General features: G+C 47.7%; 3 protein-coding genes across 7 annotated transcripts; 2 read left to right on the top strand and 1 right to left on the bottom strand.

Moving 5' to 3' along the window:
- Positions 1 to 14617: 14617 nt before the first annotated feature.
- Positions 14618 to 39482, top strand: Hdac6 (histone deacetylase 6). Of its 5 annotated transcripts, none has more exons than XM_059252982.1 (29): positions 14619 to 14803; positions 15522 to 15641; positions 15729 to 15857; positions 15987 to 16075; positions 18643 to 18727; positions 18826 to 18866; positions 19604 to 19700; positions 19849 to 19946; positions 22061 to 22165; positions 22286 to 22354; positions 29382 to 29508; positions 29603 to 29668; positions 29763 to 29822; positions 29888 to 29977; positions 30784 to 30890; positions 30977 to 31044; positions 31249 to 31405; positions 31492 to 31620; positions 31786 to 31954; positions 32127 to 32260; positions 32860 to 32928; positions 33049 to 33241; positions 34814 to 34963; positions 36688 to 36862; positions 37297 to 37751; positions 37876 to 37977; positions 38108 to 38254; positions 38711 to 38839; positions 39066 to 39482. In XM_059252982.1, the coding sequence occupies exons 1-29, from the start codon at positions 14696 to 14698 to the stop codon at positions 39132 to 39134; spliced, it is 3537 nt and encodes a 1178-aa protein (XP_059108965.1). In that variant the 5' UTR covers positions 14619 to 14695; the 3' UTR covers positions 39135 to 39482. The 5 variants fall into 5 exon arrangements, with proteins under 5 accessions (XP_059108968.1, XP_059108965.1, XP_059108966.1 ...); XM_059252983.1 differs by lacking the exon at positions 14619 to 14803 and adding an exon at positions 14883 to 15060; XM_059252984.1 differs by lacking the exon at positions 14619 to 14803 and adding an exon at positions 15080 to 15191.
- A 1545-nt stretch (positions 39483 to 41027) lies between these two features.
- Positions 41028 to 45228, top strand: Eras (ES cell expressed Ras). Its single transcript, XM_059252981.1, has 2 exons — positions 41028 to 41138; positions 44390 to 45228. The coding sequence occupies exon 2, from the start codon at positions 44432 to 44434 to the stop codon at positions 45119 to 45121; it is 690 nt and encodes a 229-aa protein (XP_059108964.1). The 5' UTR covers positions 41028 to 41138; positions 44390 to 44431; the 3' UTR covers positions 45122 to 45228.
- Positions 45229 to 46323: 1095 nt separating this feature from the next.
- Positions 46324 to 50026, bottom strand: Pcsk1n (proprotein convertase subtilisin/kexin type 1 inhibitor). Its single transcript, XM_059252977.1, has 3 exons — positions 49662 to 50026; positions 46968 to 47437; positions 46324 to 46662 (listed from the first exon to the last, which is right to left on the bottom strand). The coding sequence occupies exons 1-3, from the start codon at positions 49773 to 49775 to the stop codon at positions 46467 to 46469; spliced, it is 780 nt and encodes a 259-aa protein (XP_059108960.1). The 5' UTR covers positions 49776 to 50026; the 3' UTR covers positions 46324 to 46466.
- Between the last annotated feature and the right edge of the window lie 5143 nt (positions 50027 to 55169).

Below are 55169 nucleotides of genomic sequence, written 5' to 3'. Positions count from 1 at the left end.
TTCCATGTGTCATTGTAAGATGGTGAATTGTGGGTGAGGTGGCGTAAGATGGCAAGGGTGTCACCAAGCTGCAGGATAACAGCATGTAGAAACGTGTGTACAATGATAGGCGATGAGTCAGGTGAGGTAGCTGTGTGGTTGTGCATGACTCTGGGCGACAGTGTGACATCACAAACACTGAGCAAGAACTATGTATGAGGCACAATAATATGGCTTTGACAATTCATGTCAGTTACTTTTCTTGTTGCTGTTACAAAATACCTCATAGTATTTTGTAACTTATGTGGGGAGGATTTATTTTGGCTCATGGTTTCCAATGGATTCCAATACATCACAGTAGAGCACAGCCGCTATCACGGGGATGGGAACTATGGCAAGACTCTTCATATGACAGCCTGAATAGAAAAGTAGACTAAGACTAGAAACAGAAGTGTTATAACCCATAAAGTCACCCCAACCAGTCAGGCCCCACAACCTCCCAGAACAGTGCCACCAGCTAAGGACCAAATGTTTAAATAGATGACATGAGGACATTTCATCTTCAAACCGTACCACGATGTGTGTCTCAGAATGTCTCGGTTGCTCTGGCAATGGCAGTTATTTCTCTGCCAGTCTCTGAATATGTATGTATGGGCATGTGTGTGCCATGTAGAATGTGTCCTGTCACTGTGTGTCTTAGGAATGACGATGTGAGCAACTTTGTGTACATTCGTGGAGCTGTCAAAATCCATACTGTCCCTCTGTGAATTAGGGACCCTCCTCCCTGGGCCAGAAGACAGTCTTGGGAAAGAGTGGATTAGATCGGAAGCTCAAATGTGTTCCCTGGGCCTTAACTCAGCTCAGCCTGCCGCCCTGTAGGAAATGGAAAGGATGAAGGGACCGAGGCACGAAACAGGACTTGGTAGCTCAAACCTCTAATCCCAGCACTTGGAAGGATGAGGCCTGCCTGGGGTACAGTTTGAGACCTCGTCTTAAAACAAAGCTCTGTGTAAAGGCTCAGATCTGTAATCCCAGGGTTTGGAAAGCTGGGGACATGCAAGTCAAGGGTTCAAAACAATGACACAAAAGTAGCCTCTGGAGGCTGGAGAGAGCACTCAGCTGGTAAGCGCACCGCTCTTCCAGAGGACCCTGTTGGATCTCCAGCACTCACATGGTTTCTCGAAATCTCCTGTAACTCCAGTTCCACCCTCTCCCGGCCTCCCAGGGCACCACCAGGCGCGCAAGTGGTGCACAGAAGTGCATGCCAGGCACACAAGTGGTGCACAGAAGTACATGCCAGGCACACAAGTGATGCACAGAAGTGCATGCCAGACACACAAGTGGTGCACAGAAGTGCATGCCAGGCACACAAGTGGTGCACAGAAGTGCATGCCAGGCACACAAGTGGTGCACAGAAGTGCATGCCAGGCACACAAGTGGTGCACAGAAGTGCAGGCACGCAAAATACCCATGCACATAAAATTGAAACTAAAATTTAAAAATGGCTTATGAATTTAATACCTCATAAGTGGGGAGTGCCACACTGCCAAGTACCTCTCCACACTCCTATTAAAGTGGGTGAAGTGTCCCCCCCAAAGTGAAATATGTCCTTTAATAACGTGGGAGAATGGCTACAGAGAGATGCTCAGCAGTTAAAAGCACTCGCTGCTCTTGCAGAGGAGCCGGGTTTGGTTCCCAGCACCCACGGGATGGCTCACAAGCAGCTGTAACTCCACTAGGAGTACAGTGTACATACATACATGTAGGCAAAGCACTCATCTGCATAAGGTAAAAATAGGTAAAAAGTCTTTAAAAGTGAAAATATTTTAAAGGAAACTAATGAACATTTAGAAGATAACATACTTTGAAGTTGGGAACATTCTAAAACAAGTAGGTAAAGTGACTCACCCTGTTGCGCCCACGTCTTGAGACACCGCCACCACTGCCCCCCCCAAGACCATCACAGAACCAATATCCGATGCAAAACACACAGGGGTTTATGGATAACAAACAAGTTTGACACAGCGGGTGGAGGAGGACGGCCCTGAGCTCTCAGGGTGAGGGGTTTTTAAAGGGAAAAACCGCAAGCAGGGTGGTACAAGCCTTGGCATCATACGATTGGGTGAGGGTGTGTAACCTTTGAATATACTGGTTGGGGCTTACAGTTATCATTTGGGGGTGGGCCTGGACAAGTCCCATGCTCTGTCTTTGAACTGCCATGAAGGCTGGCTGGCCTAGCACGTTCACATTGACTCATGCACATAGCTCTAAGTTGGTGAGGGGTCCCAGACAGTAAACAATTGACTGAACCTTGAGCGGTCAGAGTACGTGCAGAAAGGGAGCTACTGCAAGGACTATGTCTTTTGTTCATGACCCTCCCAGAGACTGCTTGCTCAAGTCTCAGGAAACTGCAATTGAGGCCTGATCTCTGAGAGAAGACTGAGCACCCTGTTATGGCGTCTGCTTGGTCCTTTCAACCCAAGGCCACACAGCTTAGCACATAGGTGGGACAGGCCGTCTGGTCAAAGATTGGTCTCTTTCCCTCTAAGGTAGAGAGAGGCAGGAAGATCCTAAAATCAAGGTCATCTTTGGCTGCCTATTAAGTTCATGGCCAGCCTGGGATACATGAGCCCCTTCTCAAAAACAAAACAAAATAAAATAGGTATACAGGATATCCCAGAGGAGTTCTGGTGAGGATCCAGTGATAATGGTGTACCAGAACCCAGAGGCCTTGAACCAGACCAGTGACTCATTGTAATGAACATTTGCTAGTAAAGCCGATTGGACAAAATGGTGTACTGTGTGACACACGGAGGCTTCCAATGCCCCCCAGGAGCAATGAAGAGGCGTTGTAGGCAGGAAAGAAGAGAAGAGGATTTTTGTTGTTTTTGTTTTGTTTTGTTCTTAATTTTGTTTGCTTGCTGGCTGGCTGGCTGGCTGGGTTTTGTTTTCTTTTGTATGGAGGCACTGCAGGAGGGAAATGAGACCAAGGTGAGTGGAATTGGGATGCACAACGTGAAACTCTCAAAGAGTCAATAAAGAAGTTCAAACAAACAAGCAAGCCGGGTGGTCCTGGCACAGCCTTTAATCCCAGCACTCAGGAGGCAGAGCCAGGTGGATCCCTGTGAGTTCAAGGCCAGCCTGGTCTACAGAGCGAGCTCCAGGACAGGCTCCAAAACTACACAGAGAAACCTGTCTCAAAAAAACAAAACAACAAATCATTTACTGATAAAAAAAATCATGAAGCTATTTAAAACAATTCTTCAGTATACATATCTTATCATTTATCAAAAATGAAAGCAAATTTTCATACTAACAAGATATTTATTTATTGTTTTTGTTTTTTGAGACAGGGTTTCTCCATGTAGCCCTGGCTGTCCTGGAACTCGCTCTGTAGACCAGTCTGGCTTCAAACTCACAGATATCCCCCTGCCTCTGCCTCCGAGTGCTGGGATTAAAGGCGCGTGCCACCATTGCCCCACAACAAGATATTTATTTTTACATAGAGAATTAAATCTTGGAACAGGAAAGATGACATAGTCAGTAAATCATCTGCCTTGAAAATGTGGGGACCCAAGTTCGAATCCTCGAACCCATGTAAAAAGCCAGGTAGTGTAGCCTGCACATGTAATCACAACCCTGGTGAGATGGAAGGGAAAAACAGGATGATCCGGGGAGCTCACTGGGGAGCTAGCCTCGTCTACTTTGTGAAGTTCCAGGCTAAGAAGATGCCAGGTCCCAAACAGGAGGTGGAAGGTGCCTGAGGAATGGCATTAGAGCCTGTCCTCTGACCTTCACATACAAAAGAAGCCTTGGCTGAATACCTGAAACTGTATGAAGTGTGTCTTGATCTTATTATCAGTGCCGAGAATGCCACTTCAAATAACTACGTAGTACGAAATGGGAGGATTAGATTTAAGCCTGGGCTAGCAAGAATGCTCAACAGGCAGGGGTGCTTGATGCCAAGCCTGATGACTGAGTTCAATCTGGGGGACCCACATAATGAAAACTGACTCGTGCAAGTTGTCCTCTGACCTACACACACACACACACACACACACACACACACACACTAAATAAATAAATGTAATTTTTTAAAAGAAGGATGTTTAGGGTCATTTTAGAAGTTGTTGAAAATGCTGTCCTAATCCTAAACTAAAATTTACTTAAGGCTTTTAAAAATGAACTCAAGTTAGCACTTCAAATAGTAATTTACATCTTTAAAATGTATTATTTTATGTGTATGAGTGTCTGCACATAGGTCTGTGAACCATATGCATGCCTAGTGCCCACAGAAACGGGAAGATGGTGTCAGACACCCTGGAACTGGAGTAACTTACTGCCTGTTACATGGGTGCTGGGAATTGAACTTGAATCCTCTAGAAGAGCAGCCGGTGCTCTTAACCTCTGAGCTCTCTCTCCAACCTCACTCAAACACTAATTTTTTTTTGAAACAGGATCTGTCTACATAGCTCCAGCTATCCTGGAACTCACTCTGTAGACCAGGCTGGCCTCGAACTCACAGAGATCCGCCTGCCTCTGCCTCCTGAGTGCTGGGACTAAAGGCGTGTGCCACCATGTCTGACAACTGTAATATTTGTTTAAAGTCAAACATTCTAATACAATATAATGCTGGGGACTGAACTCAGCCTGATTCATGAGAGGCAGGCTCCCCACCACCGAGCTACAGTGCCAGCCTTTTTTTCCTTTTTAACTTTATTTTGCTCACACATGTATATAATTATCTCTGATTACTCGTTTCCCCATACTCTCTCTTATCCGCCCCCCCCATCTTTTTATCTTTTGAGGTAGAGTCTCACTAAGTCTTGTATTTGTCATGCTCCTATCTAAGTTTCCCAAGTGCCTGGGATCACAGACCGGGGCCATGAGGCCTGGCACACATTAATTTGATATTTGCATGTTAAAGAATGATAGTAAGAGGGGTTGGGGATTTAGCTCAGTGGTAGAGCGCTTGCCTAGCAAGCACAAGGCCCTGGGTTCGGTCCTCAGCTCTGGAAAACAAACAAACAAACAAACAAACCAACAAACCAGGACTGCATTGAAGTCCAATTGCAACAGGACCCCAGATCTTAGTAGTTCCCCAGACCTTAGCACAACCGACTCCATGATGGAAGAACCATTCAGCACATAGACAGTACCACCTGCCAAAATGAAAACAGAGGCCTAAACCACCAAAGTCCATATAGTTCTGGGAAAGTCTCTAAATGTACTAACCTTGCTGTTTGGCTTCTGTAGTTCTGCCTCTGGCTAACTGTTCTTGTTAACTGAAGTATGTCAAGCCAGGACATGGTTTTTGTGCTTAAAAGCTCACCCTGAGAAAAGCTTGGGACTACACTGGGATCCCAAACAGTGTAGTGACCAGCTGGCTAATAAAGCCTTTCTGTTGGCTTAAGCCCATGTCTGAGCAGTCTTCTCTGGTGGATACCCCACAACACTATGCTGCCACAAACACATTGGATATATTTTTGGATTAATTTTTGGCCATTAAACATTCAGAAATGTTTTACTGTTACCAAATTTTTCATGACCCCCACATTCAGTTATGTAATCCCACATTCAGTCTTTTGTTTTGTTTTCTTCTTTTGTCTTGAGACAGGGTCTCTCATCATGTAGTCCAGGCTGGCCTGGAACAATATGTAGAGTAGGCTGGCCTCAGAGTAATCTACCCATCTCTGTTTTCTCAATGCTGGGATTAAAAGTGTTGCCCACCACACCCACAGATCCATATTCAGTCTTAACTCACAGTTCACGAAGGTCTACTTTTGCTGGGCGGAGGCAGAGGCAGAGGCAGGCGGATCTCTGAATTCAAGGCTAGCCTGGTCTACAAAGCGAGTTCCAGGACAGCCAGAACTGTTACACAGAGGAACCATGCCTCAAAAAACAAAAAAAAATCTAGGGCTGGAGAGATGGCTCAGTGGTTAAAAGCACTGGCTGCTCTTCCAAAGGACTCAGGTTCAATTCCCAGCACCCACATGGCAGCTCATAACTGTCTGTAACTCCAGTTCCAAGGAATCTGACACCTTCACACAGACATGCATGCAGGGAAAACATCAATGCACATGAAATAAAAATATTTTTTTAAAAGAAGGTCTACTTTAGTTCACAATGCCTGAAGAAAGTCTATTCATATTCATTTTACTAATAAAAAAGTGAAGTCTGGACCTGATAAGTATCTTGCCTAACCACCCTGAGTTTAAGGAGTAGGTTTGAGATGGAGTAACTGCCCCCAGTCCTGCAAATCAGTTTTATTTGTATTAATAGAGATGTCTTCCCTTGGAACCCCCACATGAGAGCTATGGAGACACAGAAATTAACACACTGTGGGCACCTAACTCTTCACCACAGGGCCAACTCCCTGTCAATTAGTGCCACTGAGTGCCTCCAGGTATGGCAACTCACACCTGTAATCCCAGACCTCAGGAGGCTGAAGCAGTAGTATTGTCATGAGTTCAAGGCCAGCTGGGCTACATAGTGAATGCAAACCCAGCCTTGAGATATATAGAGATTCTATCTCAAAACAAAAATCACAATAGTTTATATTCCTTTCAGAAGAGTGTCCAGAATGGCTGTGGCCTTATAAAAGCCATATATAGGCCTGGCCCCAAAAGCAGCTCAACCCTCAACTCTCACACCTTGCAGACACTCCTTATTGGAATAGCAACTCTACTCAGAACTGCTGTTACATAGGTTCCTGGCCTTATCTTGATAAGAGATCCCAGGTTCACCCCCTCACAGGAATGAGTGCAGGAAGCACAGGCCAGCTGAGACTCTATAGACCTACACCTCTTGTTCACTCGTGTGTGTGTGTGTGTGTGTGTGTGTGTGTGTGTGTGTGTGTGTGTGAAAGCACTCTCCTTCTTTCTCCCTCTCTCCCTCCATTCTTCCATCTCCCTCTTTCCCTCTTTCCCTACCTCTCCCCCTTCTTCTTCCCTCTACTCCTCCCTCTCTCTTGCCTTTCTTTTTTTTTGTTTGTTTGTTTTTTCGAGGTAGGGTTTCTCTGTGTAGCTTCTGAGACTGTCCTGGATCTCGCTCTGTAGCCCAGGCTGGCCTCGAACTCACAGAGATCCGCCTGGCTCTGCCTCCGGAGTGCTGGGATCAAAGGCGTGCGCCATCACCACCCGACTCTCTTGCCTTTCTTATTCCCCCTCTCCCCATCTCTCCCTCCCTGTTCTCACTTGCTGTGTACTTCAAGCTTGCACCTAATTGTTTTGTTTTTCTCGATTTTTCTGACACAGGGTCTCACTCTGTATGTAACCCAGGCTGGCTTTCTGCTCCGGATGTATTCAGACTGACCTTGAACTCGTGGCAATCCTCCTGCTTCAGCCTCGCAGGTGCTGGGACTTCAGGCATGAGCCACTACACCCAATAGGGAGCCTTCTAATGATCCACAGGGAAATCCATGTCCTCCATGAGGCATCTTAAATAGAGCCCACTTGTAATAAACTCGTTTCTGACTTGTACCGACCTGACGTTTCTCTGTAGAAATTGCCATCCTCACCTTCAGGAACTCTGATCACGTGGAGCTCTTGCTTTCCCTGTCAGCAATAAGCCCTGACCACTGCCGGGCACAACAGTCCTATTCAATCTCCTGCCTCACCCTGTGCTATCAGCAGGAACCCGGGATCCACCTTGCAACACAGACTTGTTTGGAACTTGTTCAGGAAGTTCTTTCTTAGCAGGGCATGGTGATGCTTGACTGTAATCCCCACACCTGGGTGGCAGAGGCAGGCAGATCTCTATGGATACAAGGCCAGACTGGTCTAGGCCAGCTAGGGCAACATAGGGAAACCCTGTCTCAAAAACAAAAAGGGAAGGGAGGGGGCTGGAAAGATGGCTCAGCAGGCCAGAACACTGGCTGCTCTTCCAAAGGACCCAGGTTTGATTCCCAGATCCCACAAGCACTTTTAACTCTATTTCCAGGAGATCTGATACCCTCTTCTGGCCTCCTTCAGCACCAGGTATGCAAATAGAATACAGACATACAGGTAGGCAAACCACCATACACATAAAATTAATTGATTGCAAAAAGCCAGCCTGGGCAGGGCGGTGGTGGTACATGCCTTTGATCCCAGCACTCGGGAGGCAGAGGCAGACGGATCTCTATGAGTTCGAGGCCAGCCTGGGCTACAGGGTGAATTCCAGGACAGGCTCCAAGGCTACACAGAGAAACCCTGTCTCAAAACAAACAAACAAACAAACAAACAAACAAACAGGCCAGTCTGGTCTACACAGCAAGATCCCATCAGAAGTAATAGCAGGGAACTGTAGTTGGAAGGTTTCCTGGGACCTTCTGACTACAGGGAACCTGTGTTGACTCTCCACTTTGAACCCTGCCAATCTTATGTATGAACCTACAGACCTAGGGCTTCACCTGGCAGAAGGCTTCCTGCTTACTGTGTGGCTACTATGTGATGATGCCTCCTCACAAGGCTCCCTGTCTTGACCTTTACAAGAAGCCTGGCTTCCCAAATGCACCAGGATATCTGACCAGACTATGTACGAAATATTTTTCTGAATTCTTTTTCCTTCCTTCCTTTCCTTTCTCTTTTCTGTGCATTGGCATTTTTGCCTGCATGCATGTCTGTGTGAGGGTGTGGGATCCTCTGGAACTGGAGTTACACACAGTTGTGATCTGCCATGTGGGTGCTGGGAATTGAACCCGGGTCCTCTGGAAGAGCAGCCGGTGCTCTTACCGCTGAGCCACCTCTCCAGCTCCCTTTTCTTTCTACAAAAGAAACTCTTTAATCATTTACAGAAATCTATGGTCTGACCTTGTCTTGGAACTCCCAACTTGACTCCCTCTAGAAATACTCTGCTATTGGGAATGCAGCTCACTGAAAGAGCACTTGCCAGGATTGAAGAGACCACAGGACTGGTTAGCAGTGTTAACTACTGGTAATCAATAGTATAGATCCGCAAGCAAGAAGGGGTATGAAAGGGCTGGGGGTGTATCTCAGTTGACAGTGTTTGCCTAAGCCCTGAGTTCAATCCCTAGCAACACACACACACACACACACACACACACACACACACACACACACACGGAGAGACATAGTGGCAAATGCCTGTAATTCCAGCACTTGGGAGTCAGAAGCAAGAGGATCAGAAACAGAAAAATTTGATTGGGTTCTCTGGAGCTAGCCTGGCCATGGCATTATCCTGAAAGCCTTGCCTTAACCTGTATGGAGCCCCAAAGGAGGAGACATGAGGAACATCTATCTATATGAGCTGTAACCCTCTGGGTTAATGGTGTCATACATGACACCTGGTCTATTATGCTGTAATCCTCTGGCCTGACTAACTGCAGAAGGCCATTCTTCTGGCTTTCAAAGGAATAATCTTAACTCTGTACATCCTTCTCTCTCCCTTGACAATGTCTCCAACTCCTTAGTTTCCTATAAACCTGCCTTACTAACTAACAGAGTCATTCTCCTGACTCCAGACAGGAAACAAGAACTTGAACTCAGAGAAATTACCTTTGCAGTAAAAGAATTCCTGTGCCGGGGCTGAGGGTGTAGTTCAGTGGCAAATCACTTGTCCAGCATGCATGAGTCTCTGGGGTTCATCCCCAGCACTGAATAAAAGGAAACAAATGTGATTTTAAGCCAATAGAATTATTTTCCAAAATTGATTTTTAATTATGTGTCAAAGTGTCGTCTACCACTTCTAGGTCTGGACCACAAAAGCTTCTCACACAAGTCTCTTGTTCTCCGTTTCACCATCTACCAACTAAGTAGTGAGAACTCCAAGTATGTAGAGGAAAGTAGGTCATAAAATGAAATTTATCTGGGTCCATAAATGACCAGCAGTAAACATTCTGATTATATTTTATATGAGGAAAAAAAATAAACACTTGTTAAGCCCTTGAGTTTCTCATAACAATTAGCATAACATAATATTTAGCTTAATCAGTAACAATCCCTGCATCTGAAACTGTGCATGAATATCACTTTTTTAAAGCACACACTAGCCTTGATCTTACTATATTGCCAAGGATGACCTTGAACTTCTGAGCCTTCTGCCTCCATCTCCCAAGTGCTGGAATTACAGATGTGTAAAGCTAGGGATTCATGCATGCTAGGCAAGCACTACCAACTGAGCACACACACACACACACACACACACACACACACGAAATCTTATTCTGAGCCAGGCGGTGGTGGTGCATGCCTTTAATCCCAGCACTCAGGAGGTAGAGGCAGGCAGATCTCTGTGAGTCTGAGGCCTGCCTGGTTTACAGAGTGAGTTCTAGGACAGCCAGGGCTGTTACAGAAAAACCCTGTCTCGAAAAACCAAAAAAAAAAACTTTTAAAAACTCCATATTCTTTACAAATTCAAACACATTAAAAGTTCATTCTGGGTTGGGGATTTAGCTCAGTGGTAGAGCGCTTGCCTAGCAAGCGCAAGGCCCTGAGTTCGGTCCTCAGCTCCAGGGGGAAAAAAAAAGGTCATTCTCCTTAAAATAGTCAATCTCTCTTAAAATCCAAAGCCTTTTAAAAGTCAAAGTCTCTCAACTGTGGGCTCCTGTAAAATCAAAAATAAATTGAATACTTTAATTCAAGGGGGGAGAACCAGGGCATGGCCACAATTAGATCAAAGCAAAACCAAACTCCAAAAATATAAATCACTCAATGTCCAATGCCTGGGATTCACTTACAATCTTCTGTGTTCCTCCAAGGGACTTGGGTCACTTCTCTGGCTCTGCCCTCTGCAGCACACACAGCTTGTCTTCTAGGCTCCGGCTGGCTCCACTCCACTGCTGCTGTTCTTAGTGGTCATCCCAAGGGACAGGCATCTCCAAAATGCTGGGGTCTCCTGCTGCAACTGGACTGCACTTTCACCAATAGCCTCTCGTAGGCTCTCTTCATGGTGCCAAGCCTCAACTTCTTTGCGTGGTCCCTTCAGTCCTGCGCTTCAACTGCTACTGAGGCTGCATTTCATCAATGGCCTCTCCTAGCTTCTCACAGTGCCAAGCCTCAGCTGCTCTCCATGACCCCTTCACGCCTTCAAAACCAGTACCACCTGGGTGATGCTTACACTACCAAGTTCAGTTGTCAGCACAAGGTACAACCTTGGCTGCCTCTGGAACACAGCCTGTGTGCTGACTCTGAAGAAATACTTCCCACACCACTAATTTCTCAGCTCCAGCCAGCCAGCCTTGAGTATCCCAGCCAAGGGCTCACTTTAGTAGTTCTGGTCTCTTGTTAATCACCGCTGATTCTTCATCCCCAGCTGACCAGAACCACAGGATCTTAATTCAAAAAAACAAATGGCCCAAATAAAGTCTTTAAACTTCCCTCTGAACAGTCAGGGCTACGCAGAGAAAGCATGTCTTGAAAAAATAACACCAAAACTTGCCTCTGAAACTCACAAACCAGGCCTCCATCATCCGCACTACCCTCAACATTCTTATCTTCCTAGTTCCTACAGAACAGCTCAACAAGCATTGGACACTCAATGGCTTTTCTTGCCACGAATTCCAAAGTCCTTCTACAACCCTCCCCAAACAACATGGTCATGTCTGTCACAATAATATACCATTCCTGGTATCAATTTCTATCTAAGTTATGGTTACTATTGTTGTGATGAAACACTATGACTAAAAGCAACGTGGGGAGGAAAGGGTTTATTTCACTCACATTTCCATAAAACAGTTCATCATCAAAAGCAGTGCAGATAGGAACTCAAAGGAAAGGAACCTGGAGGCATGAGCTGATGCAGAGGCCCTGGAGGGGTGCTGCTTACTGGCTTGCTCCCCATGGCTTGCTCAGCCTGCTTTCATATAGAATCCCAGACCACCAGCCCAGGGATGGCACCACCCACAATGGGCTGGGCCCCTTTACATCAATCACTAATTAAGAAAATGCCTTATGGCCAGCAAGAAGAACAGATCTGTGCCTAGCCCAACAGTTCTCAGAGAGGCTTCATCCAGCAACTGATGGAAACAGATGCAGAGACCCAAAGCCAAGCATTAGGTGGAGCTCAGGGAACCCACCAGAAGAGGAGGAGGAAGGACTGTAGGAGCCAGAGGGGTCAAGAACACCAGGAGAACACAGTCTACAGAATCAATTAAGCAGGGCTCATAGGGGCTCACAGAGTTGGAGTCTGCGTGGGACTGCACTAGGTCCTCTACATATATGTGACAGTTGTGTAGCTTGGTGTGCTTGTGGGACTCCTAACAGGGGGAGTGCGGCTGTCTCTGATTCTTTTGCCTGCTCTTGGGACCATTTTCCTCCTACTAGTTACCTCACCCAGCCTTGATATGAGGGTTTGTGCCTAGTCTTTTGGTTGATTTTGGTTTTTGTTTGTTTTTGTTTGTTTGTTTGTTTGTTGAGACAAGGTTTCTCTGTGTAATCATCCTGACAGGCCTGGAACTCGATCTGTAGACCAGGCTCAAATTCACACAGATCCGCCTGCCTCTGCCTCTCAAGTGCTGGGATTAAAGGCGTGTGCTACCATGACCAGCTCAGTGAAGGCATTTTCTTAAATGAGGTTTCCTCCTCTCAGATGACTTTGGCTTGTGTCAAGTTGACATAAAACTATCAAAGCACATTTGCCTTCATTCTGGAAAAGAAATCAGCCAGATGAAGGAAACCAAGAACTCTGCAGCAGAGACCATTAAAAGTCACACTGGGGGCCGGGCAGTGGTGGCGCATGCCTTTAATCCTAGCACTCAGGAGGCAGAGGCAGGCGGATCTCTGTGAGTTTGAGGCCAGCCTGGACTACAGAGTGAGTTCCAGGAAAGGCACAGAGCTACACAGAGAAACCCTGTCTTGGGGGGAAAAAAGCCACACTGTGTGCCAAATTTTATGGTTTTAAATCAGTGGTTCTCAACCTTCCTAATGCTGTGACTCTTCAGTATAGTTCTTCATGTTGTGGTGACCCCCAATCACAAAATTATTGTTCCTTCATAACTGTAATTTTGCTACAGTTATGAATTGCTATGTAAATATTTTTGGAGATAGAAGCTTGGCAAAGGAGTCGTGACCCACATGTTGAGAACTAGTGTTTTAAATGACTGTTGCGCTAAAGAGATAGCTCAGTGCTTGAATCCTAGCACCACGTCAAACGGCTCTAACAAACACTTCTAACTGCAGCTCCTGGAGGATTCAGTGCCCCTTTCTGGCATCCTTAGGCACTGGCATACATACAGGCAGAATAAATAAAATATCCTGAGCATGGTGGCACACGCCTTTAATTCAGCACTCAAGAGGCAGAGGCAGGTGGATTGAGTTCAAGGCCAGCTTGGTCTGCAGACCAAGTTTCAGGACAGCCAGGGATACACAGAGAAACTCTGTTTCAAAAAACCAAAAAAAAAAAAAAAAAAAAACCAAAAAAAAAAAAAAAAAGAAAAAGAAAAAGAAAGAAAGAAAAAAGAAAAAAAAGAAAGATTACATGTGGCTGCAAAGCCTTTATTTTCTATCTGACTGTTCATAAAATTTACTGACTCCTGTTGTACAGGAACCTCTTCTGATTGTACAGGAAATGAGACTTCCCTGTTTATAAGAATCATCTTTAATATATTACTTTGCAGGCATCACACCCCCAGAATATTCTTCATTATATATTTTCCTTAGTGTGTGTAGATTTAGACCCATAGCCCTTAAGGCAATAGGGGAGGCTGAAACTGACATTTGCAAGAGGGTCAGAGGGTCTGGCTACTGGATTATGGGATTGTCAATCTGTTTGCTAGTCAGTGATGCAGAACTCCAGAAGTTTCTTTCCAGCTTCAGCGTACAGCCCAGTAGGAAATGGGAGAGAATGAGGAGATCAGGAGGACAAATTGGCCTCCTGTGGGCCTGATACTTAGACACAGAGTGGGAGTCCCAAAGAGTCACGGGGACAATTTTCCCTTCCCCGTCCACTACATGCTATTAGTTTGATTACTCAGTGGAGCGGGGCAGGTAGCTTGAGCTGCCATCCAGGAGAAACATCCCTTCCAAGTCCATTCTGGCCTTGGTTCTAGCATCACAATTTTACAGATAAGGACACTGAGGACAGAGCTGTGACTTGTCCTAGATCATATGTCTAAGTCCCTCTGTGTGTTGTCTGCAAAGCAGCCATAACGATGCGAACGACATCACAGAGGTGTAGCTTACTGCCAAGGTGTGCCCCTTAGCGACTCCTTCAGTGCACTACCCATTTTCGCAGAATGTGAATGGCTAACATTCGGAGATGCTTCTTGAGTACCATCGTAGTGACTACTAACTCAGAAAATTCTCAACACTTATCATCGCTCTCATTTCCCTTATTCGTCCATAGTCTATCACTAGCCTTTATATCGGACTAGTCACCTGCCTGCCCTAGCTACGTCATCACCAAGCGCAGTGCAGGAATCCCCGAGAAGACGTCCCTTCTGAACGCCCCAGCTTCTTTGATTTGCTCTCGAATCACTGCACGGCACAACCGATGCCGGTCCGTAGGGCTCCTAAGATGACTAGCCTGGAATTGAGAATGGCAGCCATAGCAATCTGAATGGCGGCAGTGGATGGGGGTGGGGGGTGAGGACGGGGGGCGGGTATTGCTAGGGGTAGATCCGGGTCTCGAACCAGTGAGTCATCTTTTACGCAGGCGCAATACGGCCCGATAGTTTGGTGAGCTCGCGAGAGGTGTGGTATTCACCAGAGCCGTTGGGGACGGACTAGATCCGCGCTGTGGGCTGGTCGTGGGCGGGCAAATTAAAACGCTCAGCCCAATGGAAAAGAAGGGATCAGGTGCCCGGAGCCACACAAGTCGCCGGGAATTTGGCGGTGCTAGCCAAGGGCGGAGTTTGAGAAAGGGGCCGCGCTCCATGAGTAGAGCGGTAAGGATTGGCCAGCGTCGAAGGCCGGGCGGGAAGGAGGCGGAGGCTGGGTTCTGGCGGAGGGAGCGTGAAGGGGGCGGAGGCTTGGTTCTGGCGGAGGGAGCTCGGTTCAACGGTAGGCATCGGAGAAGGGGGTGGGGTCTAATGGATTCCGCTGGAAAGGGGCTTCCCCTGAGCAGCGGGGCACGGTGAAAGGATCCGAGCCAGAGCAGAGGCTGTGGAAGGTGCGAGTTCGGCCCGATAGGAGGTGGAATTAAGTAAGTCTCTAAGGGTGGTGCCGAGGCCGCCGCAGCCTGGCCTGGCGGACTAGAAGGGTCCGTGATTATCCAGGGAGATAGGCTGAAGAGGGCAGGTTGCAGAAGCCAAGCGTTCTGGGCGAGGATTAGAGGTATGAAAGGGTTTGGGAAGTAGAGGGGTGGGGGGCGGTGATTGGAAAGGGCAGGTTTTAGAAGAGCCGGATTGAGCCTGAGGTTATCTTGCTTAGTGAAAGGGCAAGATGAGGAAAGAGACTCGTATAAAAGCAGCGAGGTCGAGGGGAACGGGCGAGACCAGGTTTCCTCGGTGGCAGAAGATGGCCTTGAGGGGCGGGGTTTAGAAGGCACGGGAATGGAACAGCGTGAAGGATGCGATCTAGAATAGGGGCGGGGCCTGGAAAGGGACAGGGATGTGGGTCCTCTGGACACTCCAGGGGCCTCACTGCCAGCTACACCCCTGCTAGAGCCGTGCCAGGGGCGAAGGCTCTTCAGCCATGACCTCCACCGGCCAAGATTCTTCTACCAGGCAGCGAAGGGGTAGACACAATCCCCAGTCGCCCCCTCAAGACTCCAGCGCCACCTTGGTGAGGCCCCAGACCGGCCCTGATGAGGGGGGAGGGAAAGGCAGCCAGCCAGCCATGTCCAGACTGATCCTTGTCTCTGATTGGCAGAAACGAGGTGTTAAGAAGGGTACTGCACCCCACTCAAGCCCCAATCTAGCAGAGGTAAAGAAAAAAGGCAAAATGAAGAAGCTCAACCAAGCAGTTGATGAAGACCTGATCGCGGGGCTCCAAGAGCTGGTGAGGGAAGCCTGGCTGCAGATTGTCCTTCTTTACCGAACAAAACAATGGTTTTCCACATCCTGGACAGTATACCGTGTTCTCTCTGATTGGAGCCCTGAGTGAATCTGTGTTTCTTTTCCCCTGCAGGATCTGAACCCTGAGACAAGAGTATTGGTTGGCACTGGATTGGTGTTTGATGAGCAGCTAAATGACTTCCACTGCCTTTGGGATGACAGGTGAGAGATGACCTCCAGATTGTCCCCAAAGTAGGAAATTTACACATTTGCCCCCCTCTCCCCCAAGCAAGAACGGATCTTTTGTTGGTCTAGCTTGTAGTCTGGAAGCAGATGACTTAGGGAGGTAGGGATCTTTCTTGAAAGAGTTCTATTTTAAGCCAACACATACATCGAGTGTCTGCTGTGTGTCAAGAGTTGGTGGTATATGTGAACAAAGTAGAAAAGTCCCTTCTCAGCTGATTAGTGAGTATGAGGGGAGATCATTAAACAGCTGACAACAGGATGAAGTTTTGAACGAAGACAAAGTGACTAGGAATTCGTGTGTTTTTTGGTTTTTTTTTTGTTTGTTTGTTTTGTTTTTTTGGTTTTTTGAGACAGGGTTTCTCTGCGTAGCTTTGCGCCTTTCCTGGAACTCACTTGGTAGCCCAGGCTGGCCTCGAACTCACAGAGATCCGCCTGCTTCTGCCTCCCGAGTGCTGGGATTAAAGGCGTGCGCCACCACCGCCCGGCAAAATTTTATTTATTTTTACTTTATGTGCATTGGTGTTTTGCCATGGGTGTTGAGTCCTCTGGAACTGGAGTTGCAGACAGGTGTTAGCTGCTATGTGGGTGCTGGGAATTGAACCTGGGTCCTCTGGAAGAGCAGTCAGTGTTCTTAACCATTGAGCCATCTCTCCAGCCCCTGTTTTTTTGTTTTGAGACAGAATCTGACTCCATAGCCTAGGCTGTCCTGGACCTCACTATTTAGCCTAAGCTATCCTCAGACCTTTGATGATCTTCCTGTCTTAGCCTCCTGAGTGCTGAGATTACAGGCATGAGCTACCACACTTGGCTAGAAGTGTTTATTAGACGGCCCTGGACTAGTAGCTAGCCCACGGAGTCCCCGAGCCTTCCTTGAGGAAGAGACATTATGCTGAAATATACTTTGTATCTGCTCTACCTTTCAGAAGAATCTGCTTATTCTTTTTGGCTCTATGTTCAAAATATATTCCCTATCTGACCTCTCCTCACTGGTCCCCTGCTTCCAGCCTCTACACTGAAGCCTAAAAAATAGGTTTGCGATGATGTTCCCTTTCTTAAAATACTTCAAGGGCAGAGCATTGCTCTTAAGGTAAAGTCTGAATTAAAGCTTTAGACTGGCCTCCAAGGTTCCACGTGATTTGGTTCCACATCACCGTTTGTGACCTATTCAGCCAATCCTCATTTGCTTCAGTTCCCCTCACCCACACTGGTCTCCTTGCTATTTTTTCAGCATGCCAGGCACCCTCTGGCTGAGAGGGTTCTTCACCCTTGGCTGATCCCTCTTTCAACTTTCACAACTATTGAGATGCTCACAAAAGTCTTGGACTGGCCACTACCTGTCTCCCATCTGATCTTAGATATTTTACCAGCCCCTGCCATTGTCTGTTAATCATTACACTGGTGTTTACAAATACAGTAGCTCTCTCCCCTCTCCTGACCTAAAACTAACTCGTGATGGCAAAAGGTTTCATTTATGGTCAACATTTGTTGAGGGGTTAGAGATAAAGCAGTAACAAAACTGCCTTCAAAAGCCGTAAAGGGGAGTGGTAGAACTGTCCAGAAGAACTGAGGTGGGAGGGAGAGTGAAGCTGGGGTAGAAGGGGGCTTCTGTTATTTTAAATCAACACCTAGGGAAGGCATTGCTGACACTTGAATAAAAATACAACTGGGCCTTAAGGGAGTGAGCCATGGAGTCATTCTGGAAGAGTGTCCTAGGCAAAAGACATTGAAGCCCATGGGCCTGGCTGAAAGGTATTTGTTCAGTTGAAGACCAAGGAGACCACTGCAGGCAAAACAAAGTGAAAGAGGAGGCCTGTGGTAAGAAATAGGGTCAGAAAAAGGGTGGGGACAGTGTAGTGGATAGTATCAACCTATGACCTTGAAGCACAGCCCCTGGATGATGATGTGCTGGATACCTGTTCTACATGCCTGTGACCTTGAACAACCTGCCCCTGGGGTGTAGCCTGGGAGCTACCTTTAAGACCTGAGACCACACGTAGGCTGGTCTCTTTCCCCTGTGGGATTGGGTGGAGTGGACTGACTCAGGCAGCCAGAGTAGCAGAGGAAAGTACCTCAGCCTTCCAGGACCCTGCAACGATTCTCCTATCCTGTTTAGTGAGTTTTCTTTCCTAATAAGTTCCTTTACCCTTTAAGCAGACTCCAGTGGATTTCTCATCATAGGACAGATCTTTTTTTAGAGCCTTCTAGGTGTGATACAGATTTTGGCTTCTACTATGAATGGAGTAGGAGCTACAAAAGGGTTTTGAGTAGTAGAATTTTCACCACTGGCTGCTGCTGTGTACAGCAGCAGGGACTGTTGGAGGAAAGTGTATGACTTCAGAAATGACAAGAGGAAAGGCTGATGCCACAGGGAAGGGATGAGCAGCTGTGGGGGAGGGGTGTGGATGGGAGATGTGACTAGAGCAGATACGGTCACTAGTGTCGTGCTTGTTTGTGTGTGTGTGTGTGTGTGTGTGTGTGTGTGTGTGTGTGTGTGTCAGTGTGTCAGTGTGTCAGTGTCAGTCACTGCATCTCTGCCTCCCTAGCTTCCCTGAATGCCCTGAGCGGCTCCATGCCATCAAGGAGCAGCTGATTCTGGAGAACCTCCTGGACCGTTGTGTGTCTTTTCAGGTGAACTCCCGCCCCCGGCATGCGGGCGGTGGGTAGGGAACTGGCAGGACCTAGGCATGGCCTGTGCTCTAGCCCCTTTATCCCTCGTGTCTCCCCAGGCCCGGTTTGCTGAGAAGGAGGAGCTGATGTTGGTTCACAGGTGAAAACTTGGGAGTGTGGTAGGGCAGGGAGGAGGATGCTCTGGCCCAACCAGGAAAGAATCCCATAGACTCTGTGGCCAACCTTGGACAAGTCCCTGAGCCTCTCTGAATCTGTCATTGCTCGAAAAACCTAAGTTCCAGTTAGGTGTGATTACATGCCTATAATCCCATTACTTGGGACAGGAAGACAAGAGATTCAGGAATTCAAGACAGTCCACACCTACATAGCAGGTTCAGTCTGGGTTATGTGAGACCCTGTCTGAAAAAGCCTCCCACCCTCCAAAGAAAAAAATCTTGGTTCTTCAGGACGGTCAATATGTTTGTCAGGTACCTGACAGCATCTTATAGATCCTAAGCCTGGGATAGGCTCGAGTTCTTATAATGTGGTTTGTTAACTGATGGTGGATGTCTGGCAGAGCCATCAGGAGGCTCCTAGGGGGCTGTAGGAACTCAGAGGAAGAGGCCTGGTACAGTGTGACTCACAGAAAACTAGCTTGGCAGAGAGAGTATCTGAGCTGAGCTCCAAGAGGCGGGGGTGGGGGGGTGGGGGAGTGGGCAGTGAGTCCAGCCGTAGAGCTGAAGTGGGCTAGAGAAGAAATAGGGAGTGTGGCCTACATCTCCGCTGATCCCCTAGGTTGACTGTGGAGGCCTGATTTGGCCAGAGGCCTGGTTTGTAGAAGGTGTGGCTGGGAGAGAGGATAGGGCTCTAAATCTTATCCTCTGTCTTGTGACCCAGCCTGGAATACATTGATCTGATGGAAACAACCCAGTACATGAATGAAGGAGAACTTCGCATACTAGCAGGCACCTATGATTCAGTTTATCTGCATCCGGTATGCATGAGAACTGTGAGGTCAGGGTGTGGCAGCAGTTCCGGGGTCTCCCATATCCATACCACCCTCACTGTGGGAAAAAGAGGCTAAATAGATAGGATGGATAGTCCTTTCTCATTCTTTCTCTCTGGCTCTCCACTGTCTCCAGAACTCATACTCATGTGCCTGCCTGGCCACAGGCTCTGTCCTCAGGCTGGTAGATGCGGTCTTGGGGGCTGAGATTCGGAATGGCATGGCCGTCATCAGGTAGGACTCAAGCTTTTGGCTTCTTACATTTTTATTTCACTTTATTTGGGTTTTTGAGACAGGATTCTTCTGTGTAGCTCTGGCTGTCCTGGAACTTGCTTTGTAGACCAGGCTGGCCTTGAACTCACAGATCCTCCTGCCTTTGCTTTCTGAGTGCTGGGATTAAAGGTTTTTTTGTTTTTGTTTTTGTTTTTGTTTTTGTTTTTCGAGACAGGGTTTCTCTGTGTAGCTTTGCGCCTTTTCCTGGAACTCGCTTTGGAGACCAGGCTGGCCTCAAACTCACAGAGATCCGTCTGGCTCTGCCTCCCAAGTGCTGGGATTAAAGGCGTGCACCACCACCACGCCACCACCGCCTGGCGGGTTAAAGTTTTGTACCACCACTGCCTGGCAGTTTCTTACATTTAAAAAGAAATCTTCTAGTGGTGCATGGAGGTCCATGTCTGTAATACCAGTACTTTGGAGGTGAATGTTGAAGGATCAGGAGTTCAAGGCTACCTTGAGCTATAGAGTAAATTTGAGGCCAGCCTGGGCTACATAAGATACTTTCTCCAAAAAAAAAAAAAAATCCTTCCCTCAAATGTAAAATATGTTAACTTGGGTACTGTATGTTCATGTGGTTAAAGAGTGAAAAGGCACAAAGGGGAGTTGAATAAAAATTCTCCTCTCTCCTCTCCTCGTGGCTGCACTCCTGAAAGATAGTCATTGTAATCAGTAACTTGTGTCCTCTCACAGATAGTCTCGTTAGTAAGTGATAAGTGTCATAGTCCACTTATTCACAGGTACATATTTCTTTCCTATCTGGAACATCTTGAAATCCAGATGCAGCCAACAAACTGTGACATCTCAGATTTTCGCCCATAGCATTTTCTGTTTTGTTCTTGCCATGGAAAATCATAGCCTATCTTGCCACAGCCGACTCCCTAGTACTGATAAAATGCAGAAGCTAGCCTTTGTCCTTGCTCCCTTTTTAATCTCCGGTGGCAGTAAGCACACGATGCCCTTCCAAACTGCATTTTTTTTTCTTGCTTTTTCAAGACAGGGTTTCTTTGTGTAGCCTTGGCTGTCTGAGAACTAACTCTGGCCTCGAATTCACAGAGATCCACCTGCCTCTGCTTCCTGAGTGCTGGGATTAAAGGCGTGCGCCACTAACGCCCAGCTTCTGTGCATTAAACAACAACAACTTAGATGTTTTTGAAAGCTTTCTCTTAACAGTGTATGGGTTATACCTGAGTGAGATGCCATTGTGAAATATACTTTCTGAGTTAGTCACTCTCATGCTGTTGGGCATTTTGCTTCTCAGTCATTTGCTGCTTCAAATACCATAGCAAATAACAGTGGCACATTTATGAACATAGCAATTTTTTTTCCCAGAGCTGAGGACCGAACCCAGGGCTTTGCACTTGCTAGGCAAGCGCTCTACCACTGAGCTAAATCCCCAATGCGAACATAGCAATGTTTACTACATAGGTTTCAGCTAAGGCCATGTAGCAAAATGACTGGGTATGAGAAAGTATGTATGGACAACTAACTTCATGTTCTGTTTTTGAGACAGGAGCTCACACTATATATCCCAGGCTGGCCTTGAACTATATAGATCCTCCTGCTTCAACATCTTTGAGTGCTAGTATTACAGGCATGTGCTACGATGCCAAATGCATGCATGGGTACATTCTCTCTCTCTCTCTCTCTCTCTCTCTCTCTCTCTCTCTCTCTCTCTCTCTCTTTCATTTTTTTTTTGTTTTGTTTTGAGACAGAATTTCACTGTATTGTATAGTTGTTTGTTTGTTTGTTTTCCAGACAGGGTTTCTCTGTGTAGCCCTAGCTGTCCTGGAACTCACTGTGTAGCCCAGGCTGGCCTTGAACTCACAGAGATCCACTTGCCTCTGCCTCCCAAGTGCTGAGATTAAAGGCGTGTGCCACCACCGCCTGGCACGTGGATACATTTTAATGGTTGTATTTAAATCTCCTTTGATGAGAGAGCATTGGATTGGGGGTTGTGAAGCTTCAGAAGCCACAGTTACTCAGTTGCTGGCAGATTGACAGAATCTATGCTGGAAGAATGGGGAGCATGGGAGGAAGACTCCCAAATCTGTAGCCTTCCCTTTCTTGCTTAGGCCTCCTGGACACCACGCCCAGCGCAGTCTTATGGATGGGTATTGCATGTTCAACCATGTGGCTGTGGCTGCCCGCTATGCTCAAAAGAAGCACTGCATTCAGAGGTCAGCAACAAATGATGGATGGAATGTGGGTAGCATGGAAGAGGGGTACCATGGTCTAGGTTCTTCCTCCCTATTTCACTTGATCCCCTTGTACAGAGTTCCCCTCTCTCCTGCCCACAGGGTTCTTATTGTGGATTGGGATGTGCACCATGGTCAAGGAACACAGTTCATCTTCGACCAGGACCCCAGGTATATCCCAAGTCCCACCTTAAATACTGGACTCCTAACTACTTCTGTGAGACCCAGCCATAGGTGTTAGGAAGGAGGGAAAGGCATTCACATTCAGTGAGTTGGCCTGGGAGCGAGGAAATATACTGCTCCCTGGTTGTCTGCTCTCTCTGAATTCTGAAGCAAGAACTATGGAGTTCCCATTTTACAGATGGTGAAACTGAACCTTATGCAGAGTAGGAAATTAGTTTTATGCAGACAAGTGAAAGAGGTGGGATTTGACTTAAAAGTAATTGGAGATCTTGTTCAACCATTTACCCCTAAGCTGGAATGGACCTCAAATTAATACTTTGTTTATTTTAACAGTACTTCAAACTATTCTTTAAAATTAAATAGGGGGCTGGCAAATGGCTCAGCAGGTAAAGGTGATTGCCTAACAACCTGAGTTTGATCCCCAGGACCCACATGGTGGAAGGAGAGAATCAACTCCTACAAGTTGTCCTCTGACCTCCATATATATACACCATAGCATGCAAACACCTACACACATATACACAGAAAATAAGAAGTTGACAGTTCAGGTTTTAGCCTCATAGATTTTTATGTATACAGAGATATTCACTATTATTAATAATATACTACCAATGGGATAATTCTCCATATGTTCATTAGCAGCTTTATTTCATCTAACTGTATTGGGGACACATTTACCATGTTGATGCCACAAAAGCATCCTATTTTTTATAAAGACTATAGAGTATTTCATTGCATTCTTGTAGCTCTGGTCATTTAATCCTAGGACATTTAAGATACTTCCTAGTTTTTGCTATTGTAGACAATTCTACTATGAATAGTATTGTAAATACAGAATTTACATCTCTAGGTATATCTGTATAATTTCTAATAGTGGGTTGCTGAGTCAGGCAGATCGACATGCTTTAAGGTCTGGCGTATGCTGCCAGACTTTACCCCAGAAGGGTGCTAGTTTATCCTTCCTGGAGAAAATGATTAAGTGAAGCCAGGCGGTGGTGGCGTACACCTTTGATCCCAGCGCTCGGGAGGCAGAGGCAGGTAGATCTGAGTTCAAGACCAGCCTGGGTCTAGAGAGTGAGTTCCAGGATAGGCTCCAAAAGTACACAGAGAAACCCTGTCTCGGAAGAAAAAAAAGAAAGAAGGAAGGAAGGAGGGAAGAAAGAAAGAAAATGGTTAAGTGTTTGCTACTAGGGGGTATTATATTGTAAATAGTAGTTGTTTTATCTGGCCTTCCATCCAATTTATTATATAGAATCCACTTGTGCTCTCGTGGCCCTTGGTCCTATCTTGATGCTTTGTTCTTTAAACATTGCTTTACTATTTTCCAGCACTTGGTGCTGATGCCAGTTGTCTTTCTCACTTCTTTCTGAGTTGATCTGTTTTGCTCTCTGAAAGGCTTTAGGCTCTCCTCTTTTTGCCATCTGCTATCCACATGAACTCTAGGTCCTGTTAAGTCTCTTTAGCAATGGGTTGATATTTTACATCTGCAGCCTACACCTTCTATCTTTGCACGTGGTTTTTTTTGGGGGGGGGTGTTAAGACAGGATTTCTCTGTTTTGGCGCCTGTCCTGGATCTCACTCTGTAGCCCAGGCTGGCCTTGAACTCACAGAGATCCACCTGCCTCTGCCTCCCGAGTGTTGGGATTAAAGGCGTGCGTCACCACTGCACGGCTACATGTTCTTATGTTACATCTTTGATAATAGCTTTAGTTTCTCTGTCCTCTCTGACTCCTATTAGATGTTAAACCTCCTGGCTGGATCCTTTATGGGATTTTGTTTTGTTTTGATTTGACTTTTGAGACAGGGTCTCTAGCGCGGGCTGGCCTCTACTTCTGTATATAGCTGAGGATGACCTATTGTTTTTAAGTGGGGACAGGAGGTGTTTTCCTTTTACACTCCAGGGCCAGGGCAAATATGTAGCTGTCTGGGATGAGAGTCCCTTGCCCTCTGCCCATGAAGTGCAGTGGTCTTAACTCTGCCTCTCCCACATGGATGCCAGGGAGGCCAAGACCTGTGCCACATCCACCTCCTCTAAACAGATCTCTTTTGTTTCTCTGCTACATAGTTTTTCAAATGAAGGTTCATCTAGTCCACTTTATTCTTACAGTTTTATCTAATTTTCATTTCCCTTCTTTGCCTTTTCATTTTGACTTCCTGCTCCAAACCCTCAATCCTAAGGGATGGTCTGGATTTTTTTCAGTTTGAACTCTTCTTCCTCCTGCCCTGTGCCACCAGGCCTGGTTTCTAAGACACTAGAGGTCGAACCTAAGGTTTCGTACATGCTAGGCAAGCATTGTACCAATTGAGCTACATCCCCAGCCCTGTGCGGCTTTTTAAAAATAAACCTTTATTTTTAAAAAATTTATGTATATTGCTGTTTTGCCTGCATGTATGTCTGTACTGTGTGCATGTCTAGTACCTTTGGAAGCCAAAAAAGGGCATTGGATTCCTTGGAACTTGATTTACAGTTGTGAGCTGTCGTGTATGCTGAAACCCCAAATGCAGGTCCTCTGGAAGAGCAAAAATCCCCTTCACTGCTGACATCTCTCTCCTCTCCTAGATGGCTTATTTCATGTTTTCTATCTCTTTTTACTTTTGCTCAGTGTCCTGAGAGGTGGCCTTAATTCTGTTTGTAAGTCCTCCCATTGAATTATGTACTCTGACTTTTTTCTTTTGAGATGAGATCTTACTGTGTAGCCCAAGCTGGCTTTGATCTTATTCTCTGCAGTCCAGGCTGGCCTCCAGCCTGAGGTCCTCCTCTCTCAGCCTACCAAATGCTAAGACTGCAGGCATGTGCCACCCTCTCTAGCTAGACATTTTTTTGATCGGCACAAGCATTTTCTTCCTTGTTTTTATACCCTCTCGTTCCTGAGCTTGTTTTTATAGAGTAAGAATTAGAGCTGGGCCTTGGTAGCACACGCCTTTAATCCCCCAGCACTTGGGAGGCAGAGACTGGCAGATCTCTGAGTTTCGAGGTCAGCCTGGTCTACAGAGCGAGTTCCAGGACAGCCAGGGCCACACAGAGCAACCCTGTCTTGAAAGAAACAAAGAATTAGAAGTGCCTTAAGTTTTCTCCCATTCCATGTTATATCTCTTCATTCTGAGGCTAACTGAATTATCTTCTTGGTTCTTCTCTTTCATATTGGTGCTTTTCCTCAAGTGTCTCCTTTTGGCTATTTATACCTCAAATTGAAGGGCTGTTCTTGAGGCCATCATGAGATTACTGTGCTGTGCTATTTGTAGATCTGTGTTCCTAAAAAGCATTTCCCCAGAATGGAAACAGGATGTCTGCTGATATAGATCTCAAGTTCAGGGACAGTGGGAAAAGATCCAGGCATTAGGTTGGACTTTGCAAATACCAGGAAAAAAAGAATGCCACTTTGAGGGAGGGGGTATAGAGTGCACATTTTTTATTTAATTAATTTTATTTTCATATGTATTCCTTAGTGTATGGATGTATACCATGGGTGTGCATGAGTCTGCAGATGTAAGAAGAGGGAGTCAGATCCCCTGGAACTAGAGCTAAAGGCAGTTGTGAACCGCCATAGGGGTGCTGGGAACTGAACCGGGGTCCTCTGCAAGAGCAGTAAGTGCTCCTAACCTCTGAGCCATCTCTGCAGCCCCCAACATCTCTTTTTATAATCCTCAGCCTTTGTAAAGGTGTGTGTCAGATCCCCTGGAACTGTACTTACAGACAGCTGTGAGCTGCTGTGTGGATGCTGGGAGTTGAACCTAGACCCTCTGGAAGAGCAGCCAGTGCTCTTTTACCACTGAGCCATCTCTCCAGCTCCTCACTTCATTTTCTAATCTTTAATCTCTGGCTCTTTCTGTCATCTCTACTATTTCAATACTTAACTAATTCTTCTGTTTTATCTTTTTAAATTCTTCCACTTGTATTCTTTATTTTGTTTGTTTGTAGCAACCTGGGTTAAATGCTTCAACATTAATAAGCCAGTTTATTTCCTCCATATCTACACCCTCTACTCTAATCCTGGATTATTTCTGCATAAATTCTCGAATGTATCTTTTAAAATTAGGGATTCATTTTTAGCAAACATATTACTCATTGGAGGTATAGCTCAGTGGTAGAACTGTTTCTTACAGTTTGGGTTTAGCTTCCCTCCCCAGCATTTTAAAAAAAGCATGAACCTCAGTATCATGTCTGAGAAAATGAGTAAGACTTGAATAAGCTTTTTGGGGGTGTGGGGTAAAATATAGTCTCATTTATGTAACCTAAATTATCCTTAAAGTCTCAATCCCCCTGCCTCAGCCTCCTGAGTGCTGAGATTATATATATGCGTTGCTATGGCTGGCACCTCTACTGTCCTTTGCATGAGGTGTCAGAAAGGTGGAGAGTAAACCTGTTCTATCAGTCCACTGTTACACTTGAAGTTGGTGGACCTCACTGTACAATACCCTTTTGGAGTCTGGGGATGGCTCAGTCAGTAAATCGCTTCTGAGGACCTGAGTTTGATCCTCAGAACCCATATTTTAAAAAGCCAGAGTGATGGTACACACTTACAATCCCAAGTAGTGGAGTGGCAGAGACAGGCAGATCCCTGGGGCCCAGTGACCAGCAAACCTAACCTACTTGATGAGCTCCAAGCCAATGAAAGACCCTATCACAAAAAACAAGGTGGATGATTCTGGAGTAACAACATCCAAGGTTGTCCTTTGTCTTTTACATGACACATACACATATGAATACACATACACACACATCTACTGGGCTGTGTAAAGCCCTCAATTCAATACATAGCAGCATACACACACACACACACACACACACACTCAATCCAATCAATCAATAAAAATAAAATCCTCTTGTGTTTACTCTATAAACCTAGTTTCCTTGGATGCTAGTTGTTTGTCTTTTGAGACAGGGTCTCACTGTGTAGCCTTGGCTACTCACTCTGTAGACCAGGCTGGCCTTGAACTTACAGAGATGTACCTGCCTCTGCTTCCCAAGTACTAGGATTATAGCATGCACCACTACACTTTATGAGTGCTGTTTTCTGTTCTCTGACTGAGAGCTGTTGGGGAGCTGGGTTTCTTTAAGTCTTTGCTTATTTATTCTCTGAGGAAAATTCCTATTCTCCAGTGTAGTTATTTTCCTCTACTCATTACTTTGCTGAAGGTTTAAAGCCAGTATTTACATGTCAATGTCATAAATTTTAAAATAATATAATTAAGCAAACAAAACTAAATAATCCAGACTGGGCATGGTGGTTCTCTGTGAGTTCAAGGCCAGCCTAGTCTACATAACAAGCTGCAGACCAGCCAGAGCTACATAATAGAAACCCTGTATCAAAACCAAAACAAAGAATCATCTTCTACCCACTCAGGACCAGAGCTTTATTGTTGTTGTTCTTCTCTCATATGTTACATCCTGACTGCAGTTTCCCCTCCTGCCACTCCTCTCCATCCTGCCCCCCACACTTCCCCTCTCCCCCAGATTCACTCCTGTTTCCCTTCAGAAAAGAGCAGGCCTCCCAGGGATATCAACCGAACACAGCATAACAAGATGCAATAAGACTAGGCACAAACCCTCATACCAAGGCTGGACCAGGTAACCCAGTAGGAGGAAAAGGGTCCCATGAGTAGGCAAAAGAGTCAGACAGCCCCTGCTCCCACTGTTAGGAGCCCCACAAGAACACCAACCTAAACAACTACAGCGTATATACAGAGGACCTAGCATAGACCCATGCAGGTTAAAGCTTTTTACGGGGATTTCATTCCCCAATTCCAAGATACTTTTAATCATTTTTAAGTATCATTTTTATATCCTTTAAATTTCACAGCTATATTATCAACATATATGAAGATATCTTTCTTGAATTAGTCTAGATTCTTTGCTCACCACTATTTTTTCATTTCCCATAAAAAGGAGGCGGGTATAGGCTACTGCCTCAGACTACTGGAACAAGGCACGGTGTAGTTGATCAGATGGAGGGTAACTGGACAGACGGATGGACAGATAAATGATAGATTATTCATTTTTCCCCAAGCAGAGTTAACCCCCCAAGCCCTCTGCTTTCTGTTGGAATCTGTCCATCATGTTCTTTTAGTCTCAACCTGAATATCATGCCTTTTTAGCTAGAATCTGTTCATCGTGTCTTTTCACCCAGAGCATGTACATATGTCCTCTCTGTCTGAGCCTACAGATTTTATCTTTTTAGTCAGAACCTGTACATTGTGGCTTTTCAGCATCAGTTTTGTGTCTTGGTCCTTCTCACCCCTGTGGGCACTTTCTCATCTATGAAATAGAAGTAGTAGAGATGGCTTTGTGAAGTATTAAGGAAAAAGGACTGTCCTCACTGACTTTATGGCAGCCTCAGACACCGTCCTTCACTTTAGCTCCACACACAAAACCAAGCCCTGTCCTTCCTCATTCCTGGCCTCTGCATCTCTCCACTTCTTTCCGTGGAATCTCTAAGTTCCCCAGCATGGACTTGATGAGACTCTTTACAGCCCTGGCTGGCTTCTGCAGATAAGTTCCCCTAAGTCCCCCATGGACCTCCAGTATTCAGTGTTGTTATTACCTTGGGATAATAACACTGCGGGGAGCAGTGAGAAGACATGACTAGTGTTCCTCACAGGGTCATCATTGCCCAGGTTCCTGGGTCGACTCAGTAGCTCTTGAGACCTTAGACTTGAGTCTAAGATTGGGTGGACACTGACAGAAGGGTTCCTGTGGGAGATCAATGAATATGTAGAAAAAAGGGGTAAACTACTGGGAGAGGAGTAATGAATGGGAAAAGGAATAAGTTGGTGAATGAGTAGAAGGGTAAATTAATGGAAAAATTAAGAGTAAGAGTATAGATTGAGAATCGGAAAAACTTATGAGCAAGAGAATGAATTGAGTAGTTGGTAAAAAAACAACTTGTTGAATAAATCCCTGCAGCTGTAGGTTGGGAGCCTTAAGTTGGACTCTTCAATTCCCTTATTTTTTCTATGCTAGGGGTTGCGTTAACACATACTATGCAACCCTCAACATTTCTTTCTCTGCCTCTAGTGTCCTCTATTTCTCCATCCACCGATATGAGCAGGGTCGGTTCTGGCCCCACCTTAAGGCTTCTAACTGGTCCACTACAGGTTTTGGCCAAGGCCAAGGATATACCATCAATGTACCTTGGAACCAGGTCAGTGTCTTCTCACCTAAAATGAGCCTAGCCTTGCCCTCCCACAGGCTCAAGAAAGGTGACTGACTGTTGTATCACATGTCTGTGTCTGTAGGTGGGGATGCGGGATGCTGACTACATTGCTGCTTTCCTGAACATCCTGTTGCCAGTTGCCTTTGAGGTCTTGGAGATCCAGGAAATTTGAGGGTGGGGGGCAACACTGAGGGATGACCTGTGAAGGTGGGTGTTCTCACATAGTCTGTTCCCGTCCTCAGTTTCAGCCTCAGCTGGTCCTGGTGGCTGCTGGATTTGATGCTCTCCATGGAGACCCCAAGGTAAGGCAAGTTCTCCGGGTGTTAGGTAGGCAAAGGGAAGTACACTGAGCTTCATGTTCCCGCAGGGAGAGATGTCCACCACTCCACCAGGCTTTGCCCACCTAACGCATTTGCTCATGGGTCTGGCAGGAGGCAAGTTGATTCTGTCTCTGGAGGTGAGTAACTCACTTTCATCTAACCCTGTAGATCCTAAAGGACTTAGAATGTTTATATTTGTTTGTTTATTGTTTGTATGTACCTGTACATACACTATGGGCATGTACCATGATGTGTGTGGAGGTCAGAAGACAACATGTGAGAGTTGGCTCTCTCCTTCCACCATGTAGATTCTTTTTGGGGATTGAACTCAGGTTATCAGGCTTGGTGGCAAGCCCTCTTATCCTCTGATCCATCTCACTGGCCCACTTGAAGGCTTAAGAACAGATCTTTGGGCCTTGGGGATGGAGTTATAAGGTAGAATGCTTAGCTGATATATGCAAGGGGTTCCATTCTCAGTACCACTAAAAACAAAACAAGAGTTTTATTCCTGGAGGCTGAAGAGATCTCTAGTGGTTGAGAGCACTTGCTGCTCTTGCAGAGACCTGGGTTCGATTCCAGCTTGCTGTTTGCAACTGTCCATAACTCCAGTTCTTGGGGATCTAACAGGCACACACGTGGTACACATACACACATGCAGGCAGAACATTCATAATCATAAATAATTGATTCTTGAAATTTTTTCATGGGACTTTTTTTGTAAAGTTGTTCCTTGCTCAGCCTTACCACTTCATAATTCTTTGTGCCTCTGCTAATCACTTTACATTATTGTCCAGTGAGTTAAATGAAGTCACCCTCTAAATTTCTTGTTGCTTGACATATAGTATGTACCCAAATAATGTTGCTGTTATCAGTATCAGTATATATCAGTATATTCCCTGGTAATATCTGGCCCTCTGTTTGCCTCCCCCAACTCCTTCCCCAGGGTGGCTATAACCTCCATGCCCTGGCTAAGGGTGTCAGTGCATCACTCCACACTCTTCTTGGAGACCCTTGCCCCATGCTGGAGTTCCCTGGTGCACCTTGCGCAAGGTGAGCCAGGGGAAATGGGGGAATGGAGAGCCCTTATTACCTGCCTGGGGGCCATTTTATCACATACCTGCTTCCACCACCCCCAGTGCCCGGACTTCCATCTCCTGCACTCTAGAAGCCCTTGAACCTTTCTGGGAGATCCTTTCGGGATCAGGTAGGAGGTGGGGAATGGGCATGATCAGCATCAGACGTGGAATGAGCTACTGGGGATATTCTCTTCCAGATCCCCTCTCGCTTTCCTGGGATGCCTTGGAGGGGAGGGCCGTGTGGGTTTTAGGCCTTTTGTCTGGGCCACATTTGTCTCAGAATATGATGGGATCCAGACTCAGGAAGTCGGGTGATCTGAGCCCCTCTTTAGTCGAGCCCCAGGAGGAAGATGAAGTGGAAGAAGAGGAAGATGAGGAAGGCCGCTGGCAGGCTGCCGCACTACCACTGGATGCATGGCCAGCGCTGCAGGAACGCACTGGGCTGGTCTATGACGAAAAAATGATGAGCCACTGCAACCTGTGGGACAAGTATGTGCTCAAGGGCGGGGGTGAGTGATGGTTGATCACTCACCTCAGTCACTACACCCCCAGCTCTGGTTTTCCCCCACCACTAGTCATCATCCTGAGACACCTCAGCGCATCTTACGGATCATGTGCCACCTAGAGGAGCTGGGCCTTGCATCACGCTGCCTCATCCTGCCTGTGCGGCCTGCCATGGATGCTGAGCTTCTTACCTGCCACAGGTCAGACCCTGTGCCAGGGGTAGGTCAGGTGCAGGACTATAGGGAAGTTCTGGGAGTAAGGCTTGGGGCTCTACTCCATGGTGGGTGGAGCTACTGCCCACCTAGAGAGGTCCAAGACCTTGCCCGGGGATGAGCTTGTGGCTCATTGTTCCTTTGTGTCTCCAGCGCCGAGTATGTCGAGCGTATCCGGGCCACAGAAAAGATGAAAACCCGGGAGCTGCACCGTGAAGGTGCCAGCTTTGACTCCATCTACATCTGCCCCAGCACCTTCACCTGTGCCCAGCTTGCTGCAGGCGCCGCCTGCCGCCTGGTGGAAGCTGTGCTTTCAGGAGAGGTACGTCTTCTCGGGGTGCCAGGGCAGTTTGGCTGAAGAGATGAGGTCCTAAGGAAATAGAAAGAGAGGACTCCCTGCCCCTCCTTAGGAGGACAGAGGCAGTGGGAGAGTCTGCTGGGAAAGGACAGGAGTGAGGGCCAGGGTCTTACCCACTGCTCCTTCCTCTCCGCAGGTTTTGAATGGCATTGCCATAGTGCGCCCTCCGGGACACCATGCAGAACCAGATGCTGCCTGTGGTTTCTGCTTTTTCAACTCTGTAGCTGTGGCTGCTCGCCATGCCCAAGCCATTGCTGGACGTGCCCTGCGGTGAGGGCTCCCCAGAGACCCCAAAACCCGATCTTTGAAGGAACCTGGACACTCCTCCCCCCATTCAGTCTCCCTTGGCAGATCCATGGTACAGTCCCAGGAGCTTTTGTAGAAACAAGCAAGGGTCCACTGGACAGCACTTGACTACAAAAGAGGCAGAAGGGTTGTGTTAGTGTCACCAGATCATGTCATCTAGATGCTTAATGAACTAGGATCTAGGATATTACACCAACATTCCTGATCCTTAACAGGTCATTCCAACAAAGCCCAAGCCCAGGCTCCAGGTACTTACTCCAAAAGACTTAGGGTTTGGCATGTGACATTAGCCAACCAGGCCTGGAGCCCTGTTCCCTAGTCAGTCCTCAGAAGAGTCTAGGACCTAGCCTCAAGTACTTGTTTAGGCCCATAGAAAAGCCCTTGGAAACCAAGGTTGGGCCTTCAGTCTTAAAATGATGGCCAGTGCTTTCTCAAGATACCCATGGTCCTACTACCCAGCACCACATGCTTCCGAAGACCCCAGGAGTCTAGCTAGGCATAGCCCTCCTTCTCCTAGGGCTAAATGTCTTAGGCTGCTAAAAGGAGCTATTTCCCTCCCCCAGGATCCTGATCGTGGATTGGGATGTTCATCATGGTAATGGAACTCAGCACATGTTTGAAGATGACCCCAGGTGAGAGATGGGACTATTAGCAAGAGTGTGGTGTGGGAGGGTGCTAAACCATCCTTGCAGGAATGTTTGTAGCCCCCAACTTGTCACGGCCCCCTTCTCATCCTGTCCTCTCCCTGGCAGTGTGTTATACGTGTCCCTGCACCGGTACGACCGTGGCACTTTCTTCCCCATGGGGGACGAGGGTGCCAGTAGCCAAGTAGGCCGAGCTGCCGGTATAGGCTTCACTGTCAATGTGCCCTGGAATGGGCCCCGCATGGGTGACGCTGACTACCTGACTACTTGGTATCGTCTGGTACTTCCCATCGCCTATGAGGTAAGGCTCATGTGACATCTGTGTAGGTGGCAGCACCTATCTGCCTCCTCAGCATGTGTGTTTGACTACCAGGTAACTGATCATATGGTGGCTGTTGGGACAGGGGTGGCAGTGATGGCCTTATGTATCTGTCTGACCATGTACATATGGCTGCATGTGAATGGCCTCTCTATGACATTTTATATGGGAACAACTGTCTTGGCTGTATGTCTATGCGTGTGTGTGTCTCCTGGATATGTCTGCCATCATGATTGCGTGGTTATAAGGGTATCTGCAAGAGATGCTATCTGTGGAACTGTGTGTACAAGGGAGGCAGGAGATTGGATACATGTGTGTAATGTTGCACAGTGGCTATCATCTTCTTTCTTTCTGTATGTGATAGATGTGATGCTGGATGCCACTGGATGCTGCTGTCTTGTGATAACTCGAGAGAGACCTTCGAATGTGGGGGGTGTAGTGAGATAATCATCCATGTCTGTTTGACTGGGTCCAGATGTCTCTGTTGGCTCTCTCCGAGTGCTCCGACTCAGGGGTAACCTAGCTGTGTGTGAGCTGGGGGCCGACCAGTGGCATGTGTGGGACTGACTCACTGAGGACATAAGTCTGCAAGTCTGGCCTTAGGAGTGTGCTTTTAGATCTGCATGCATGTGACCATGCACAGGTGGCAGTCACTACCCTTTATGTGTCTGCAACCGTGTGCAAGCGATTGCCTCCTGTGGGCACGAACAGAGTGTGTCTAACCATTATAACTGTGGTGGCTATATGTACATCATTGTGGCTATGCAGGAGTGGCTGTGTATTTTTGTCTCCAGGAGAAACCAAGTATATGTGTGTGACTGGTGTGGTTTGCAGTCCTGCCAGTGTGGGGTTGTAAGATTGGGAGTGGGGGTGTATGACACTCGTATTAGTATATATTATGTGTATAAAAGCCTGCGTCATGTGCATGTGTGTCCCATGTTTGACCCTTGTTGTGTGTGGGAGAGAGGACATGGCTCTGTCTCCATTTCTCTTCTCACTGTCTCTTACCATCTGAGTCTCCATGTATCCTTGTCTCTGTGATCCATAGCTATCCCATGACTATCTCAGGCCCCCTTCTGTCAGTTTGTAGCGGGTCTCCAATACCTTTTTTCAGCTTTTATTTATGTTATGTGTTTGGGTGTTTTGCCTGCATATATATCTACGTACCACATGCATGCCTGGTGCCCATGGAAACCAGAAAAGGGCATCAGAGCCCCTGGGACTGGAGTTACAGACAGTTGTGAGCTGCCATATGGGTGCTGGGAATTGAACCCGAGTCCTGGAAAAGCAGCCAGCTCTGAACTGCTGAGCCATCTCTCCAGCCCCTGTCTCCCCAAATATCTTGAGTTTCTGGTGGGTATACCCTTGTCTCTGACAGGCTGTCCATGTCTGTTTCTCCTGGTTTCCCTGTCTTCTGCTCCTTCTTTTCAGATCTGTGTTCTCACATCCTCTGCTTTCTGACTTACATTTCCATGCCTTCATTTGTCCTTGTTCCCATCACTTGCTGCCCACCCAAGCCTTGATGGCCGTGTTTCTCTTCTCTCCTTCCTGCAGTTTAACCCAGAACTGGTGCTGGTTTCAGCTGGCTTTGATGCTGCACAAGGGGACCCGCTGGGTGGCTGCCAAGTGACACCTGAGGGTTATGCCCACCTTACTCACCTGCTGATGGGCCTTGCCAATGGCCGCATTATCCTTGTCCTAGAGGTAACTCTCTTGATCCCTCCTGTCAGGGTGGGAGGGCAGTTTGGAAGAGTTGGCTTTGTCAGTCTTTCCAGTTTAGTTGTCAAAACAGCGCTGTGAGGTAGAGTCTCTTTAGCTCATTTTCCTCTCAAGGTCAGAGGAACTAGCTGGTTGTGGTGGCACAAACCCATAATCCCAGCACTTGAGAGGAGGAGGCAGGAGGATCAGGGTCATCCTCAGGTACATATCAAGTTTGAGGCCAGCCTGGGCTACATGAAACCCTGTTTCAAAAGCCCCCCCCCATAAAAACACATCAGAGAATGGATTGGAATAGTAACTAGTCTGAGGCCACATATTTAATAATGGCAGAGTTGAGACTTGAACATTTGGCTCTGGAGGTCTGCTTTTCACCACATCTGAATTGCTCCTAACATGTTAGAGAGACAGAGTAAATTCACTGACCTTTTGTAAGTAACGGGTGCCCCCACCCCTGTGCCTGGGTTTCCTGATCTACAGATGGGGCCGGCTAATTATGGAGGCGTTCCTGGCATACAGTGTACACTGTAAAGATGCTCTGTCTTCCTGCTGTTACATCTTTTTCTTTTTTTTCCATATGTAATAATTTATCTTTTTTTTTTTTATGCCGAATGCCATTTATTGAAGGAGGGAGGAGGTCTTAAATACAGGCTTACAGCACAGTGGGAGAACCCTGGAGGGCAGAAGTTCGCTACTGATGTTTTACAGTCTTGCATCTAAGCTGTTAGCGCCCATTATGCAGGATACACAGACAAGGAACTTCCCTTAAGCATTCAGGGGGGCTCTGTTACATCTTTCAGACAGTAACTTAACCCTCTCAGCAAACTTGGGTGCTGTTCCCAGAGATGAGGACAGTAAGTCACAGAGAATTTAACTGGCTTACAAAATGTCCCACTTATGGCTTGCCCAGGACTGCTTATGGAAGGTTAAGGGTATTGGTTAGGAACATGAGCTAGTAGTTCAGTGGTAGAACATGTCATGTCTGGCATGTACCAAGGGCGCAGGCTCAATTCCTTGGTGATATTGGCAACAACGTGGACTATTTTGTCAGCGCACATTTAAATACCAGCACTGCTGCTTCAATTGCTGCGACCTCAAACCAGTCTTCTCACTGCGCCAGGCCTTGGCTCCCTTATGTATAAAAAGAGGAGAAACAGGTTTGATCAAGTAGGAAAGAGTTCAGGTTAGGGGATCATACAGAGAGAATATTAGTTGTTCCTGTCCAGGTCACAACAGGAACTCTTGGATCTGCCATGTATGTGCATTTGTGTGGTCAGATCTGTGTTTTATGTGATGTGTGGCCAAGGGTTCCTGGACAGTGTGAAGACAGATATGGAATGAGGGCATGTTTCTGTACAGATTGAGCATCTGTCATTGTGAGGATTGTGTTAACGTGCATAAAATATTTAAAATAGGGTCTAGCCCACAGCAAATAATAAATGTAAGCTCTTGTTTATTAATACTATTACCAGTGTTGTTATTGTTATCTTGCACTTGACAGCACAGTTTACATTCCCCCAACAACCACCTCACACAGTGAGTACTGCCCATCGTATAAATGTGTGTTACACTCATTTGTTCCTGGTTCTGCCCTGCACTCTAGACTTTTAGTGCCCTAGAACAAGGAGGAGAACTAATTAGAGAGCCAGAATATCTAACCCTCAAGATTCCCTGAAGAACCCTTATTGTAACCTTCCTTCTCTTTTACAAAGGGTGGATACAACTTGGCATCCATCTCTGAATCTATGGCTGCCTGCACCCATTCCCTCCTTGGAGACCCACCACCCCCACTTACCTTGCTGCGACCCCCGCAGCCAGGAGCCCTGGCCTCAATCACTGAGACCATCCAAGTCCATCGCAAATACTGGCGCAGTTTGCGGATGATGAGTGAGTGACCGGGCGGTGGTGGGACAGGCCTTTAATCCCAGCACTTGGGAGGTAAAGGCAGGCAGATGATAGATCTCTGTGAGTTCAAGGCCAGCCTGGTCTACAGCCAAGGCTGTACAGAGAAACCTGTCTTGAAGAACCTAAAAAAGGGGAAAAAAGCGGGCGGTGGTGGCACACGCCTTTAATCCCAGCACTCGGGAGGCAGAGCCAGGTGGATCTCTGTGAGTTCGAGGCCAGCCTGGTCTAGCGCAAAGTTACACAGAGAAACCCTGTCTCGAAAAAAAAAAAAAAAAAAAAGGGGGGGCGGGGGGGAGAAAAGAAGAAGAGAGAAAGAAACTGAAAACTATAAGGGAATTCAATTCAAAGAAGGGAGGGAGGATTAGAGGCAGAAAGGGGGTGGTATCCACACTCAAGTATCTTTTCCATCGTTCCAGAGATGCAAGACAGGGAAGAATGCTCCAGTTCTAAGCCTGTCATCAAGAAGCTGCCCAAAGCGACCAGTCCTTTGTCAGCTAAGGGAACAACCACACCAAAAGGAAAGGTTCCAGAAGCAGGCCTAAGGAAGACTACGTTATCTGCAAAAGAATGTACTCTAGGCCATACTAGATCAAAGACAGCTAAGGCAGTGCTTGTTCAGGGCCAGTCCCCAGAACAAGCTGCTAGTGGAGCCCCACCGGACCAGGCCACCTCAAAGGAGACCGAGGGAGGAACCACAATGGACCAGCATGCCTCAGCAGCAACCACAAATGTACCTACTCAGACCACCTCGGAGGAGGCTATGGGAGAAGAAACTGAGCCAATTGGAACCCCTCTAGCCTCCTGTGCAGACAAAGAGGGCACAGAAGCTTCACCTGTGCAGGGAGCCACAGCCCAGCAGTCCCCTGAGCAGGTGACTGGGAGTCTGAGTGGTTTGGAACTAAGCGGTGGTGCTCAGGTAAAGCCTGGCACACCCGGGAAGAGGATAGAAAGGGCAAGAAGTGGGCATTCTCAGCTACATTTCCTTCTGTGTCTAGGAGGCCCCTGAAGCTGAGGAGGGCCTACTCGGAGAAGCAGCTGGAGGTCAGAGCATGAACAGCTTGATGCTGACACAGGCATTTGGGAACTTCAGTGGCCAAGTGAGTTCAGGGAGAGCCTGGGGTTATGGCTGCTGCTGCTGCCTTGCCTATCTGGCCTCCAGATAGGAGCATGTGATGTTCGTGGAGAGGTGGGATCCTTTACTTACTCAGTTTTACCTACCCACTCTAGGATGTATTTTATGCTGTGACCCCACTATCCTGGTGTCCCCATTTGACGGCAGTGTGCCCCATTCCTGCAGAAGGCCTAGATGTGGCCCAACCATGTGAGACCTGTGGAACAGTCCAGGAGAACTGGGTGTGTCTGACTTGCTATCAGGTATGGAACAAAAGAAGGGTATGGGTAGAGGTTGGCCCAGCAGCAAACTTCAGCTGGTGCCAGGCAACCCTCTCTTTCTTTCTTTCTTTCTTTCTTTCTTTCTTTCTTTCTTTCTTTCTTTCTTTCTTTCTTTCTCTTTCTTTCTCTCTCTCTCTCTCTCTCTTTCTTTCTTTCTCTCTCTCTTTTCTTCCTTCCTTCCTTCCTTCCTTCCTTCCTTCCTTCCTTCCTTCCTTCCTTCCTACCTACCTACCTACCTACCTTATTTATTTATTTAGGTTTTTGGCTTTTGGTTTTTTGAGACAGGGTTTCTCTGTGTAGCTTTGCGCCTGTCCTGGATCTCACACTGTAGACCAGGCTGGCCTCGAACTCACAGAGATCCGCCTGCTTCTGCCTCCCAAGTGCTGGGAATAAAGGCGTGCGCCACCATCCGGCTGAACCCTCACTTTTCAACCTCAGGTGTACTGCAGTCGTTACGTCAACTCCCATATGGTCCACCACCATGAAGCTTCGGAACACCCACTGGTCCTCAGCTGTGTTGACCTGTCCACCTGGTGTTACCTCTGTCAGGCTTATGTCCACCACCAGGTGAGCCTGGGCAGGGGGTTTAACCCATGCACACTGAGCCCTGTCCCTCTCCACCCCTTTGGTGAGAGGAGAACACAGACTCCTTGCCTGGCTGCCCCATGGGTATTTGCAGGAGTGTGAGTAGTCCATGAGACACGGCCGTTAAGGGCTAAGTGGCGACAGCCTCTTTGTGACTGCAGTAGAGCCCCCTTCACTTTCACCTACTGTGTCCTTGCTTCCTCCTCAGGATCTCCAAGAAGTGAAGAGCGCTGCCCACCAGAACAAGTTTGGGGAGGACATACCCCACTCACACTAAGTCCAGAACCTGCTGCTGCCTGTTTACCTTCTGAGGCCTTAGACAGAGCAGCTTAGTTCACTGCAGCCTGTACCTTGGATGAGGGTGGCCTCACTTAAACCCATCCCTGAATATCCTTTGCAAGGTGCTTGTTTAAGTGCAAATCCTTTTAAAAAGACTACGATGTTCGGTTGTAGATCTGCCCCTGCTCACTGCCTGCTCGAGGAACACCACTGTTCTACCCCAGAAGGAAAGAGGGACAACTTAGTAGCCCTAAGAAGGAGCTGCAATCACCAGGATGACATTGAAGGGCACAACTGGCAGTTCCAGCAGCCTTGCATATTTAATAAAGTTTAAGTTGTTACAAAACCTGAAGAAAGCTGTTTTTAATTTGGAAAACCCCCTCATTCCCAGCCAGCACAACTGGAGGAAGGGAGGGAAGAAGAAAGTGGGTGGGGGGGTCTTTATCAAGTCAACTGTCCATCCAATGCCCCCCAAATCTAACTAAAATGGAAGCAGGCAGCTAGATCGGCTCCACTGGGAATGAACTAATAGAATTCCTGAGAAAATGATTGCCCACCATAGAAATAGGAGTCTCACTAGGCATGGTGGCACATGCCTTTTATCCCCAAACTTGGGAGGCAGAGGCAGGTGGAGCTCTGAGTTCAAGGCCAGCCTGGTCTACATAGCAGAGTTCTAGGCCAGTCAGAACTACTAAAGACAAAGGTCTCAGCCTATCCCAGCTGAATTCTAGGGTGAGAAGACATGAAAACTGTCAGGAAGTAGCCTCACTGGGCTTTTTTGCCCATCTATCTCATTGAGGATAAGGTTCAATTTTAACTTGGATGTAGTGGGTATGGGTGGCATCCCAAGTTGAATAACTGGAGGATTTTCTGGAGTTTTATTCCACATCTGAAAATTGCTTTGGCTGGTGGTGTAGGAATTTTGTTGATTGCCACCTTCTGATCCCAGAGACTCACCTAGTCAAAAAGAAGAAAAGGGCAGCTCTTCCCCCCCCCACCCCCTTTTTAGATAGGCTCTCATATAACAGGCTGACTTCAGACTCTGACCCTGTACATCCTTTTAAATTTTATTTTTGTATGAGTGCTTTGTCTGCATGTATGTCTCTGCACCATGTGCATGTCTGGTACCACAGAGGCCAGAAGAGGGTGACAGATAACCCTGGAACTAGAGTTACAGATGGTTTTGAGCCATTGTGTGGGTGCTGGGAATCGAACCTGTGTCCTCTGGAAAAGCAAAAAGTGTTCTTAACCACTGAGCCATCTCTTCAGCCTTAACCTTGCACTTTTGAGCCTTCTGCTTTTACCTCCCTAATGCTGGGATGACAGCACTTCATACATTTTAGGCAGTGCCTACATGCTTAGCAAGCACTACCAACTGAGCTAAGTCACAACCCATCCCAGTACCTTTGGGGAAGCATTAGAGATGCCCTGCCTTACTTGCTCAGAATTCTAGCCTATGATTGTCATAGCTGCAAGAGAGTCTGAGGGATTTATAACTTGCACTTCTGCCTCAGATCAGGTTCTTTCTGCCCTCACAAAATAGCCCTTCCTCTACAACTTTTTCCCTTCAGGACAGACACAACCCACCTCAGAGCTACCTAGAAACCCAGCTGAAGTTGTACAAGTTCTCTGGGTCAAAAAAAACACAAAATGGTTTCCAAAATGTGGTCTTCCACGTCAAATCCTGACACAGCACTCTATACACACACCAATGGCCCAAGCTGAAGCAACCCTAAAGCAAGCAATCCAGGCGAGGGAGGGGCGGGCCGGAGAGGGGGGTGCTGTGTAGAGAGGGGCAGGTGGAGGTCCCGCCCACATTTGCTCTCCACATTGTGCGATGGCTGAGGGGAGAAGGCGGGGGTCAGGGGTCGGGCAGGTGGGAGGGGGCAAGCCCACATCCCCGCCCTCCGCCGCTGCTGGGGGTAGGGAGCATCCTAACCCCCAGACTGTCCGGTCAGAGCAGCCTGCCGCCCCTCAGCGGACCGCCACTCCGGGAGCACAGGTAAGTGGGACGCTGGCATTCCTGGCCCAGACGTCTTTTGGCGCGGGGTTCCAGGGGCCCCCTTGGCGGTTCTTGCCTTGTCGGGGGGAGCAAGCCTCGCACTCGCTTCACCTTAGTCGGGTGCCGCGCTGAGCGGGAAGCGGGGCTCTTCCCTGAGGTGGGAGGAGGAGAAAGGAGAACCAGGGCGCCACCACCGCCGCGGTTCTAACTTGCGTCCGTCCGAAGTGTTGGAGTGCGGCGATAGCTTCGGGTCGCCCTTCCCCAACCCGGAGCTTTCCACCTCACCTGACTCTGACACGGACAAGTGCGGAGCCCAGGCGAGGTGTTCAGGCTAACCGTGGGAAGGGGGCCGCAAGCTCTCGTATTGGAGCAACTCCGTGCCCTTCCCTGTCTCTTGGCCCCCGTGTGCCCAGCCCGCTTCGGCTGGCCTTCCCGGGACTCCTGCCTTCCTGGGTCGGAGATGCGAGTCTCGAAGACTGGTTGAAGCGGCTTGAGCCGGTGACCACAGGGTCCCCAGAGCTCTCTGGGGATGCTCCAGCAGCACTTGTACATAGGGCTCTGTGTAACTTGAGCAGAGAGCTGAAGCGCCGGTCTGTGGTGTCTCTACCGTTCCTGTCGAGGGGCCCGGGGCCAGCCCCCTCACTCTTTTCTCTGTTCCTTGTGAATGAGAGACACGGAGACTATAGCCCCAGCCTTCCTGAGGTATCGCAAAGATGAGGTTGAGTGGCCATATTGGGGGCTCAACTCGGCCTCCCCCGACCTCCGTTCGCCACTGTGGTAGTCGCCAGCACCTTAGGGAGGCGCCCTTCTCGTATCCTCTAATCACAGCACCTCAAGATTTGCAGCTGCTCTGCTCTAGTCCGAAATTTAAGAGTCATTCTTTCCTAATCCCCTGTCTTTTAATCTTGAAAGGAAGCTGTTCAGTTCCACCTTCCGAATATACCAGAACCTGACGTCTCGTTTCCACCTGTTCCACTCCCACCACTGTCCCAGCCCCTGGGTTCTTCCACTACGCGGGCCTCGGCACTGAGGCCCTCCTGGTTCTGTCTCTCATCGCCTCTGCAGACTCTTCCCTCTCTGGGTCCCGACACTGGGATACTCCAAAGCCCCGCTCTCTGCCTACTTTCCTCACCCTGCATCCCCTTTGTGGGTAGGCACTTCCAGTGGCCCCTTTCAAAGAGGGATCCCTCCACCTAAGGCCTTCCCCCCACCCCCATCCCTCCTCACTTCCTCCAACTCTACAAAATCTGCTAGGGACCCCTGGAACCCACCACCTGCCCCCTGCCACTCCTCCCAGTTTCTAGTGAAAAGTGTGGCAACCACCATTATGGTGCACTCTTGGAAGGCCCTTCCCCAACCGGATATGGAGGTGCATTCAGGGAGTTAATGACTTGCTATTAATACCTAACACAAATTGAGCACCTGCTGTGTGCCCAACCTCTTCTACTATGCAAGATAATTTCCTTATTTATCATATTTATTGTCCCTCTTTTCATTAGAATTTCTTAAAGGCCCCAGGAGTTGAGTCTTTTTTTTTTTCTGTACCATATCAGTGCTTGGCATACGGGAAGATTTTTTTTAATTAATTAGCTAATATTAAATAATAAAATACTTAACATTAATTAACAAATTATCTGGTGCCAGACAATGTGAGATTATAGACAACAGTGTGGATTATAAAATAAAATGTAGAAAGTAACGTTTGGTTCACAGCAGGTAAGGTGGTTTTTGTTGGGGGCGCTGTTGTCTGGAGGTTTTTGGTGGTGGTGGTGGTGGTTTTGTTTTTTTGAGTCAAGGTCTCCCTGTGTAGCCCTGGCTGGTCTGGGACTCACAGAGATTCACCTGCTTCTGTTTCCTAAGTGCTGGAATAAACCTGTGTCCGTCACCATGGGTTCCAGTGAAAGAACTCAAGTTAGCAGGCTTTCCCGGCACGCATTAGTACCTGCTGAGCAGTCTTGCTGGGCCTCTGCCTGATTTTCTATTGTACTGAGGATCAAATCCAGAACTTCATGCAGGCTAGGCAAAGCATTCTACCAACTGAACCACATCCCCAGCTTTCTTTTACTTTCTGTGAATATCTCTGTCCCTGCCTCACAATATAGGTGGGTACTAGACTATACGATTTGGCTTGTCTTTTTTTTTTTTTTTTTTGAGATAGGGTCTGGCTCCCAATGTGTTATGTAACCGAGGCTGGTCTTGAACTTCTAATCATTCCTCCACCTCCTGAATACTGGAATATTATAGATGTGAGGCAGCAGGCTGTTTTTATGCGGTGCTGAGGATTGAACTCGGGGCTCTGTGCATACTAAGGAAGCATTAAAAGCAACTGAGCTATAGATCTCCAGCCTCGGTTGATTATCTCTCTGCAGTAAGATGTTCTTTTACAACATAAACCCCTTGGTGGGCAAGTTCCCAGCAGCCAGACACCACACAGGCACTACTCTGCCAAGCTGGGGTTCCAAGACAACCAACCCAAATCCCACTCTCCTTGTGCAATGGAGAGAGGCAGCTAAGGGCCATAGAGATTCTTTTTCTGAACGTACAGATGTTCAAAATTTTTGAAACATTCTCCCATTCAACTATAGTAACGGTTACACAAGAGTCACACATTTTAACGGGGGGGGGGGGGGCTTCATGGGGTGCATGTTAATATCAGTAGTAGGAGTACTTGAAAAATCCCAGGCAGGCCAGATGGCTCAGAGATAAAGGTGTTTGCTACCAAACCTGACTACCTTGCTTACTCCTGCAGAAAAAGAACGTACTCCATAGGTTGTACTTTGACTTCCACACAAATGCTATGGTACACAAAAACAATCCCACCCTGTGGGGGTGGGATCACTTCCATCAATCCCAGTCTAGGACCTCCCGTGCACAAAATAAATACAATTTGTAAATTATATTTATATATATATATGAAAAACTACTGAAAAGAGATATCCCTGCTTGGTGTTGAAGGAGCAGCTGAATCGAGGCTCTGGGTTTAAGAAGGAGGCTGGACATGGTGGGACCCACCTGTAATTCTAGCACTGGGAAAGCAGAGGCAGGAGGATTGCTTAAACTGAGGTCAGCCTGACCTGTAGGACAAATTCCAAGCTAGCCAGAGCTACATGTTAAGACCCTGCCTCACCCCACTTCCAAATAAGGAGAAAACAACATGGTGTATACTTAACTCTGTTGATTCAATGACACCTGGGGGGTCTCCTTTCTTCCAGCCAGCCTCACCTGACCTCTCATTCTCTCTCAACTCTCAGAACCTGCTGTTTACATCGCTTCTTTGAGCTGACTGGTGGGGAATGGCGGCGGCGTTGTCAACAAAGTCTAGCATTTTGGACCTGAGCCTCAGCGCACAGTGCACGAGATCCCCAGAGGAAAGCCACGAGGCCTGGGCACAATGCAAAAATGCTGGTAGGCAGCTTCCTGAGTACAAGGCAGTGGTGGTGGGGGCAAGTGGTGTTGGGAAAAGTGCTCTCACTATCCAGATGACCCACCACTGCTTCGTGAAAGACCACGACCCCACTATCCAGGATTCCTACTGGAAGCAGGTGCCCCTGGACAACGGAGGCTATGTTCTGAACGTGCTGGACACAGCGGGGCAGGATATCCACAGGGCCCTGCGTGACCAGTGCTTGGCAGCTGGTGATGGCGTGCTGGGGGTCTTTGCTCTTGATGACCCCTCCTCTCTGGAGCAGCTGCAGCAGATATGGTCTACCTGGAGTCCTCACCAGAAGCAGCCTCTGGTACTCGTGGGCAACAAGTGTGACCTAGTGACCACCACTGGAGATGCTCATGCTGCTGCGGCCATCCTTGCTCACAAGTGGGGAGCCCCCTTCGTGAAGACCTCAGCCAAGACGCGGCAAGGTGTAGAGGAAGCCTTCGATCTGCTTGTCCATGAGATTCGGAGGGCCCAGGAAGCTATGGCTGAGCCAAGCAAGGAGGCCCGGCACCGCAAAGCCGTGTGCAGCTGTGGCTGCTCTGTGGCCTGAAGGTCTTACAAGCAAATTGACCCTTCTCGCCAGTCGCGTCAAGATGACCCTTCCCCACCAAATAACAGTTACTACGGACACCTTTTTCTTTTCATTTGGTGAGGAGTTAGATGGTAACATGAGGTGTCCAGTCCAGCATTGGCTGTGTTCTATGAAGTTCTATGCAAAGTTAAATAAATGTTGTTCTCAGGATTCAAAGCTGCCTCCATACTAAGTCTTTTTGTTGGTTTGTTTTTTGAGACAGAGTATTACTATGTACTAGGTAGCCCTGACTCGAACTCAGAGAGCTGCCTGCCCTTGCCTCCTGAGTCCTGCGATAAAAGGTATGTGCCACTATGCCGAGTTTTGATTGTTTTGTTCTGAGACAGGGTAGCCCAGGCGGACACTGAACTCCTTCTTGGGTGATCTTCTTGTTTCCACCTCTCAAGTGCCGGTATTACATATTACAGGTGTGTATACTGTACCCAGCTTTCATACTAAGTGTTATGTGGGTGGGAGAATGTTGCTTGAGTTGTGAGAATTCTTTCATTCAAGGAATTTGGGGGATCTGAGCATGGTAGTGGCACACACCTGTAATCCCAGCACTTGGAGAGAGAGAGGAGAAACGGCTGAACCTTGTTTTGGATACTAGGAACACTAGACAATGATAGAAGCAATATATTAAAAGAGGCAATGGCTCGCAGTGACAGGAAGGTTTAAAAATGCGTTATGAAGTGACGTTTGTACAAAAAACTTGCACATATTGAGGGCAGAAAAACATAACCAGCGCAAAGGCCGTGGTTGGGCTGACTATTCACGAAGCCCTGTGTGCTCCGGGCTTGGCATGTGTTTGTTGATGGTGTGCTGGGTGACTGGACCAGCTGCAGACGCGATCCACCTAGGGCCCTCACAACAAGCAGTCCCTGGTCCTGGTGGGCAACGAGTGTAGCCATAGCCCCTTGACCTTTAGTGCCATGGTCCCCTGGCAGACGCTGAAAGTGACCTCAGCCTCTCAGGGAACCCCACCTTAGCGGAGCCTAGAAGGCTAGCCCAGGCACCTGGTGAGTATGTCAATGCCACTGCTATTGCCTGTGTAGGTGCTTTTTTGCCAGTGAGGAGAGCAGACTAGGCAGGGGCACGTTCCATGTCAGTAGAGGACCCAAATACACAGCCACTATGGCTCTCACCCAGCCCACCGGCCCCTAGAACACGCCACTCAAAGAGCTGCTATAGAGACTTTTATTGAGGGTTCAGGAGATGGGGGTCTCAGGGGTTGCGGGGTAGGCGCCTGTGGACGTGCTGGCAGGAAGTCAGGGTTGCTGGGGGGCTGCTCCTGGGTTCCAGGGCGTGCGGGATGCAGCAGCGCTCAGGGAGGCAAGAGGCGGCGTGCGGGCGCCTGGGGCGAGGAGTTCTCCAGGCGTTTCACGCGCAGCAGTGCCCCCAGCACACTCTCGGGAGGCACCTCAGGCCCCAAATCCTGGTCGGCAGCTCGGCGGAGGCGGCGCGGGGCCGCAGCAGCCTCTGGTTCCGAACTTCCGGTGAGGATGCGCCCCAGCAGGTACCTGCATGGTGAAGCGGGGTGCAGTGAGGATGCGGCTCCGCAGCACCACTGTAGTCCCGAGCCCGGCCAACACAACGTTGTAACACCGTATTGCTTGCACTCAAGCCTTTCAGATTAAGTCAGGGGTCCCTGCCTTCCGTCCCAGAAACTGCCTTCCCCAAAGACCTCTCCGGGAGCCCTAGTCCTGTATAGTGTCACCCAGTCTGGGGTCTCTGGGCGTCTGTCCCCTGTCCGCGGGATCAGGCTCCAGTGCAGCGCTTTGGTGATCTCAGCCTTCGCCCTCCCTCCCTCCCCCTGCCCCGGCACCTCAGCAGCTCCGGGTCCACGTCAGGGGTCTCCTCGCCGGCGTCCTCGACATCCGGGCCGGTGGGGCCATCGTCGTACACGGGGGGTCGGGGGCGCAGCGCAGCGGCAGGCGCGGGAACGAGCTGGGCCGCGAGGGCGGCGGGGTCTAGGCGAGCGCGGAGCAGAGCACGTGCGAGCTGTGCGGCAGGAGCGTCCGGGTCGTCGTCCGGGGCCAAGGGCGGGTCCGAGGCCCGCGGGGAGCCCCAGACTCGCAGCAGCTGCGCCAGGACGCGCGCCTGCTGGTCCTCCGCCTCCTGCGCCTCGGCCCGCGCGCGTTCCTGTCTCTCGGCCTCCAGCAGGTGCGCCAGCGCCCGCGCCAGCTCCTGCACCGCACCCGCCGCCTCTCCTCGGGGCACGGCCCGACGCAAGCGGCGGGGACTGCCCGTCTCAGCCAAGGGCGCCGATGCTGCTGCGCTCAGACTCCGGGGCTCCTGCGAGAAGATGAAGTGGGGGAAAAAACCGATATCGTCATCGTCCCTCTAGCCAGAGACGCCCAACTAGACGGGTGGGGCTCCAAGGACCACCACATTCACTGGGCCCCTCCAAAATTCCTATCGTCTCTAAGGCCCCAGCAGACACTAATTCCCTCCAAGGGCACTCAGACCACTAAACACCTCTAGGATCCATGCAATCTCAGTGTGATGCCTTAATCACTCAGAACTTGCCCTGAGTCTTCTGGATACCAGGTTGTTTTTGTTTGTTTCCTTTGGGGGGGGGGGTTGATATCAGGTTTGGAATAAAAACTATAATACTTCACTGTTGGAAATTAAATGCGCAAAAATAAGCCGGGCATGGTGCACACGCCTTTGCTCCCAGCAGGCATATCTTTGAGTTCGAGACCAGCCTGGTCTACAAAGGGAGTTCCAAGAGAGCCAGGGCTCCACACAGAATCCCTGTCTCGAAAAACAAAACAGAACAAATTACAGAAATCATTTTGAAAGGGAAATTGCCCATGTCTCAAAAGAATAGATTTTATGACCCACTCCTAGAGTGCTGCACTCAAAGTCTACTGGACATAAATAAATTCTTGAACCATCATAGTAGTATTTTCTAATAGCATAAAAGTAGGGGGAGTAAAGGAAAGAGTGCCCTGGAAATAAACCATGACATACTTATACTCATGATACACTCATAGAATATGATGTTATGCATCAAAATGAACTACAACCATACACTTCAATATAAATGAATCTTCCACCAAAGCAAAACCAAAAGAAGGTTCTGGGGGGCTAGCATGCAGAAAGGCCTCGATTCAAAACCACATGCACGCCCCCCGCACACACACACACACAAAGGCAAATTCTAGAATCCCACTGTAGATAGCCTAAGACTATCCAACACCAGGGACTTCTTAGTGAGACCACCAGGAAGCAGATGCCTAGCCTGATTCCATTTCTATGATGTTCCAAAAGCAGAAACTAAACAATAGATTGTTTAAAGATAAGCTGCAAATACATGGAATCAATGGGCAGAAAATAAGAGGTAAGGCTAACAAAGGAGGCCTTAGTATTGGTCATACTTTATTTCTTAAGCTGAATAGTAGCTATTATTCTTTATAACTTACATATACGTTAAATAGATTGTTCCATGCTAAATATTTAATAATTTAAAAAACCCTTCTCTGTGATTCAGACAGTTTTGAAGAGGTAGCTGCTCCATGTCCCTCCCCTTGGTCAGCATCCACCACACCACCTTCTGCCCTTGGGGGAATCACTCACCAGCAATCCCCCCTACACACACACACAGCCCTTGAAATGTCACACATGCAACCCAACACTGCCATATCTGCTGCAAGGAACTGCACAGTAGTGGTCTTTTCATGCTTGTGTGCACATTCCTTGTTGGGGAAATGATCTGCTGTTACATTCTCCGAGCCACCCAGGTGCAAGGATAGGCATCTCTTTTAAAAACACAATGCAGAGCAGAGACATCATGGCTTCTTTCCCAGCAATGACACAGCTCCACAAAGAAACAAGAAGGAAACCATCTCGTGGATGCACATAGAAAAACCCAAGCACTCAGTCTACCAAAGCCACCATGAAATATGTACCCTGAGATACAAGAACCACTCCTTCCAAAATGAAAAAAAAAAACAAAAAAAAAAAAAACCAAACACAGAAACACATAAGTACACAGGGAAGATACGCCCATATACTACGTCATCACACATAAGAGTTCACAAATATACGCATGGTATCCCTGAGAAAGCAATCAAGCCCACAAAAAAAAGTCAAACAGAAGAATCTCCAGCATTGCAGGACGTTCAGGGGCAGTCAAACCAAAGGACACACTGAAAGAACACAATACCTATACACCTCGGTCATCACATCACAGGCACACATACTGATGATACAGGGACATCTTTTCTAAATATGCCCTAGTGCCATGGACAGCGCCACAGGCCACCCGCGGGTCGAGGTCAGACCAGGCCCCAGATGCTGAGGGAAGGGCAGGGTGCGTCTGCTAGCCAAGAGCCCTTGAGCATCAGCACCCTCACACCCAGAAAATGAGCTTGGCCTATGTGGAGACTGTCAGTTGCAGCCCAGGACACCCTTGCCAATCTCTATGCACATACTAGCAAGAATGCCTCACCAACACTTTCCCCCCATCTTCCTCCCCATCCCCACCCCCACCCCCTGCTGACTGGAGTCGCACCTTTACTGGCCTCGCTGACAGGGCGGGGGGCAGCCGCAGAAGGCCCAAGAGCAGCAGCACCAAAAGGCCGACGCCCCCGGCCCTCGGCCCGCAGAGCAGCGGCGACCCCGCCATGCTGCCCCAACGAGCCGGGCTCCGGACGGGCGGACTGGCTGTCAAGTGCGCAGCGCTGGGACTAGTGGGCACAGCCGTGGCGCTCTGCGGCTGCGCACATCCAGGAGCCCGGTCTCCTCCTGTTCACCCCCTCCTGTCACTCCACGCAGGCGCAGAATTGGGGCTCTGGCCCTCTCTTCATCCTGCGCATCGCCATGGAGATGTCCAAGGGGCAAAGTGGAGAACTGAAGTCTGCACTGGCGGTTGCCATGGCAGTCGAAGGGCAGTTGCTAGGGCAATAGACCTTGCTGTCGAATTACCAGACAGACAAGGAAAATTGACTCAGTGGGCTGAAATAAGGGTCTGGTCTCTGTCCTTGGGGAAACAACAGACTCTACTCTATTAGATGGATGGATAAACAATTACGGGCTGCATGCTGTGGACCACGATGTTCACAGAGAAATGAGTTCAGTCCAGGTGACATGGCCATGGACAGCTCAGCTCGTACTGCTAGGAATTAGCCTTGTCCCCAAATAAGGCTATTACCAGCAAATGCAACCTCAAAATGACACAAAGTTCTTTCTCTAGGACTGATATTAGGTAGGAGCTCACTAAGTGCTCCTTTCCATCCTCTCTCCTCTGTTATTCCCTTCACCTCTCCATGGCTGTGTTTATTTTGTCCTCGTGTGGCCTCAGCTCTCTCCATCTTCCCAGTTTCTAACAGTCTCTCCTTTAATCGCTCACAAATTCTCCTGTTTTCATTTACTGTCTGTATTTACTTGTTTCTCCATAAATACATAGATTTATGTCCATATGTTGTTCCAGAAAGAATTTCTCTTTTTTGCTTTCATTTAGAATTGAAACTAAAGAGAAAATTCAAATAGAATTAAAACAAAATATGGTGACATGGCATAAATTAAAAGTGAGGGAAAGCCAGGCATGGTGGTGAGCCCCTATTATCATTCAGGAGGCAGAGGCAGGAAGAGCTCTATGAGTTCAAAGCCAGCCTGGTCTACATAGAGAGTTTCAGGTCAGCCAAGGCTACACACTGAGACTCTATCTGAGAAGAAAGAAAGAAAGAAAGAAAGAAAGAAAGAAAGAAAGAAAGAAAGAAAGAAAGAAAGAAAGAAAGAGAGAGAGAAAGAAAGAAAGAAAGAGAGAGAGAAAGAGAGAGAGAGAAAAAGAGAAAGAAAAGAAAAGAGCCAGCCCCACTGGAACACTCATAATTCCAGCATTTGGGAAGCTGAGATACTGAGTTTCAGCCTAGCCTGGGCAATTACAAGACCCCGCCTACAAGAAAAAAAAAAGTTGGGAAAAGAAAAGTCCATCTGTGTGGCCTAGGATGTATCTAATCCATTGATTATGCCTGTCTATTCCCAGGATCTCAGGTGACATCACAATGCAAATTCTTTCCCAGGTGCCCTTGTGAAAGGCTGGAGCAGGAAGGAGCAGGAAGCCTGCTGCAAGTCCAAGGCTAGTTGGGGCTACCCAGTAGGTGCAAGGCCGGCCAGGGCTACATAGTGACACTCTGCCTCAAACCACACACAAAAAAGTACATTTCTTTTTTTTCTCTTCTTTTCTTCCTTTATTTTGGTTTTTTGAGACAGGGCTTCTCTGTAGCTTTGGAGCCTTTCCTGGAACTTGCTTTGTAGACCAGGGTGGCCTCGAACTCACAGAGATCCGCCTAGCTCTGTCTCCTGAGTGCTGGGATTAAAGGCATGAGCCACCACTGCCTGGCTAAAAGTACATTCCTTTCTGGACCTGAGGATTAAACACCAATATGGTGGACACACACTTGAGATGGCTTCCATTTCTCCCACCTCTTGGTGTTCACATCTTTGATTATATAATCCACTCCGATGGAGTGTATAAGTGACAGGTTAGATGTAACATATGTGTGTATTAAACAGAAGATCACACAACCATCTACTGAGGACACTCTTAACTACTCTGCTGCTTTCGAAAAGGCAAGCAGCCACTTGAGGCATTCCCCACCCCCACCCCCACCCCGCACCCACCCCAAACAGGGTTTCTCTATGTAGCTCTGGCTGTCCTGGATCTCTCACTGTAGACCAGGCTGGCCTCGAACTCACAGAGATCCACCTGGCTCTGCCTCCCAGGTGCTGGGATTAAAGGCGTGCGCCACTATGCCTCTCGACTTGGGGCATCTTAAGTAGCAAAGGTTAGAGGCTGGCTGGCTAGACTATAGGAGCTAAGGGGTACTCTTCATTGAACAGTCAATAGGAAACTGAAGCCCTTCATTCTTCTACACGTTTTATGTTTTTTTTTTGGGGGGGGGGCGGTGGGCTGAGACAGGGTTTCTCTGTGTAGTTTTAGTGCCTGTCCTAGATCTCACTCTGTAGATCAGGCTATTTACTATTTACTATTGACTTGTTTGTTTTGTAGTGCTGGGGATGGGATTCAAAGTTTCTGTGCCCTGACTACAATTTGAAGGTTGTATTAACAGAAAACTAGTGTAAATAGGTGGTGGTATTTTTCACCTTTAATCTCAGCACTCTGGAAGCAGAGGCAGGTGGATCTCTGTGAGTTCGAGGCCAGCCTGGTCTACAAAGCGAGTTCCAGTACAGCCACGACTGTCATATAGAGAAACCCTGCCTCAAAAAAAAAATAATAATAATTAAAAATTTTTTAAAGATTTTTTTTATTTATTATGTACACAGAAGAGGGTGCCAGATCTCATTACAGATGGTTGTGAGCCACCATGTTGGTGCTAGGAATTGAACTCAGGACCTCTGGAGGAATAGTTGGTGCTCTTAACCTCTGAGCCATCTCTCCAGCCCCAATAATTAAAATATTTAAAAGATGATTTACTACATGAAGACACATTTCATAAAACTTTGGTGAAATAATTACATATTATAAAAACTGTTTTGAAAGTGTTCTTACAAAAAGTGATTCTCCTATGGCTGTGGATGGAGAAAAGATGACATCAGGGTGAAAAGAGGAATGAGGTGTATGTGAATGAAGTTCATTCAGACATGTGCGGGAATGCCAGAATACATTCCTCGCTTTTTACAGTTAATTCATGCCAGTGGCCATGCCTTTAATCCCAGCACTTGGGAGGCAGAGCCAGGCGGATCTTTGTGAGTTCGAGGCCAGCCTGGTCTACCGAGTGAGATCCAGGACAGGCACCAAAACTACACAGAGAAACCCTGTCTCGAAAAAAAAACAAAAACAAAAACAAAAAAACCCCCCAAAAAAAACAAAAAAAATTCCTTCAGAGGGACTGGAGACATTGTTCAGTGGTTGATTAAGAACATGCACTGCTCTCACAGAGGACACAAGCTCAGTTCCTACTACCCATGTTAGGCAGCTTACAACTGCCTGTAACTCCAGTTCCAAGGGATTCATCCTCTTCTGGCCTCTGTAAATCTCTCTCTCTCTCTGTCTCTCTGTCTCTCTGTCTCTCTCTCTCTCTCCTCTGTCTCTCTGTCTCTCTCTCTCTCTCTCTCTCTGTCTCTGTCTCTCTGTCTCTCTCTGTCTCTCTCTGTCTCTGTCTCTCTGTCTCTCTCTCTCTCTCTCTCTCTCTCTCTCTCTCTCACACACACACACACACACACACACAATTAGACATAAAAAATAAGAAAATATTTTAAAATTATGTATATGAGTGTTCATGTATGTTTATGCACCACATTAATGCCTGGCGCTTTTACAAAGGTCAGAAGAGGGTCAGACCCTCTAGAACTGGAGTTACAGATAGTTGTGAACAACCTAGTGTGTGGTTGATATATTGTGTACCCTAATAAACTTATCTGGGGGTCAGAGAACAGAACAGTCACTAAATTAGACATAGAGGCTAGACAGTGGTGGCACACACCTTTAACACTATCACTGTGGAGGCAGAGATCCGTCTGGATCTCTGTGAGTTCAAGGCCACGCTGGGAACAGAGCCAGGCATGGTGGCACACACCTTTCATCCCAACACTTGAGATTTCATGCCTTTGCTTGGGAAGGACACATGCCTTTAATCCCAGGAAGTGATGGCAGGAAGCAGAAAGGTATATAAGGCATAAGGACCAGGAACTAGAGGCTTTTAAGCAGTTCAACTGAGACCCTCAGGGGTGAGAACTCAGGCTTTCAGTCTGAGGATTCGTGGAAACAGAATCAGCTGAGGAGTTGAGGTGAGGTTGGCTGTGGCTTGTTCTGCTTCTCTGATCTTTCAGCATTCACCCCTTATACCAGACTCTGTTTTTTTTTTTTTTTTGGTTTGTTTGTTTTAATTAATAAGACCTTTTAAGATTCATCTTACACAAGTGGGTGCTGGGAACTGAACCCAGGTTCTCTGCAAGAGCAACAAGTACTCTTAAATGCTGATCCACCTCTTCAGCTACTTTCCCAAATAAAATATTTATTTATTTATTTATTTATTTATTTATTTATTTATTTATTTCGAGACGGAGTTTCTCTGTGTAGCTTTGTTCCTTTCCTGGAACTCACTCTGTAGACCAGGCTGGCCTCGAACTCACAAAGATCCGCCTGCCTCTGCCTCCTGAGTGCTGGGATTAAAGGCGTGCACCACCACCGCCCAGCAAAATAGTTTTTAAATCCCTAAAAAAGGAAGTGTGTCGGGCGGTGGTGACTCACGCCTTTAATCCCAGCACTCTGGAGGCAGAGCCAGGCGGATTTAGGATTTAGGGCCAGCCTGGGCTACAGAGTGAGTTCCAGGAAAGGCACTAAAACTACACAGAGGAAACCCTGTCTCAAAAAAATAATAAATAAATAAAAGGGAAGTGTTCCTGCTATCCTGCCCAGGCTGACCCTAAACCACCAAAGTCAAGCAGTGTTCCTCCCTAGCCTAAATACTTGGAACTGCAAGTTAGGCCACCATACTATTACAGTGTGTGTGTGTGTGTGTGTGTGTGTGTGTGTGTGTGTGTGTGTTTTGCTGGGGATCAGACTCAGAACCTTGAGGATACTAGACAAGCACTCTGATCACTGAGCTGCATCCCCACTTTTACATTTTCAGCCTGGAATAGTGGCTCATACCTGTAATCTCAGAACTTGAGGAGCTGGGGCAGAAAGAGTGCCTTGAAACAAGAGCGGACAGGGCTACATAGTTCCAGGCCAACCTGGGTTAGAGCAAATGCTGCTTACAAACGATAGACATTCTTTCCAAACTGATACACATTATTTTGTGGAGCTGGGAGATCAACCTAGGGCCTCACACTCACTAGGCAAGCTCTTAGCACCGGCATACAAGTGCAATACAATCTCAAACTCCAGTTGAATATTTTTTGTATTGGAGGGATCCAAACCCAGGGTCTCATGTACGTAAGTAAACTAAGCACCCTACCACTGAGTTAGTTATACCTCCAAACCTCCAGCTGAATAGTTTAAGGGGGGAAAAAATCAATATACATATAATTAATGTATGAATTACTGCAAAAAAGT

This window comes from Peromyscus eremicus, unplaced genomic scaffold (assembly GCF_949786415.1).
Source record: "Peromyscus eremicus unplaced genomic scaffold, PerEre_H2_v1 PerEre#2#unplaced_703, whole genome shotgun sequence".
Lineage (NCBI taxonomy): Eukaryota > Metazoa > Chordata > Mammalia > Rodentia > Cricetidae > Peromyscus > Peromyscus eremicus.
This window is presented reverse-complemented; position numbering and strand designations above follow the sequence as displayed.

What these genes read in the sequence shown, in the direction of transcription:
- Hdac6 (XM_059252982.1), top strand. Translation starts at nt 14,696, where the DNA reads ATGGAAAAGAAGGGATCAGGTGCCCGGAGCCACACAAGTCGCCGGGAA. An exon ending in CACTGCCTTTGGGATGACAG is followed by an intron (nt 16,076 to 18,642) that starts GTGAGAGATGAC and finishes CTGCCTCCCTAG; the next exon opens with CTTCCCTGAATGCCCTGAGC. An exon ending in TGTGTCTGACTTGCTATCAG is followed by an intron (nt 38,255 to 38,710) that starts GTATGGAACAAA and finishes TTTCAACCTCAG; the next exon opens with GTGTACTGCAGTCGTTACGT.
- Eras (XM_059252981.1), top strand. Translation starts at nt 44,432, where the DNA reads ATGGCGGCGGCGTTGTCAACAAAGTCTAGCATTTTGGACCTGAGCCTC.
- Pcsk1n (XM_059252977.1), bottom strand. Translation starts at nt 49,775, where the DNA reads ATGGCGGGGTCGCCGCTGCTCTGCGGGCCGAGGGCCGGGGGCGTCGGC. An exon ending in TGTCAGCGAGGCCAGTAAAG is followed by an intron (nt 47,438 to 49,661) that starts GTGCGACTCCAG and finishes ATCTTCTCGCAG; the next exon opens with GAGCCCCGGAGTCTGAGCGC. An exon ending in GTGGACCCGGAGCTGCTGAG is followed by an intron (nt 46,663 to 46,967) that starts GTGCCGGGGCAG and finishes TTCACCATGCAG; the next exon opens with GTACCTGCTGGGGCGCATCC.